We start from the raw sequence: 71,191 nt of genomic DNA, 5'->3' as shown, positions 1-71,191 counted from the left end.
AAGGATCTTGGGATGAGGCAATTATCCTGGATTCTCTAGGGGTATCCTAAATGCAATCACAAGTGTCTTTCTAAGAAAGAGGCAGAGGGAGACTTCACACAGAAGAGGAGGAAGCCGTGTGACCTTGGAGGCAGACATTGGAGCCATGCGGCTCCAATCCACAGAATTTTGACAGCCAGAAGAGGCAAGGAGTGGATTCTCTCCTGGAGCCTCTGGAGGGACTGTGGCCTTGCTGACTCCTTGATTTCAGACTCCTCATCTCCTACCGTGAGAAAGCGCATCGCTGTTGCTTTAAGTCACCGAGTGTACAGTAACGCGCTACAGCAGCAACAGGAAACGGATACAGTAAGTGAAGAATTTGAAAAGAAAATTGAGACTTGGGATTGAATTTTGATTTTGTTATTTGCTAGTAGTGTAATTTGGGGCATATTGCTTGATTTCTCTCTCAGGCTTTTTTTTTTTTTTTGAGATGGATTCTCCCTTTGTCACCCAAGCTGGAGTGCAGTGGTGTGATCTCAGCTCACCGCAACCTCTGCCTCCCGGGTTCAAGCAATTCTGCCTCAGCCTCCCAAGTAGCTGGGATAATAGTCGCCACCATCATACTTGGCTAATTTTTGTATTTTTAGTAGAGGCGGGGGTTTTCACCATGTTAGCCAGGCTGGTCTCGTACTCTTGACCAAGCCATCTGCCTGTCTCGGCCTCCCAAATTGCTGGGATTACAGGCTTCAGCCATGGTGCCTGGCCTTCTCTCAGATTTTTTTTTTTTTTTTTTTCAAAATGGGGATAATAGACATTATTTATTTATTTATTTACTTAAATTTTAGAGACAGGGTCTGGCTCTGTTATCCAGGCTGGAGCGCAGTGGTACAATCATAACTCACTGCAGCCTTAACCTCCTGGGCTCAAGTGATCCTCCCACCTCAACCTCCCAAGTACCTGGGACTACAGGTGTGCACCACCACACTCAGCTAATTTTTGTATATTTTTATTAATTTTGTAGAGATGAGGTTTTGCTATGTTGTCCCTGCTGGTGTCAAACTCCTGGCCTAAAGCCATCCTCCCACCTTGGGCTCCCAACTTGCTGGGATTACAGGTGTGGGCCAGTGTACCCAGCCGTCATCTTTTAGAGTTACTATAAGTTTTAAATGGCACAATATAAATGTGTGTGTAAAGCACCAGTAAAAGGCTTGGCACATAGTAGATACCCAATACATGAGATATCTTGGCCCTCATTAATTAATTCAATAAAGGTATATTAGTCCCTATTATGTGCAATACTACTACCTTTAAGGAGCCTACATTCTGGTGAGGGAGACCAAAAATAAACTAACAATAAGTATATAGTACACTAGATAGTAGTAAATGCTTTTAAATTCCTCTTTTTTTGTTTTTTTTTTGAGACAGGGTCTCACTGTGTCCCCAGGCTAGAGTGCATTGGTGTGATCATAGCTCACTGCAGCCTTGACCTCCTGGGCTCAAGTGATCCTCCCACCTCAGCCTCTTGAGGAGCTGGGACTACAGGCACATGCCAGCATGCCCAGCTAATTTTTTTGTAGAGATGGGGTCTCATCATGTTGCCCAGGGAGGTCTGGAACTCCTGGCCTCAAGGGATCCTCCCACTGCAGCCTCCCAAAATATTGGGATTACAGGCATGGGCCACCAAGCCCTGCTGCTTTTAAATTCTTGACTCTGCAAAAGTTGGAGATACGGCTGTAAACAGTACAGGATACAATTCACCCCCAGGAAATAGCAGAAAATAAACAGTGACAAACAACCCACTAGGTCATGGCCCACAACTCTATGATAATACTTCTCTATTATTTCTAGTTACTATAAAATAATTTCCATTTGCTTGCTTGAAGTGTTACTTTTTAATAAACCTAAAAGTATTCATTTTAAATGATACAGATATGGGTAGATATGATGAATGAAACAGGTAGTGCACATAAACACTTTCAAACTTGTACCATACACAAGACACCTAAAAAGTTACATTTAACCAAACCTTAAATTTTGATACCCTAGTCATAGGGTATTTAGAATTTCAAATCCAATCCAACTTTAAGATAACTATTTTCATTGGAACCATTATTATGTGTTTTGTTACAGGTTTTATGGAGAACATTCTCAGGCACTGAAAATTACTTAAAATTCCCATAAACAAACAAACCCCTCCATTTGAAGAGGCATTAGTTTCAGGAATAAATTACTTACATAAACCTACACAAAGTGTTAATGTCAGGCTTTTACTTCACTTAATTAAAAAAAATTATAGGCTTATGTGTATCATACCATGTTTAAGACAATGTTGCCAAGCCAACCGAAATAAACACAAAACTATGCTCCTTTAATGTAAACAAATTTGACCAAAATTTAAACAAAAATCAGCAATATCCATTGAAAACCACAAGAACTCAAGGTAGCTCTGGGATGTCACCAGTCAAAAAGTATCCTTTCCCACTGCTAGGGTGCAAAATATCTTTGTGAAAATGTGCATAGGGCTGGGGAAGGTGGCTCAGGCCTGTAATCCCAGCACTTTGGGAGGTGAGAGGATCGCTTGAGCCCAGGAGTTTGCGATCAGCCTGGGCAACATAGAAAGACTCTGTTTCTACCAAAAAAAATTTTTTTTTTCTTTTTTTGAGACGGAGTCTTGCTCTGTCGCCAGGCTGGAGTGCAGTGGCACAATATCGGCTTCACTGCAACCTCTGCCTCCCGGCTTCAAGTGATTCTCCTGCCTCAGCCTCCTGAGTAGCCCGGACTACAGGCATACGCCACCACACCCGGCTAATTTTTGTAATTTTAGTAGAGACTGGATTTCACCAGGTTGGCCAGGATGGTCTCAATCTCTTGACCTCGTGATCCACCCTCCTCGGCCTCCCAAAGTGCTGGGATTATAGGTGTCAACCACTGCACCTGGCACCCCCAATTTTTTCTTTAATTAGCCAGGCGTGGTGCTGCACGCCTATAGTCCCAGCGACTTGGGAGGCTGAGGCGGGAGGAATGCTTGAGCCCAGGAGGTGGAGGTTTCAGTGAGCAATGATTGTGCCACTGCACTCCAGCCTGGGCAACAGAGCGAGACTGTGTCTCAACAACAACAACAAAAACATGCACAGCAGAAGATTTGCAAAGTTGCAACCCAGAGTCTTGCTAGGATATTGATTCCAAATCTTTTTTTTTTTTTTTTTGAGAAAAGATCTCACTCTGTTACCCAAGCTGGAATGCAGTGGTGTGATCACGGCTCACTGCTGCAGCCCCGACCTTCTGGGCTCAAACGTTCCTCCTGCCTTAGCCTCCCAAGCAGTTGAGACCACAGGCATGCGCCACCATACCTGGCTATTTTTTTTTTAATTTTTTTGTAGGGATGGGGTCTGGCCTTGTTGCCCAGGCTGGTCTTGAACTCCTGGGCTCAAGAAATCCTCTCACCTTGGCCTCCCAAAGTGCTGAGATTACAGGTGTGGGCCACAACACTCTTTACTAAATTAATTTTGATATATCAATACCAAGGTTAATAATGTTTAATAATTCATTTCACTGGCCAAGCGCGGTCGCTCACGCCTATAATCCCAGCACTTTGGGGAGGCCGAGGCGGGAGGATCACGAGGTCAGGAGATCGAGACTAATCTGGCCAACATGGTGAAACCCTGTCTCTACTAAAAATAGAAAAAATTATTCAGGTGTGGTGGCTGGCGCCTGTAATCGCAGCTACTCAGGAGGTTGAGGCAGGAGAATCGCTTGAACCCAGGAGGCAGAGGTTGTAATGAGCTGAGATAGTGCCACTGCACTCCAGCCTGGGCGACAGAGCAAGATTCTAACTCAAAAAAAAAATAAAAATACTAAAAATAATAATTCATTTCACTGGTTACCATTAACAGGGCCTTAGTCATACATTTAAATGAAACCCTTAGTCATACATTCAAATGAAGCCACGGGGCTTCAGAGCAAAGAAAAAACTACTCAAGATCAGCTGGGCACGGTGGCTCATGCCTGTAATCCCAGCACTTTGGGAGGCCAAGATGGGAGGATCAGGAGTTGGAGACCAGCCTGGGCAACATAGCGAGACCCATTTCTACAAAAATAAAATAAAATAAATAGCTGGGCATGGTGGTGTGCGTCTGTAGTCCCAGCTACTCAGGAGGCTGAGGCAGGAGGATTGCTTGAGCACAAGAGGTCGAGGCTGCAGTGAGTTATGATTGCACCATTGCACTCCAGCCTGGCAACAGGGCAAGACCCTGTCTCTGAAAAAAAGACTTGTCAAGATGATCCTTGTGACTGAATTTGAAAACTAAGTCAGCCATACTAGAGGTGGTTGACCAAACCAGCCTGACCCTGAGGTAGAAATTGTTCTTGAGTCACCACAAAGGGATGTTGGTCTGAGGAGGCCAAAAGTTGACCTACTTAGAGCTCCATTGGATTCAGAATGACCTTCAGGTCCTGTTCCTTCATCATACCTGTCTGCCCTGTTGGTCTGGTGTTCCTTACCTCATCCTGATAATACACACTACTGCCTGAAGAAACTTAAGTCTCTGGTTCCTGCAATTTATAATTTCATAAGTAATAAACTTGCATCTTAAACTTGGTTTTGTCTTGCCCACTTCTTTCTTTTTTTTTAAGAGGGAGTCTCGCTCTGTCACCCAGGCTGGAGTGCAGTGGCACGATCTCGGCTCACTGAAGCCTCCATCTTCCGGGTTCAAGCGATTCTCCAGCCTCAGCCTCCTGAGTAGCTGGGACTACAGGTGCCCGCCACGATGCCCGGCTAATTTTTGAATTTTTAGTAGCGACCAGGTTTCACCATGTCAGCCAGACTGGTCTCGAACTCCTGACCTGAGATGATCCACCAGCCTCAGCCTCCCAAAAGTGCTGGGATTACAAGTGTAAGCCACCACGCCTGGCCCGCCCATCTCTTTTTCACTTGAGCCAAAGCTATTTCTAGGAAGGCCAGTGGCATTTCCTGAGCTGAAATAATTTTCTCATTCCTGAGTCACATTTCACATGGTCCCAGAGGTGAATTTAGTGGATTACATTTTAAAAAACAAACAAAAACCTCAGAGCCACAAATGGACCAGGTTTTGCCTTCTTCCTCTCCAACTCCCACTATTCCTTCCTTTGCACGTTTGCTCAGCCATACAGAAGGGCATGGCCAACAGAGAAGAAAAAGATTACTAATAAAGAAGCCCTGCTGTTGCCTTGAATGTCAGCACGTGCACACACACAGGTGCACACACACACAGGTGTGCAGACACACACAGGTGCGCACACACACACTTTTATACCTGTCCATTGGCAGTTTCTTTTGGTTTTTCAGGATTTCCCTTAGTGTTTGTTTTCATCTGATGTTGCCTAGACCAAAATCCTGGAGGAAAGAACCTGATGAACTAGGTCTTGAACTCCCCCATGCATGACCCCTGCCTGTGGGGTCTGCCCCAGATGGATAATAAATAGGTCATTATCAGTCTCATGTCAGTGTCCACAGTGGAGAGATTTTATTCTTCCCCTTGCTCTGGAATTGGCCCCTTTTCTCCTCCAAATCCCAGTCTTGGCCTAGAATTTTGAACTCTGCTTAGAATTCCAAATTGCCAAATATATATGTCAGGAGATCAGACAGAGTTAGCTGAGCAGGGAACAAGGGCGTGCTTTTCAGAAGCATGTGGGTATGTTTCACGAGAATATGCCATTAATCATATAGACAAGGCTCACCATAAATTTATGGGTGAAACAACTTATTCCAACTGCTCTCATGCCTGGCTTCATACAGTCATCTACTTGTCCTTCCCTGGGCCCAGCCGATGCTGCTCCTCCTTTAACAACTGCTTCTGAATGTCCATGTGGTGTGGGCCAGAAAGGAGACTCTCTTCTTCCCCAAATTCACCCGCAGTATGGCAGAAACTAGAATTCATGGTCCTCTCCCAACCCATGCCCACTTCCTTCTGCCACTTAAAGAAAACACCCATAAAGGGTGGGAAGAGAGAGTGTAACAGCAAGGTCTGTGCATTCCCAGAGATGTGATGCAAGGGGTGTGGGAGGCATGGCACTGCTTGACTCACGCTGGAGAGCGGGCACTTGGCCTGGCTTTCAGAGGAAATGCTCCTTGGAATGCGGTCGGCCCCGGCTGCACCCACGCCTGTGAGGGAGGGGCTTATGTGTCTGGCACATCATAGGTGGCTCCTGGGGTTTGCCATGAGTCTCAGGACAGCAGATCTGAGAGGAAAAAAATACAGACTCAACGTGTTTCTTCTATTCTCTCACCCAACAACAATCAACACAGAAGACTTCTGTGACTGCGTGTGTGGGTTTTTTTTTTTTCCCCCACATACCAAGAAGCAAACAATTCTTCCGTGGACTCTAGCCGAGACTCTTCCAATTCAATTCAATTCAGACACTAGCTACCTAGAGATAGTGTAAGAAGGCACAGGTTGAAGACTCAGTCCCCAAGACCACCCCTCACTCCTGATGCCAATTGCAAGCTCCAGGTTGTTTTATCTGGGCATCTGACCGACTAGCTATAAATGAGGGGTCCTACGGCCCCCTCCTGTGGCCCTTCCTTGGGTTTGATTAATATGCTAGAGCAGCTCACAGAATCAGGGAAACACCGATTTATTATAAAGGATATTACAAAGGATAAAGATTAATAGATGCATAGGGTAAAGTATGGGGGAAAGCAGAAGCAGTTTCCATGTCCTCCCCAAGCACCATACCCTCCAGGAACCTCCATGTGGTCAGCTACCCAGAAGGTCTCCAAACACGGTTCTTTTAGGTTTTGATGGAGGCTTTATTATGTAGGCATGATTGATTAAACTCTTGGTCATTGGTGATCAACTTTACTTCAGCCCCTCTTCCCTTCCCAGAGGTCGGGGGATGAGACTGAAAGCCCCAACCCCCTAATCGTGCCTTAGCCTTTCCCATGACCAGTCTCCGTTCTGCAGCTACCGATGGGCTGCCGGCCATCTGTCAACTCGTCAGCACACAGAAAAGACATCACTTTGGAGATTCCAAGGAATTTAGGAGTTGTACACAGGGAAACAAGGTGGAAGACGAAATATATATTTTTCAATATCGCGGTAGGGTACAGTAATTTTTTAAGTCAATCCTTTCAGTCCAGTGAAAGATAACTGGAACAAACAGCTCCATTACTCTTGCCAATATAGGCAAAATAGGCTTGTGCTGTCTTGGAGAGTAGCTGAGCAAAAGCCACTTCAGTGTTCAGCGTAGAGACCCAGGTCCTGAGGAGGAGGTGGGCCATGCACATGAGAACAGGACATTTTTTTGGGGAGCGGAGGTAGGGCTCAGTCATTCAACCCCTGTTTCCCACAAATCAGCTTCAGGATCCCTGGCAAAGTGGCCCAGAGCAGCCCCAATTAAGGCCAGGTGCTGGGAAGGGCAGTAGGACAACTCAAAGAAAGCCACTCTGACGGGAGAGAGAGGCGGGCTACAGGCTAGCCCCGGTGTCAAGGAGCCCGCGGGAAGAGGAGGTGGAAATGTGGGTGCCATGGGGTTGCTGACACTGGAGCAAGTTCTCACTATCCCTCTGGGGCTTGCCTGCCTAAAGGAAGTGGCCCATGGAATGAAGGAGGTTTGTTTGCGAGCTGTAAGGAAGGCATGGGACTCAGGCCTTCTGGGGCTCCACGCCCTCCTCTCTGAGGCAAACCCCACCAGCCCTGGAAGCAGCCTGCACCTCACCTTCCTGAACATCAAGGCTTTTGATTGGCTATTGATAAACTTTCTTCCTAGAAGGCTTTACCAATTCATACACCTACCACAAGTGCATCATTCTTTTTCATTTTTACCAACCTGAAGAAGGGAAAGGGCTCTATTGTTTAATTTACATTTGATTACTACTGAGCGTGAGTCTATTACCATATGCTTTTCTCTCTTTCTCTTGTCCCTCAAATTCCATTTCTGGGAATATAATCTAAAGAAATTCTCAAAAAGATAGATGTTCAAGAATGTTCACGTGGCATAGTTTATTTTTTATTTTTATTTTTTGCAGGAGACCGGAGTTTGATTATTACTCAAATTAGTCTCCCCAAGCATTCGGGGAGCAGAGTTTTTAAGGACAACTTGGTGGGTGGGGGGAAGCCAGTGAGCCAGGAGTGCTGACTCGTCAGAGATGAAATCATAGGGAGTCAGAGCTGTCATGTTGTGTTCAGTCAGTTCCTGGGTGGGGGCCACAAGATCAGAGGAGCCAGTTTATTATCTGGGTGGGGCCAGCTGATCCATCAAGTGCAGGGTCTGCAAAATACCTCAAGCACTGATCTTAGGAGCAGTTTAGGGAGGGTCAGAATCTTATAGTCCTATGGCATTGTTTATAATAGAAGCAAAAATAAAAATAAAACAAATGTCCATAAATAGGAAGCTGGCTATAGAAATTATGGTGTGTCCATACTGCAGAGGACCATGTGGTTGGTTATAGATTGAAGCTGACCAGCAGAGACAGACAAAGAAAGATCTTAGGAACATGTAGATAAATGAAAAAGATAATATGTATATAATATGTAACAATATACCAATATATCCCATTTATTTTTTTAAATGTTTGCGTATATATAATATGTACATAAAGTCATAGAAAAGAAACTAAAGGGAAGTGAAAGTATTAATGGTGAGTAACTTTGGTAAAAGAAGGTCCAGGCATGTGGCTCATGCCTGTAATCCCAGCACTTTGGGAGGCCGAGGCAGGATAATTGCTTGAGGTCAGGAGTTCGAGACTAGCCTGGGTAACACAGAAAAACCCTGCCCCTAAAAAAATTAAAATATTAGCCAGGTGTGATGGTGCACATAGTCCTGTCATCCTAGCTCCTTGGGAGGCTGAGGCAGGAGGATTTCTTGAGCCCAGGAGTTTGAGGCTACAGTGAGCTATGATTGTGTCACTGCACTCCAGCCTAGGCAACGGAGTGAGACTCCATTTCTAAAAGAAATGAATTAATTAATAAAAATGAAGAGAATGCTCAGCAGACTTCTGAATTCTTTGAGTGTTCACAAGAAAAATAAATTCATGTATCACATGTCCTAGAAAAGAAAAAGGGTTGGGGTTGCTTTTGCATATAAAGCAAGCTAGTTTCAACTTTTGTTTTTACCAAACTCTCTGTTCACTGGAGAAAAGTGCTTGCCACAGAAAACTGTTTTTCTGGTTCATTGAGGTATAATTGACAAATAACAAGTACATATATTCAAGGTGCACAATGTGATGTTTTGATATAAGTATACATTGTGAAAGGATTATTACGACCAATTTGTAGTAATTAACTTGATGAATTAACATGTTCATCAAGTATATAATAATTATTATTAACTATAGTCACCATGCTGTGCTTTCCATCTCAGAAAACTTTGAGTATTACCCTAAAGTTAACTATGACCATTTAGGAGTTTGCTTTAAAGCACTGCTTTTCAAATTTTACTGTGGAAACAAATCGCTTGGGGATCTTGTTAAGATTTGGATTCTGAATCAGTAGGTCTAGAGTGGGGCCTGAGATTCTGTCTTTCTGACAAGCTCCCAGGTGACACCAGTGCTGCTGGTCCCTGAAGCACACTTTTGGTGGCAATGTTTCCAGGGAGCTGAGGCTCTTGTATTTCTTTACAATCCAGACATCAGTTTCCCCTCCTTGTCATCACAATTCGGTGCATTTACCATTATATGGGGCTTTATATCCCTAGAGAATCAGAACACATGTTGTGGAAATTGGCTGAGTTGCATCAAAATGCATTGGTTTGGCCTCAGACGTGTTGCCTGTATCTGTAGCTGTATTTCAGTTCCAATAAATGCAGGCATGTGGGTCTCAGGTAAACATATTGGTTTAAATGAAAATTCACTGCTTGGGAAACAAAAATAGGATTGCAATGAAAACACATTGCATTAAGTATTTTACATAATTCCCACAAACAGATGCTAGGAAATAATGTTTTGGTTTCAGTGGCAGTTCATTGAATTCACTGGTATGCTATTTGTGTCTCTGAATATGTATGAGTTTTGATGAAAATGCACTGTGGAGAGAAATCAGTCAAGCTCTTCCTATACAGTCCAGCTATAATGTTCTTCTAAATTTTATGTGCTATACCATCTTTTCTCTTGCTTATGAATACATATTCTTTTTAGTGTTCCATATTGCTTAGTGTTGCAGTAAATACAACCATTTTGTTTGTGTCTTGAGTTTCTCATGTAGTGGATACATACATTGAACATTAAAGAATATAAATGTGACTAAAATCTGTTATATTAACTAGCAGATGCCTTTACTTTTTTTATCTCAAAATATTATTATTTCTGCACTGACTTTTATATGGAAAGATACATTCTAAAAAATATTGGACTAAATCTAGAATCAATTTTGAAATCATAATACCATACACTAAACAGATGGAAATATCGGCAATATTTGATCAAATACTTGGTGTAATTACAGTAAAGCAATTTACAGAACTGATGAGAACAGAGTTACCATTTGTATCAAATTAATGCCCTGAAACAAAACTACATTAATTGTTATATTAATCTCTGTTGCTACCCAAAGATTAAATGGTCGGGGGAGGAAAAGGGGCAAGAAATTTAATTTCATTTAAATTGTGACTGTTCCTATACAGTATTTTATTCACTCGAATGGGTCAAAAGAATACCGCATGCTCAGCCAATTATCTGGTATGCAAAATTATTCTTAATTCTATGTGAGAATTGTAGACAGTGGGTTGAGGAGGTGGAAATAAAAGCTGCATACATACAAATAGTTAAAGGTCGTTATCTACGTACCAAATCTAACTCGAGAAGAAAATCTTAAGATACTGTTTTATAGCTGAATGTGCTTCATCCACAGAGGAGCTCAGCGTTATCCCTGGGCCTTGGAAATAAGGGTGCAATGGACTGAATGCTTATGTCCCCTCCAAATTCATACACTGGTATTCTAATCCCCAAGGTGATGGTATTAGCAGATGGGGCCTTTGGGAGGTGACTAGGACATGAGGGTGGAACACTTGTGAGTGGGATTAGTGCCCTTACAAAGAGACTGCAGAGAGCTCCCTTGCCCCTTCCACCATGTGAGGACACAGGGAGAAGATGGCTGTCTATGAACTGGGAAACAGGCCCTCACCAGACACTGAGTCAGCTGAGGTAGTGATCTTGGACTTCCCAGCCTTCAGAACTGTGAGAAATAAATTTTTGTTTAAAAGACACCCAGTTTCACATATTTTTGCCATAGTAGCCCAAACAGACTAACAATGGACATCATTTTGTTGAGCCATTTATAAAATCCAAGTCCAAGTCAAAACTGCAGGCTGATATTAGCTGGGCATGCTGGTGCATGACTGTGGTTCCAGCTACTCCAAAGGTGGAGGTGGGAGGATGGCTTGGGCCTCAGAGGTCAAGGCTGCTGTGAGTGGTGATCACACCAGTGCACACCAGCCTGGGGGACAGAGCAAGACCCTGTCTCAAAAACACAAAAATACAAAAAACTTGCAGGCTCCAGAACTACCTGAACTTCAACCTACCTTCTTTCAATACGATGCCCAGAACATAGTCTCTCTCAGTGACCCAGTCAAGCTTAAAACAAAAAGAAAAAAAAAGCATCACCACTTCTCTCTTCAAAATCTAGCCTTGATATATATTTTGAGGGGATGCATTCTGAAGTATATCAGCATGATACATCATATCATCTGCAACTTACTTTCAAATAGCTTAGGAAAAAAATACAATATCTGCCATCTATTTATCTACCTACCTATCTATCAAGAGATAAGCAAACATGATGAAATAATAACAGTTGTTAAATCCATGTGAGGGGCATTTGGCTGTTTGTGTGCCATTTTTCAGCTTTTCTGATTGAGCTTACTTTTTTAAAAAGGCAGGAAAAAGTACGTGGCCTTGATTGTGAAGACAAACAAGAAACAGCTGAGCCCCTCTTGTTTCCCGATACATCAAAAATGCGGAACACATGGTCAGTGCTAATACCTACTCCTTAAACTTAAGAAGTTCCTACAAATTAACTTTGCTTGTGGAATGTCAAACCAGAAATCAGTTAAAACAAAGAAAAATTTGAGATTTTTCTGGGGGAAAAATTTTCATCTTGATTTTCTGAGTTACCCCAGCCCACTGTCCCTGGGTACGCCTCTTGTCCTGGTAAAGGGTGTCACCCTTGTCCCCCAGGATCTCTCTTTTTTTTTGAGACAGAGTTTCACTCTTGTTTACCCGGCTGGAGAGCAATGGTGCGATCTTGGCTCGCTGCAACCTCTGCCTCCCAGGTTCAAGCGATTCTCCTGTCTCAGCCTCCCAAGTAGCTGGGATTATAGGCATGCACCACCATGCCTGGCTAATTTTTTGTATTTTTAGTAGAGATGGGGTTTCACCATATTGAGCAGGCTGGTCTCAAACTCCTGACCTCGTGATCCGCCCACCTCGGCCTCCCAAAGTGCTGGGATTACAGGTGTGAGCCACTGCGCCCGGCCCAGGATCTCTTATACAGTAGAATTCTACTCTGTTATTAAAGAGGCAAGCATAAGCTATTCCAAAACCAAGAAAGAGCACAACCCTAAGTGCCCAGAACGGTGAACAATTAAAGAGCTTTAACTACTTGGCAGAGTCTTTATGTTACTTACATAGAAACCTATAAAAAAGTCTGGGCGTGGTGGCTCATGCCTGTAATCCCAGCACCTTGGGAGGCCAAAGTGGGTGGATCACGAGGTCAGGAGTTCGAGACCAGCCTGGTCAATACGGTGAAACCCCGTCTCTACTAAAAATACAAAAGTTAGCCAGGCATGGTGGCGCACACTTGTAGTCCCAGCTACTCGGGTGGCTGAGTCACAAGAATCGCTTGAACCTGGGAAGTGGAGGTTGCAGTGAGCCAAGTTCATGCTACTGCACACCAGCCTGGGCAATGGAGCGAGATTGTTAAAAAAAAGAACAGGCCAAGGAAAATCAATGGAGACAGGGTCTGCATGTACTACAGGTGAAAGAAATTTTCAAAAACTACAAAAAAGATTAGCTGGGCATGGTGGCGCACACCCGTAGTCCCAGCTACTTGGGACGCTGAGGCAGAAGAATCGCTTGAACCCAGGAGGCAGAGGTTGCAGTGAGCTGAGATGGCGCCATTGCACTCCAGCCTGGGCAACAGCGCGAGACTCCATCTCAGAAAAAACAAAACCAAAAACCTATAAAAGATAATAGCACTTCAAGTTTTTGAGAAGTAATGCATTTTGGGGAAGAGTCACGCTTGTTTCCTCCATCCTCTGAGAAAAACACAATTGTTCTTCTAGATACTTCTCCAGTGTTAATTCAAAGATGGCAGTAGTAATACAAAGGTGGCTGAGTCACGTGTCAAGTCAAAAAGCTAGTCTTAGATATGACTTTAAATTTCTCTTTTTCATCCCTTTGGTCCTTTAGAAACATTCACTGGACTGAGTATTAAAGTCTGATAATTTCAGACACTTGTTTATTCTTTGGCCTAAGTATATACCATCACGGGGTTTTCTGTAATATTCATGTCAGAATCATCATTCCTTTACAGTTTCTGCAGTCATTGGTTGAGGAATGTCTTGTTCATTTCATTCATTAAAAAGCTTTTATTGAAGCTCTATGATATGCCAGTGTTTGGGAAACAAACACAATAAAAGAGCCTTCCATTACTGACAGATTTTTCTCCTTGCAACTTCTCTCCCTTCCCAGTGCCCCAGCTTCATGGGAATACCTCCTACAGAAATATGTAAGTTATAGGAGAAGCTCTTTGTTAGAAATCCTAATTCTAATTCAAGATCAATTTTTTTCAACACTTTATCATAAAACCTTTTAAGTATATCTCAGAATTGAAGAAACTGTACAGTGAACACTCATATGCTCACCAGCTAGATTCAACAATAAACATTCTTGTGTACTTCATTTACTATTTATCCATTTATCCAGCTGTTTATCCACCCACCAATCCATCTTGTCTTTTTTTTTTTTTGAGATGGAGTCTCACTCTGTTGCCCAGGCTGGAGTGCAGTGGTATGATCTCAGCTCACTGCAACCTCTGCCTCCCAGGCTCAAGTGATTCTCCTGCATCAGCCTTTTGAGTAGCTGGGATTACAGGTGTGCACCACCATGCCTGGCTAATTTTTGTATTTTTAGTAGAGACGGGGGTCTCATCATGTTGGCCAGCCTGGTATTGAACTCATGACCTCAGGTGATCCACCCGCCTTGGCCTCCCAAAGCATCTTGTCTTTTAAATGCATTTCTAAGTATGTTGGAGTCAGCAATACACTTCTCCCCATATGTTCCAACATGCATATCTTTTATTAGAGTTCAATGTTGGTTGGTTTCTTCTTTTGAGGTAAAATTTAAATACAATAAATGCACAGTTTATAAGTGTGCCATTCAGCAAGTTGCAAGGAAGGCCATGTATGCAAGCAAGGCAAACCCCTGGTGAGATCCAGTACATTAAGACTGCCCTGAAAGCTCCCCTGCACAGCTGGTCCCCAACCCCATGGCCCAACTCCCAAAGGTAACCCTTTCTCTGCATTCCCCTGCCCCCACCTTAGATTAGTCCATAGATTAGTTTTGCTTGTTCTAGGATGATATATATATAAACAGTATGTGCTTTCTTGTGTAAGCCTTCTTCCATTCAGTACAGCATTTTTGGAATTCATCATGATGTTGTATGTATCAATGGTTCCTCCCACCACCCCCCCCCCTTTTTTTTTTTGAGACAGAGTCACCCAGGCTGGCATGCAGTGGCACAATCTCAGCTCACTGCAACCTCCGCCTCCTGGATTCAAGCCGATTCTCCTGCCTCAGCCTTTCGAGTAGCTGGGATTGAAGGTGCGTGCCACCACACCTGACTGATTTTTGTGATTTTAGTAGAGACGGGGGTTTCACCATGTTGGCCAGGCTGGTCTCGAACTCTTGACCCCAGGTGATCCACCCACCTCAGCCTCCCAATGTGCTGGGATTACAGGTGTGAGCCACCACGCCCAGCCGGTTCCTTCCTTTTTTATTGTGTAGTATTTCATTGTCTGAATTTACTACAGTTAGTTTATTCATTCTCCTATTGGTTGTTTTCAGCTTTCAGTTACTTATGAATAAAGCTATGGACATTTTTGAACAAGCCTCTTTGAGGACATATGCTTTCATTTCTCCTGGGTGAGTAACCTAGGTGTGGAATTGCCAGGTCATAATGTAGGTGCAGTCAGCCTTCCATATCCGTGGGTTCCACATTCTTGGACTCAGCAAATATTCATGAATTCAATAAAAAATCAAGCGGTGGGGGGAAAGGATGATCATGTCTGTATGGAATATGTATAGACTTTTTTCTTCTTCTTATTTCCTAAACTGTGTAGAGTATAATTATGCTTACCATCCGAGTGATGGGATCAATTGAACTCCAAACCTCAGCATCATGCAATACACTTATATAACAAACCTGCATATGTACCACCTGAATCTAAAATAAAAGTGGAAATTATTTTTTTAAATACAGTATAACAACTATTTACATAGTCTTTACCTTGTACTAGGTATTATAAGTAATCTAGAGATGATTTAAAGTGTACAGGAGGATGTGTGTGGGTTACATGCAAATACTACCCTGCTTTATATCAGATTCCTGAGCATCTGTGATTTTGGTATTTGCAGGGGGACCTGGAACAAGTCCCCCGCAGATGCTGATGGACGACTGTATGCATTTAGTTTTAAAAGAAATTGTGGGCCGGGCATGGTGGCTCACGTCTGTAATCCTAACACTTTGGGAAGCCGAGGTGGGCTGATCACTTGAGGTCAGGAGTTTGAAACTGGCCTGGCCAACATGGTGAAACCCTGTCTGTACTAAACATACAAAAAAATTAGCCGGGTGTAGTGGCAGGCGCCTGTAATCCCAGCTACTCAGGAGGCTGAGGCAGGAGAATTGCTGGAACCTGGGAGGCAGAGATTGCAGTGAGCCAAGATCGCGCTACTACACTCCAGCCTGGGGGACAAGAATGAGACTCTGTCTCAAAAAAAAAAAAAAGTAAATTGCAAAACCCTTTTCAAGATGTATTTTAAATTGATAAAACACTAACTTAGTATACATTTAGATTAAGAAAAACATTACTATATAGGTTGACCAATGTGATATGGTTTGGCTCTGTGTGGCCACACAAATCTCATGCAAATTGTAATTCCTAATGTTGGGGGAGGGACCTGGTGGGAGGTGATTGGTTCATGGGGGAGAATCTCCCCCTTGCTGTCCTCATGATAGTGAGTGAGTTCTCATGAGATCTGGTGGTTTAAAAGTGTGTAGCGCTTCCCCCTTTGCTCTCTCTCCTGTTGCCATGTGAAGATGTGCTTGCTTCCCCTTTGCCTTGTGCCATGACTGCAAGTGTCCTGAGGCCTCCCCAGCCATGCTTCCTGTACAGCCTACAGAACTGAGTCAATTAAACTTCTCTTCATAAATTACCCAGTCTCAGTTATTTTTTTTGTAGCACTATGAGAACAGACTAATACATAATGCTAAATGTCTCAACATTCTCTACTCTTTGGTTGAATATTTGCTTATGTAAGCTGTGGAGAGAAGAAAATTAACAAAGCTAGGGAAAGCTCTCTGGGCCACCATCCACTACTTGTGTTGCCTTAATTATTAATCCTACATCATTTTAGAATTTGTACTTCAATGGCAATGGGTATTCCTCCAGGAATGGAATGCAGTTTCATCAGAACTTTCTCCTGACACTCCTTGTGGCTCTGAGTCACAGACGTTTTTCTTAAAGGGAGTGTCTTTCATCTCAGGGCCTCAAACTGCCCGTCATTCCCCCATAGTCCAGAGATCCCCCTCCCCTGTGATCACATTCCAGCTTGCACCCTGTCTCCTCACTCCCTTTCCTTCTATTTCCTGCAGCCACTGCTGAACTACCACATGCCAGCTCTCTGGCTTTCTAGGTTTTGCCATTTCACAAGCCTTAGCCTCAGATTTTATAAGGTTTATCGGTAAATTGCAGAATGAGAGGTTTTATCTTGCATTACAGGAATTTCAGGCAGAAGCAAGCAGATGGTGTAACAGGCCAGTCCAAGCACAACACAATCCACAGGCCAGGGCTCAAAGCTCATGTGACTTGCCTCTACCAGGCACTGAGCTGACACCCTGGGCACACCTCTCAACCTCCCAGTCTTCCTCTTGCAGGAAAGAAAAGTTAAGCATTCCAGAAAAAGAAACTACCATCAGAGTGAACAGGCAACTTACAAAATGGGAGAAAATTTTCGCAACCTACTCATCTGACAAAGGGCTAATATCCAGAATCTACAATGAACTCAAACAAATTTACAAGAAAAAAACAAACAACCCCATCAAAAAGTGGGTGAAGGATATGAACAGACACTTCTCAAAAGAAGACATTTATGCAGCCAAAAAACACATGAAAAAATGCTCATCATCACTGGCCATCAGAGAAATGCAAATCAAAACCACAATGAGATACCATCTCACACCAGTTAGAATGGTGATCATTAAAAAGTCAGGAAACAACAGGTGCTGGAGAGGATGTGGAGAAATAGGAACACTTTTACATCGTTGGTGGGAGTGTAAACTAGTTCAACCATTGTGGAAGTCAGTGTGGCGATTCCTCAGGGATCTAGAACTAGAAATACCATTTGACCCAGCCATCCCATTACTGGGTATATACCCAAAGGATTATAAATCATGCTGTTATAAAGACACATGCACATGTATGTTTATTGCGGCACTACTCACAATAGCAAAGACTTGGAACCAACCCAAATGTCCAACAACGATAGACTGGATTAAGAAAATGTGGCACATATACACCATGGAATACTATGCAGCCATAAAAAATGATGAGTTCATGTCCTTTGTAGGGACATGGATGAAACTGGAAACTATCATTCTCAGCAAACTATCGCAAGGACAAAAAACCAAACACCACATGTTCTCACTCACAGGTGGGAATTGAACAATGAGAACACATGGACACAGGAAGGGGAACATCACACTCCGGGGACTGTTGTGGGGTGGGGGGATGGCGGAGGGATAGCATTAGGAGTTATACCTAATGCTAAATGACGAGTTAATGGGTGCAGCTCACCAACATGGCACATGTATACATATGTAACAAACCTGCACATTGTGCACATGTACCCTAAAACTTAAAGTATAATAATAATAAAATAAAAAACAAACAAAAAAAATCTAAAAAAAAGAAAAGTTAAGCATTCCAAAGTGTTCAGCTGATTTGAGCATTTTGTCCAGGACATCTGATTCCAATGTTTGAATGTGTGTGTGTGTGTGTGTGTGTCTGTGTATGTGTGTATATATATTTAGAGAGAGGGTCTCCCTGTGTTGTCCAGGCTGGCCTTGAACTCCTGAGTTCAAGCGTGGTAGCACATACCTGTAGTCCTAGCTACTCACTCTCCTGAGTATCTAGGACTACAGGTGTGTGCTACCATGCTGGAATTAAATGTGTATTTTGCATTTGTAAATTTATTGACATAAGTGACAGAGTCCAGGCATATAATAAAACTGGTGACTCTGAAGAACAAATATTTCATTTTCTTCCATTTTCTCTCGGTTCTTGCAAACTTTCCTGAAATCTTGTCTCAGCTGAGAAACATGTTCTCACCATATAGTCATGTGAAGGTCTCGTGACCACTCGTCTTCCCAGTGGTCATAATGAACACAGCTCATATTGTCCAGGTCTTTTCTTCCAGTAGAGGGATTTTACTGCCCTCCACTTTATTCTCCCAAGAAACTTTTAGTTGAAAAGCTTAAATGTGGCCAGGTGAGGTGGCTCATGCCTGTAATCCTAGTACTTTGGGAGGCTGACGAGGGTGGATTACCTGAGGTCAGGAGTTCGAGACCAGCCTGGCCAACATGGCGAAATCCTGTCTCTACTAAAAATACAAAAATTAGCCATGCGTGGTGGTGCATGCCTTTAATCCCAGCTACTCGGGAGGCTGAGGCAGAAGAATCACTTGAACCTGGGAGGTGGAGGTTGCAGTGAGCCGAGAGCACACCATTGCACTCCAGCCTGAGAGACAGAACAAGACTCCGTCTCAAAAAAAAAAAAAAGCTTAAATGTTCTCACCACATACACATACAAATGGTAACTGTGTGAGGTGATGGATGTGTGAATTTGAATTAGCTTGATTATGGTATCTCACCTCACAAGATAGACATATACCAAAACATCACATTGTACACCTTGAATATATACAACTTTTAGTTGTATATATATTAATTGTATATATATAGTTGTATATACATATATATATATCTTTTAGTTGTATATATTCAAGCTACAGGGGAGGCAAACTTTTAGCCACAAAGCAGATCCAGTTGGAAAATCTTAACATCAAATGCTAGTTTTTGCATGTAATTTTTTTTCTTTAAAAAATACATGGCCATAATATAAAATTCAAAAGGCAAAATGGTAAGTTGCAAAGCTTGTCTCTCTTCCTCCCCTTTCCCCTAGTCATCAGGTCTTCCCAAAGATACCTATACATAGTGTTACTAGGTACTTGTCTATTTCTAGACATCCCAAATTTTCTTAACATATACATATTATATATTCTCCTCATCACATAAATGTTAGCATACTATGAAACAGACAGCAAGTTGCCTATCTCAACATCCATTCTCCCACTTTCTTTCTTTTTTGATATGGGGTTTTGCTCTGCCACCGAGGCTGGAGTGCAGTGGCATGAACAACAGCTCAGCACAGCCTTGACCTCTTGCCTTAGCCTCCTGAGTAGCTGGGACTACAGGCACGAACCACCTGGCTAATTTTTAAATTTTTGTAGAGACAGAGTTTCACCATGTTGCCCAGACTGGTCTCAAACTCCTGGGCCTAAGGGATCCTTTCACCTTGGCCTCTCAAAGTGATGGGATTACAGGCGTGAGCCACTGTGTCTGATCTCCTCACTCTTTTTATAACAGCCATCCAAATGTATTTGAAGCTACTCATTGCTGTCCAGCAAAAAACTGCATTTCTCAGCCTTTCTGCTAGCTAATAATGCAGGCAATGTAACTAAGTTTTAGATACTGGAGTGGAAGATACTAGAATGTAACATTTGTCAGATCTTTTGCCTTTCTGCTGGCTGGGATGTGGACGTGATGACTGGAGCTTAAGCAGCCTTCTTGGACCGTGAAACAGCCCACTTGGGATGGCAGAGCAACAAGATGGAGGAAATTAGGTCCTGAGAATGATGGAGTTCCCTTATAAGCCATGGCCCTGTCCATATCTGTTTTGTTGTTGTTGTTTTGTTGTTTTTTTAGCAGTTGAAACAGCTTAAACACCATAACAAGCTCACTGTTACTTGCAGCAAAATACAATTCTTTTTTTAAACATATGTAATTTTTATCTGTCAGCTATACCTTAATGAAAAATGTAATAGTCAAAACAAATGATATATTTGGAAATTTTTAAATATACACTTATAAGTAAGCCATGGATCAAAAAATAAGTCACATTGAAAACTAGAAAACATTTTGAATTGACAATTGTGAAAATGCCACATGTCAAATATTGTGGCATTTCACAAAATCTATTTTGAGTGAAATGTATAGCACAAAAGCCTATAAATGCTGACATTTAAGAAGTGGGAAAAATTTTTTTAAATTAGCTAGTCATCCAAATTAGAATTAGAAAACAACAGCAAAATAAATTCAAAGATCAAAAATGAAAAATAAATTTAAGAGCAGAAGTAAATAAATACAACTAAAATTTATAATATAGAGCATTACTAAGACAAGCAGTTCTTTAAAAAGCCTAATACAGTTGAAAAACCTGTGAGCAAGAGTGGAAAAGTAAAAAAAGAAAGGACACAAATAAACTATATTAAGAATGTAAGGGAGGTTCGGCCCAGTGGCTCATGCCTGTAATCCCAGCATTTTGGGAAGCCAAGGCAGGAAGATCACTTGAGGTCAGGAGTTTGAGGCCAGCCTGGCCAACATGGTGAAAACCCGTCTCTACTAAAATTACAAAAAAAAATTAGCTGGGCGTGGTGGCATATGCCTGTAGTCCCAGCTACTCGAGAAGCTGAGGCAGGAGAATGGCTTGAACCTGGGAGGCAGAGGTTGCAGTGAGCCGCGATCAAGCCACTGCACTCCAGCCTGGGCCACAGAGGGAGACTCTGCCTCAAAATCAATGACAACAACAACAACAAAAAAAAACAAAGAAGAATGTAAGAGGGGCCAGGCGTGCTGGCTCACACCTGTAGTTCCAACGCTTTGGGAGGCTGAGGCAGAAGGATCACTTGAGCCCAGGAGTTTGAAACTGGTCTAGGCAACATAGTGAGACACAGTCTCTCCAAAAAAAAAAAAAAAAAGTAAGAGGGGACATAAATGTAGAAGCTGTAGACATGAAAGAGATAATAAAATTTTTCTATTTACAGGCAGTTTTATAAAAATGAATTACAAAATATAGATGAGATATGCTATGTTCTATTAAAGATATAAGGTATGGTATAATACGGTAAAATACAATTCTCAACAGATGTGTATACCATACATAGTGCACTACACCTTGCTTTCTTCCTTAACAATATGTCTTGGAAATTAATCTGTAGAATACATAGAGAACTGCCTCATTCCTTGTAATGACTGAATGTTATTCCTTTATACTACTGAACCATCATTTATTTAAACGTGTCTTATTGATAGCATTTAGATTGTTTCCAGTCTTTGCTATTATAAAAAAAGGCACAATATATAAACCCATCATTTCACACACTTGCAACTCCATCTGTAGGATAAATTCCAACAAGTGGAGTCGCTAGGTTCAAAGGCGTGCTCATATTTATTTGGATCGATTTCACATAGAAGCTATACCATATTACACTACTCCCATCAAAGTAAAAGAATGTCTATTGGGGCCGGGCGTGGTGGCTCATGCCTGTAATCCCAGCACTTTGGGAGGCCAAGGCGGGCGGATCACGAGGTCAGGAGATCGAGACCATCCTGGCTAACACGGTGAAATCCCGTCTCTACTAAAAATACAAAAAAATTAGCCAGGCGCGGTGGTGGGTGCCTGTAGTCCCAGCTACTCGGGAGGCTGAGGCAGGAGAATGGGGCGAACCCGGGAGGTGGAGCTTGCAGTGAGCCTAGATCGCGCCACTGCACTCCAGCCAGGGCGACAGAGCGAGATTCCGTCTCAAAAAAAAAAAAAAAAAAAAAAAAAAAGAATGCCTATGAAGTCTCCTAACAACAGCATCATCGAGGCTGCCACCACATTCCAATGTCTGCTGCACTTCTCTCATAAAGCTGAGCACCTTTTTCTTGCTGCACAGCCTTCTAACCAACTCTATTATAATAGAACTTGTTCCTCATCATCAGCAAGTGAGCATTTTCTAGCTTCAGATCTGAAACTTTCATTTTCCACTAGTAGGCTTCCGAAAGTAACCCTCTTGGTTCATGGATTAGGTGAGCCAGAACGCCAACTAACTTATAATTGAGAAATAAAAATAAAACTAATGCGAATGAGAATTTGTCTCCAAAAGTAGAAATTTTTCCATCAATGTCTCTCTTTCCACAACTTGCATTTGTGAAATTTAGAATGAATGTCGGAAGTAGGAAAAGACTCATTCTGTCATAGTAGAATCTTTGTGTATTTCTTAGAATACTTATTGTAGGATTACATTGAAAACAAAATCATCCAATTTTACACTTATTAGGGAAGAAAATAATCACAGCAACATATAAGATGTTGACAAAGGGCCAGGTGCAGTGGCTCATGCCTGTAATTCCAGCACTTTGGGAGGCCGAGGCGGGCGGATCACGAGGTCAGGAGTTCGAAACCAGCCTGACCACTACGGTGAAACTCCGTCTCTACTAAAAATACAAAAATTAGCCGGGTGTGGTGGTGCGTGCCTGTAATTCCAGCTACTCAGGAGGCCGAGGCAGGAGAATCACTTGAACCTAGGAGGCGGAGGTTGCAGTGACCCGAGATCGCACCACTGCACTCCAGCCTGGGTAACAGAGCAAGGCTCTGTCTCAGAAAAAAAGAAAGAAAGAAAAGATATTGACAAAGAATGAATAAAGTCCAACACATGAGCTTTGACCAAAATTCCAATAGATGGCAGTATTGGCCAACTTTTTCCTTAAAAACTTAAGCTTTTCAAGATGCTAATTAAAACTTGTTAGACACAGTAGATATATTTTCTGTAATTTCTCAAGGAGAATTTGTATGTGTAGTTTATTATATGTTGTGCTCCATATTGTAAAAAATAACAAAAACCCTGAAGTGGTAATATCGTAGGCAATAATAATGGAGTAACCGAGGTATGAATGAACAGTTTTGAGCACTAAAACACACTAAGGGCTTTGTTATGGACTGAAACGTGTCCTCTCCCCACAATCACAGGATTATGAAGCCATAATCCTCAATGTGACTATATTTGGAGCTGGGGCCTTTACAGACATAATTAAATTAAATGAGGTCATAAGAGTGGGGCCCTAGTCTAATAGGACTGGTGTCCTTACAAGAAGAGGGAGAGTCCCCAGAGAGTCCTGTCTCTCGTTATGGACACAAAAGAAAAGCCATGTGAGGACACAGAGAGAAGGTGGCTGTCTACGAGCTAGGAAGAAAGGCCTCACCAGAAACCAACCCTCACAGCAGCTCGATCTTGGACTTCCGACCTCCGGAACTGTGAGAAAATAAATGTTTGCGATTAAGGTCGGTTGTATTTTGTTAAGGCCATCCTAGCAAATGAATACAGGCTCTTTCCTAACATTGTCTCTTTAAGAGCTCACCAGCCTGAGGTAGGAATCATTCCATCTGTGTTACTAATGAGACCGCTGAGGATCAAAGGGGTGAGTAAATTGCTTAGCAGTGCCTAGGTTTTATGTAGTGAGTTTGGCTAAAATGGTAGAGCTCCCTGATTCTAACCTCCCTGCAGGTTTTCCACCACATCCACTGACCTCTACATGGCGAAAACCAAAGGTTCACTCTCTGTCTTCAGGGAGCTCCACCCAGCAGCAGCGTTTGACAGAGCTGTTCACTTCCTCTTCCTGGAGCTGTGGCTTCCAGAGTCCATGCTCAGCAGTTCCCCTCCTTCTTCGGCTGCTCCTCTCTTAGGTGAGCTTTGTTGGTGTCCTTCATTTCCCTGACTCTAAACATTGGAGACCTCCACGTCCAGTCTTGGGCCTCTTCCCTGTTCATCCACAAGCACTCCCTAGGTGACCTCAGCCGTGCTTATGGTTGTTGGCCACAGCGTCCAAACTGGCTTTGCTGCCTCCACACTTGTCCCCCTGCCCTGACCGAGCAGCCAAGGTGACTCTGTTAAGATATGAAGCAGATCGCACCATTGCTTGACTCAAGCCCCTCCAAAGTCTCTGCTCTCACTCAGAGGAAAAGCTAAGGTCTTTTTTTGTTTGTTTGTTTGAGATGGAGTTTCACTCTTGTTGCTCAGACTGCAGTGCAGTGGTGTGATCTTGGTTCACTGCAACCTCCACTTCTCGGGTTCAAGCGATTCTCCTGCCTCAGCCTCCCAAGTAGCTGGGATTACAGGTGCACGCCACCAGGCCTGGCTAATTTTTGTATTTTTAGTAGAGATGGGGTTTCCCCATGTTGGCCAGGCTGGTCTCAAACTCCTGACCTCAGGTGATCCACCTGCCTCGGCTTCCCAATGTGCTGGGATTACAGGCATGAGCCACAGTGCCTAGCCAAGCTAAGGTCTTTATAATGTCTCCCTTCAGTGCCAACAGCTCCATCCCCCAATTCCCTTCAATTCTCAATTTCTCTTTGGCCTCCTCTGTTGCTCCTCTGTCCTTAGCTCACTCATGCCTACCACAAAAGCCAGCCATGCTTCTGCCTCAGGGCCTTTGCACTCACTGGTTTCTCTGCCTGGAATGTTTCTCTGGTAATGCAGATGCCACCATATCCTTGGAGACATCCTTATCTCAACTGCAAACCACCCTCCCTCTCAGTACTACCTAACGTCTTTGTTTATGTTTTTCCTTCAGCCCATACCATTCATTATCTACTGTACTATATATTTTACTTACCTTGTTTATTTTCTCTCCTCTGGAATACAAAGTCCACAAGGGCAGAGATTTTTGCCTTTTGTTTTCATGGTTCTAGGCTCAAAAGCTGTAACAATGCATGGCACACAGAAGATGTGAGAATTTGCTGAATAACTGAATGGCACCATGTTGCCTCACCTAAGGATAATGACTAAGAATAGGAAAAATTTACTGTGCAAAGATCAGTTGTTAATAGCTGTCTATATCTCAGAACAAGAAAAATTAGATGTAAACCATTGCACAAAGGATTAGATGAATTTTTTTTAAAAAAATCAGACATTGGAGGTAAGTATTGCCATAAGCCATATAAGCAAAACAATCAAATCTCTGGAGACATTGGAAAATAAGATTGATTCTAAATTTGCTGCTGATGTTTACCATTGCTCTGCATAAAGGCAAAAGGAAGGGCTGGCCAACTTCTCATGGTTTTCCAAGTCCAGGTGTCTAAAATTTGGCAGAGCTGGGCGGACTGCTTGAGGCCAGTGGTTCAAAATAAGCCTGGGCAACATAGTGAGATTCTGCCTCTAAAACAAAACAAAATAAAAGACAAAACAACTAATTCTGTTTTTTTTTTAAAAAAAAACGCAACAGCAAACTTGACTATAAAGATTATTGCTGGGCATGGCGACTCAGGCCTGTAATCCCAGCACTTTGGGAGGCTGAGGTGGGTGGATCACCTGAGGTCAGGAGCTCAAGACCAGCCTGGCCAACATGGTGAAACCCTGTCTGTACTAATAATACAAAAAATTAGCCAGGCATGGTGGTGCATGCCTGCAATCCCAGCTACTCGGGAGGATGAGGCAGGAGAACCACTTGAACCTGGGAGGTAGAGGTTGCAGTGAGCTGAGATTGCGCCACTGCACTCCAGCCTGGGCGACAAGAGCAAAATTCTGTGTCCAAAAAAAGAAAAAAAAAAAAAAAGATTATTATATATAATCGTTCAAGGCCTGTATGACTCAGTTCCCTTAGAAAAATGTCATAATTTTTATGATATTACTGAATATTATTGGCATTATTTGTGTAGCCCACTTAAGTCAAGTCAATAACATGATTAAGTGGTATATTATCTTCATGTCAGGCAAACGTTATTTGGATTTTATAAGTTAGGGTGAGATACAAATAAGTGAAAATACTTTTTCTAATGAATAATGATGAATCTAAAATAGGACTGACTTGGCCAGGCATAGTGGCTCATGCTTGTAATCCCAACACTTTGGGAGGCTGAGGCAGAAGGATTACTTGAAACCAGGAGTTTGAGACCAGCCTGGGCAACAAAGGGAGAATTCTTCTCTAATAAAAATAAGAATAAAAAATTAGCCACGTGTGGCAATGTTCACCGGTGGTCCCAGCTACTTGGGAAGCTGAGGCAGGAGGATCGTTTGAGCACAGGAGTTCAAGACTGCAGTGAGCTGTGACTGCACTCCAGCCTGGGCAACAGAGCAAGACCCTGTCTCTAAAAAAATAATAATAATAAATAGGACTGATTCGCATATGTATGCAACTGTTTTGTTACCAGTGACAGAATACATGTGATGATGTTTTCTAGTCTTGTGACTGGTTTCTTAGTTGTATGTTTTATTTTTAGAATTGTTGTTTCCAGGCTGTGTTGTTTGGAAACTCAGCTGACCGATGTTTGAATCTGATTCCAGGGTCTCTGAGAGCTGGAAAGGGCCTCAGAGATGGTTGGGACTGATACTCTTGCACTACAGGTCAGGAAATGCAACCCAGAGACAAGATGAAACTTGCCCAAGGACATAACAGCCAGCCTGTGGCTAGGCTGATACTAGATTCCTGTTCTTCCCATTCCAGTCGCATGCTACTCAGGAAACTCATCAGCATTCCCGAATATTGAGTGTTTCCTCCCTGTTACATTAGCAGTTTTTGAGAAGGGTATATATTGTAGTTAAATTAACCAGCTTTGGGAAAATATGGGTGCAGCATGGGAATAGAGACTGTCATTTGAGAATCATTGCAGAAATGACAAAACCCTGAGAATGAAGAATGGGCCTGAAATAGTCCTGGCACTTTGCTCTTCCACCAAACTGAACTGTAGCTCTAAGGACAATGACTTCACGTCTGTCACTCTAAAGCTTGTTCTAAGATCACATCCCCTCTGGCTCTCCCTAGATACTTCTGATTATAGTTGGTAATCATGCCCATTAAACGTCTTTGGTTTCTTGGTACACAGAGAGAAGGTAAATAATGGGTTCATGATTTAGGTAAGAATACACAAATATTTTTCACACTATGAATCTGTTTTCTATTCAGTTAAATATTAGACCATCTGGTAATGGAGAAAATGTTTGAAAATCCACCTAGTTAACCTAAAAGGTTGCATTTCCTGCCTTTGGGGCTTTGAATTTTTAAGTTACATGTCTTCATAGATGGTGATCAGGATAAAACTAATATCTCTCTTAGATGAATCAAAATTCACCCCCTTGGGCAAGGGAGGGACCCAGCCTTTCTTTGAACATGTGGTTACCTGAGAGTTGAACAAAATTGGAATAGGGAGAGAATGGCTTTGCCATGCTGATCATGGTATTGTGGAGATTTAAGAACTAGTGGCCAGGCGAGGTGGCTCACGCCTGTAATCCCAGCATTGTGGGAGGCCAAGGCAGGTGGATCACTTGAGGCCAGGAGTTCGAGACCAGCCTGGCCAACATGATGACCCTGTTTTTACTAAAAACACAAAAATTAGCCGAGTGTGGTGGCGTGTGCCTGTAGTCCCAACTGAGGCAGGAGACTTGCTTCAACCCAGGAGGCGAGGGTTGCAGTGAGCCGAGATTGTGCCACTGCACTCCAGCCTGGGTGACAGAGTGAGACTCTGTCTCAAAAACAAACAAACAAACAAAAACTAGTCAGAGCTGTAGAGGTGTTGAGGCACCTGCTACTGATACATACTATAAACGTGGAAGATGATTTTCATCTTTGTAGTCACGAGCAGGATACTGTATAATATATAATTGTTGGACATTAAAGAAAACTAATTCCTTCTTGTCTCCTTAGGCTCAGAGCCACTCAGACATTGGGAAGCAAGTTTGTCAAGATGACAGAGAACCGAGGTAATGGATTCGAGTGATGAAACAGGAAGTTCATTCATGAGTTTTTGGCCACACCTCCAAAGTGACGACTTGGCCAGAAATGGGATAACTGGATTTCCCTACTTCTCTTTGATCATCCTCAATGAGAGTGACCAAATATTAGAGCTAGATGGAACCTTAGTGAAAATCTGGCTACTCGTCCCGTCCCACCAGCCTGCCACCCGTTTCAAGTTTGAAGAGACAAAGACACAAGGACCTTATGTAATTACTGGGGATTACCCCAGGAGTCTGTGGCAAAAGTCAGCTTCTTCCCTCCCTGCTTCCCCGCCCTGTCTCTGGTGCTTTCTACCAACACTAGGCTGTTTCTGTGATCATACTTAAGCGTACCTAACCTGTGAATGTTGTACAGAAGCTGCTAATGAACATGATTTAGCTTTAACACTCAGTTTTCTAAAGGGACACGTGGGGGCAGCAAATGTTTAGGGAAAAAAAATTCCAGTTCTAACCTCTACTGTCTACGTATGTGTATACATTTGGGAAACGTTTCGGAAAGAGATATTTGAGAGCTTCTTCTCCTTTTTTGTGGTTTGGTTATTTAATGATATTGAGATTGTTTCTGAGCCATGTGCTTCAACATCGGATTGGGGATTTCAGAAAACGTTTTAGTCACTGTGATTCAATTTAGCTTCCAAATGTGCCTCTGCTAAGAGACTTAAAAGCACTCATAAATAGCACGTGTGTCTTCTTTGCAGTGTTTGCTAATTTTGGGTCACATCTTCTTTTTAGAAAATCATGAGATTTGGTGTCACAGAGACGGGAATAAATATAGTCAAACTCATTGGTGAAGATTTCCTTTAGCTGTTTTCCTAATCCATTTCCATTGTTATGATTATTGATGAATAAAACATTTTCTTTAGGTAGATACTTCTTTTTTTCCCCCACCTTGATTTAATGTTTCCACTCTTATTGTCAAGTTTCTTATTACTCCCTAATAACTCTCAATAAAATAATGATTCCTGGAAGATTATTCCTGCTTTCCTACTATCACCTGTTGATTTGAAAAGGAAGAACAATACTGTAGAAGCTTCACTAATGTATTGAAAGATAAAATGATAATACTAAATACTAAAATACGAAAAGTGATACTAAAAGTGGAGTCCTGGAACTAGTATTTTTTCTGAGTCTTTAAATTTTATTTATTTATTTATTTTTGATTGTTTTTAAATTATGCTTTATGTTCTGGGATACATGTGCAGAACGTGCAGGTTTGTTACATAGGTATACAGGCCTGGCACTAGTATTTTGTTGCCACAAAATATCAAGCATGTATCCAAACTGCTCAAGACACATTAAAGACACAGGTAATCTGTAGGCATATTCAGGCTTGCAGTTTCCATTTTTTGGTTTTCTTGTGGATTTCAGTGCAAGTTGAGGGAATTCATGGGAAATAGTCACCAAAGAAATGCCAGTATTAGAAATCCAAGAGCCATTTCTCTAGCTTTTTCCAGAATCAAGACTTTAGAGGTAATTTCTATCAACACTGGACATTTCCTGTCTGCAATTAACAATGAACACATAGCATTATGTTTAATTGCGACCTGTTTAAAGCAGATTGGATGCTAAGGTTTAAGAACATTCTTCAGTCAGAAAGGTCTTTTAATCAGGTTTTTAATCCTGAGTACAATCTAGGACACAGCATCATAGACTAACTCATTCGAGAATAGGTGTTGTCATCTAATCCTAACCACCCTCACCACCAACAAGCTGAATAGCTCCGGGCTCGGTATATACATTTGTACTGGGCTCAGTACACACACCTAAGCTGGGTTCAGTATATGCCACTTTCTAGTGGGGGGCATTTCGTAATGAGAGCTCTAAGGCTCTAAAATTCTGTGTTTCTGCTAGTTTCTTCCTCAAGATAAAACTGTGGAACTCATAGTGAATTCCCTCTCTTTGGGCAGTTTGAGCCAGGCTGCTATTTAATCACAACATCACAAGTCAGATTTTTCCTACCTAGTGTTGGCAGTGGAACACATCAGAACTGCTAAGGCCAAGGAAATCTCATTTTTTGAAGAGGCTTTCCTATGTTAGCTTCTCTTTATAGTAGTAAAGGTAAAAGAAAAAAAGATGTTAAAGATGGAAATATCTTAGGGGGTTTTTTTTGGTATAAATATTTGAACACAAAAAGAGTATGTAATGTAAACTGGATATGTATTTTTTACATTTTACTTAACCTGAATTTTACACAATCTTTGCTTGAATGCTCCAACAATGAAAGGAGAAAATATGTATTTAAACAATTTTTAAGTATTTATTCTTTATTCAGTACACTTGAGTTTCATTCAAGCTACAGTTTTAAAATGAAAAAATGATGAGAAAAGCAGTCAAATGCTTTTGTCTGAGTCTTTGTTCAAGGAAGTATTTTAGACAACTTTGCCTTAAAAGTTTTGAGGCAAATGAAAACCAGTTTTTCAGAATTAGAAAGACCACAATTAACTTAGTATCCTATAACTTTGGTGTTTTGAAAAGTAATTCTCAAAGGGGTGAGTCAAGTCAGAAAGGGAACTGTGTGTGTAAATTGTCAGGTTTTGACGTTTGTTTCCAGACATTTCCAGAAAGAAAACTTCATTTTTATTCTTCTCAGCACCACATTTCAAAGGAAAATTGTACAATTCTTATATTCACAATATCACAGCTAAAATTATCTAACATAAAGACGGTACAATTTACATCGTAAGATTCAGAAAGGGCACATTTTGAGTTTGAAAACAAATGAAGTGATATGTGCTATGTCAATTTTTTAAAAAAAACCTCATATACTTGATCAGGCCTTATTAAAATGTCAACTTAAGTTTCTAATGCAACTTCCTGTGTTGACATAAATACAGAAAAAACAATACCATTTGAACAGTGCCTCCCCCGGGTTCCAGAACCTGGAACAATTTAATAAAACAATTAAGTACTGTGTTATTGGGGGTGGAGGTGGGGAGGAATGAGCTTTTAAAACCAAACCAAAACAAAACAAAACCTCTCCAGACTGAGAATCTTCGAGTTTTGAACATGTGATTGGAAATCCAGAGGTAGCCTGCCTGTCATTTTGAGATCCTTGATAAGTAACCTTGCACAGCCTCAAAAGACTCATGGGCACGGCACTTTTACTGGAGAGCTCTCTTTTCAGCAACACGTGCAAAAGTGGTAAGGTTCCACTATTAAGACATTACCAGCGATTAAAACACGGAAATCTGACAAGTTTTAACAGCAGTCGAAGTGTATTCTTTTCAGTCTGTGGTTTTGAGAAAAAGCAGTGGAGTCTGGAGTCTGCAGGTCCCGTCGAGCACATCAAGAGGATGTGCTTCCTTTAGGAAGGCAGGAAAGGCAAAGAGAGTGTCTCCACTTTAAAAAACACGGCCTTACCTCGTATTGCAAAATTAAAGTGACAAATCCTGGAGAAAATCTCAGAGCACGCGTTACAATCAGTCCCGCCATTAGTCAACTAAGACAAACTGAAAGTAAACGGAACCTTGTCCGAGTCTATCCGCGACCCTGGGCCCCTCCAGGCAGTGGGAAAACCGGGCGGACACTTCCGGGCCTGCACAAAGGGAACCAGGACCGAGCCCTGGCGACTAGCTGGGGCTTTGCGTGGCAGAAAGTTTCGAGGCTTCCGGCCCAGACTTTCAGGAGACTTGCATCCATTTAGGAGACTCTCTGTCTCCACCAGCCTCTATATTCTGAATGGGAATAAACTCAATCGGCTCTCCACCCCCCGGCCCGCCCGGGTTTGGCGCCAGAGCGCCCTCCCGGCAGAGGCCCGCGCCCAGAGGGAACCGCCAGCCCGGCTGGGGCGCCCTACACTCGGCACGGCAGTCCCCGCCTCCCGCCGCAGCCCAAGGGGGCAGGCCTCGGAGCCACCCAGCTGGGCCACCCGGGAACTGGCTGGGTCCGCAGAGCAAAGGGGCGGCGGCGGCGGCGCCGAAAGCTGGAGCGCGCTGCGAGCCAGCGGCCACCGCACGGCCGGGAAGCGACGCCCACCTGTTTGCTCAGATATTGCCATTTCCAGGCCATGACACCTGCACCCTGAATGGTGACCAGCCTCCTCACCCGAGGCAAGGCCGAGCCCCGGGGCACACATCCTCGGGTTGACTACGTGGCCAGAGGGTCAGCGGCCCAGGCCTCCAGCTGCGTGCGGAGCAGCGAGCCCAAGGCGCGCTCGCCTGGCAGTGGTGCCTGAGGCTGGGGCTGCTGCAGCTCCCCGAGGCCCGCTCCAGGAAGAGACATCCGAGCCTCTCCACCTAGCCACTCAAGGACCTTTACGTACAAATGTAGGACACTTGCCTCTCTGGTGGGGAAAATGTTGGAGAGGGCGCTGCCATTGGGTGCGCACCTGTTCAGCGAACTTAATCTAGCGAGTTTGGGATGGGGAAGTAGGATGGAGAGGAGAGCGAAATTTCACTCCCTCTAATTTAGCAGGAAGAAGTCCATGATCGAGGATTCCTGGCTTTTCGGACTTGAGATTCAAAGAACAAGTCCCAGGCGCATGGGCTTAGCGAACGAGACTGAAAAGTTAAAGTAGCGCGCTAGGAGGTGGGAAGGGAGGAAAGAAAAGACAGAAGAGGGGAAACTGGAGAAAAAGAATCCCAGAGGTGGAGTGGAGTTATGCCCAGTCCAGAGTAAGCTTTATTCTAACCTAGAAGCTGTCTTGATTTCTTAGATGTAGAGACACCCTATGCTGTGCTTCTAAACCAGTGTCCCGGGCAAACGGTCAACGCCGACAAGAGATGTCGGGAAACGCTGAGTTTTTAGGCTCTTGCTTAGCAGTGCTGTTGGACTTGTTCTTAAGTTGGCTAATTCGAATGCAGAGCAGTTTGAGACGTTTAGCTTTGCATACCTAGGGCTGAGACACGCTCTGTTTTTCAAAAGGGGGACTGATAAAGCCGGGGTCTCAAGGTTTTCACAAGGCCAAAGATGAGGAGTGGCTGCAGTTTAGAAAGTCAGTCCCAAAACTCTGCTACAGATCGAGGCAGACTTTCCCTAAATAGTTCCCAAATCTGGGTTTTACTCCCAGATATTCTGATTTCTTTGTTGTGTTGAGCCGCTCAGGCATCGCGACTTTACAACCCTCCAGCTGACTCTAATACACAGCAAAGTTTGAAGGCCACTGCCGCAAGTCACCCATTACCCCCAGGAAAGGTTTTCTGGAGAAGGAGCAAGGACCTTCTTCCATTTAGCTCTTGGCGATTGTGCCAGGTTTGGAACTAGCTCCCTAGTCATTGAAAAGCACAATCCCTCACCTTACAGGTTTTTTGTTTGTTCGTTTGTTTGTTTATTTTTTGCACAGTGACACAGCAAAACCTTGACTGTCCACTGGCATCAGCCATACAGGAATTATGAAGGATGAAACCATCTCCCCCAGGCCTTCAATAAGTGCAAGTGATAAGTTAGCATTGAGAATTCTGCCTGCCATGTACAAGGTAAACTGGTAGCTGTTTCAGCCACCCTGACTCAGGATATCCCATTAGGAACCAAAGTAATCTCTCAGGGCTAGTGATTGCAGACTTTTCAAGCTGGTGTTAAAGAAACTGATAGTCTCAAATTCAGGCTGGATCACACACATCTGCATCCAGACTCCCCCAAAATTGATCTGCTACATTAAGACTGGCTGCAGAAGAAGCCTCTCTGGTGTCTAGAATGTCCAGGAGTGGCCCTGGGGAACTGGGGGGATGGTATTGGATGTCCAGGATCGCTCATATACAAAACTAAAACGTGGTTATATTAAGTGGTGAATTACTGATACCAAGACTAGCAAAATAGCCCCTTTTCAGCAGACATGGAGGGGAGGATAGTTCTCTTGACCTTTCCTAAAGGTAACTCCAGAGGCAGAGGCACCATATAGGACCACCACCACCCCCACCCCCTCCAGGCACCCAGCTGTGCTTGGATTTGGCTGCCTAAAGCATTTATCACCTCACTCTACACAAGGCAGGACCTGGAAAGAGATAACCCCTGGTGGCTGGGTCGGGTCAGGATCACTTAAAACTTCCTAGGCTTTCATCCTCTCTCTCTTATTTCTGCACCATTTATTTGCAGTGAGAACTGCTTGACGCTTCTTTAACCTCCATCTCTCCAAGAACAAGTGCATAACATGGGAGCGGGAAGACAAGGGATTGGAGGGAGCAAAACCCTCCTCCGCTGGTCAGGAATTCCCTGCATACTCCAGTTGCTGAGATGCGGAAGGGGACCTTACAGTCTTCAAGAACTGGCTTTTTCACTCCCTCCACCCCCAACACTTTTTGCTGATCTATTTTGGGGGCCCTTGGGAGCATCTTCGAAGACGCTAGGAAAGTAAACATTGGAGTAGGGGACTGCAGATGTGCCCATTCCAAAGATCCAAGAGAGCCATTCTGCATTCTTCCAGGCCCAAGCCCAGCCCTGGACGGGCGTCCCTGTCACACCCCAGCTCCACAGCTCATGGTACCCTCGGTCTTTCCAGGCCGGTTGGGACACCACGCGTTCCAGCGATTTACTCTGCAGAAGAGTTGGGAGAGTCCCCCTTTCCTCCATCCCCCCTCCCCCAACACACACACACACACACACACACACACACACACACACACACACACACACACCGCAGTTCTCCACAAGGGTTTCCCTCCAGGGCAGATTACTTTATGACAGGGTGTGATAAGTGGTGATTTTGTTCCTCTTTTGATGGCAGGATTGCTTTGTAAACAGAAGCGCAAACTCGTTCCGATAGTGGTTCCGCACCAGTGCTCGGCAGCCGCCCTGGCACAGCGGGCAGTAGAGACAGCGGCTGCACCTGTCGCCTAAGGCCGAGAGGGCCGGGAGGCCGCTCCTGGAGGCGGCGCACTGACCGTTGATGCGCTCCTTCAGTCTCCAGGGCATCTTTAGCTTCTCGGCCTCTGGGCTTCCCAGCTTGCTGCACACCTCGGGCCTATACCCACTGCTGTCAGTTGAAAGCGTGCATTCTGGAGAGCCACAGTGGGACACCCCTAATGCACACCCTTCCTTCTTCACCTTCTCCCTGGACACCTTTGCTAAGAGATTTGGCTAATTTGTTCTCCTGTGGTTGCTGGTAATTCTACTGGTAATTCCTTTGCCCTAATCCAATCGGAGAGTCATGCCACTCAGTTTCCCTCACCTTTTCCTTTGAGTAGCCCAATTTTCCTTCTTCCTGGCCCTAACCCTGAGGGCCATTTTACCACGCCAAGGGGGACCAAGAAGGAAACAAAGTTTAAGTTAGGTTTGCTCTGCCAAGGGCAGGGAATAGCAGCCGCTGTGGGAGACAGGGGAAGAGGATAGACGTGAAACCAGAGGTCACTCCACCTGCCCAGGGATCTTCAACTCCCCAGCGGAAAAGCGAAGCCGAGGTCATCATCCGAATGAACTCATTGCTCAGACTTGGGTCCAGATATCCAAGTTCATTTAGAGAACGTTGGGTGGAATCGCTAGGGGTATGGTGCTTGATGGTAAGTGAAGGAGTGGAGTGAAAATGAGGCTCAAGCAGGGCTTAACCCTAACTCAGAGATTACTCCCTTAGAAACTTTGGGGCTGATGGCGCTGGGAGGAGGGTTGTTGGCGGAGAATGGGTTCCACCGGCGTTTCTGACACCACAGGCCTCAGAGAGCCTGAGCTCAGCATTACCTGAAGCTGAGAGCTCCGCTCAATCCAACACCAGGTCATCCCGCCCCTCACCGCAGCTCAGGCTTCCCTCACTGAGTGGCGCACAGAAAAGTTTGCGATACGGCTCAGTGTCCCAGGCCCTGTTAGCTACTGAACCTGCTTCGTGGTGGCAGCGCCAGGAGTGGCTGCGGAACTCCCGCGGCTCTCCCTCTCCTCTCCCAGGGGGAGGAGCGGGGTGCGGCAGGTCTCTGTTTCAAAAAAGCCCCGAGGTCGCACTTTCCGAGGCCTCTTGGGAGTGGAGGTGGGTCGCCAAGTCAGTTAGTGGCCTTGGGCCTGCCCGCACTGAGAGCAGCTGGCTCTCCGGAATGGTTGTCTGGAACCCGGAGAGCGGATGAAGCTGGGAGGCATCCCCCATCCCCCGCCAATCGTGGCACCCCCGGAGGTGGCACAGTCTCGCTGGTGCGGAGCTGCGGAGGAGGTCGGGGTGGGGAAAGGCTCTAAGCGGTGCAGCAGGTGTTTGAGGAGCCAGGGAAGGACGCAAATCTGGCAGGACTGGGGTTCTGAGGAGGAAATCGCGGGAGGTGCGGATGACCAGCTCCCGGCTGCGGTGTGTCTAAGAAGGGCAATGCAGTTTATATCATCTTAAATTGAACAAGTCTTGGGCGCTGTGAACTCATCTTGGACGTCGGGCCGTGTAGACCGTCCTGGACAAGGCTCAGCAGCCTTTCTTGAGAGCACATTGTTGGCCAGGCGCTGTGCTAAGCGTTTTGCGCACATTCTCCTATTGAATTCCCACCAATTAGCCACTTTACAAACCAGGAAACAGTTCAGACAAGGTCGGTAACTTCCCCAGGATCACACAGCCCCTACATGTATATATCAGAGCTGAATGCAGACCCCAAGTGACCTCACTGCAAAGCTAAATTCTAGCTCCCGCATTTCACCTCCCTCCGCCTCTCTCCCACATCATACGCCCGCTAGGATGTGCACAGATGCCGACGGTCCTCTCTCCTAAGGCCTGGCTGGGGTGCTTCGCTTCCAGCTCACCCTGTCCATTCCCACCCAACCCTATGCGGCGCCTTAGCTTCGCGCTTAACCCCGCTCTCAGCTCTGTCTCCCGCTTTCCGCATGCTCAGGTCCCCCACCCCAAAAGTACTGAGGGTGGAGAAGGCGCTCCCTACGCCCCACCCTGGCCCTGGGACGCGCCTGCCAGCCCTTCCTAGGCTCGGCCCGGCCCGTCCGGCTGGGCCCCAGGTCGCCTCCAGCCAGGGTTTCCTCCGCGCTGGCGAGGCAAAGCGGTGGCAGGCTGAAACCTCCGCTCACTTTTAAGAGAGCACAGCGACCCCCGCCTGAATCCCGGAGAGCTGCAGGTGCTCCCTTCGTGCGTGTCTTCCACTCTGAAAAGTTAGTCACCGCCCTATTTCCACCGACTGGAAAAAGCCAAGGAAGGTGTACTTATGAGTTTAAAACGTCATCTAATTTATTTAAATTCTCACCAAAACAAACCAAACCAAAAAAACTACCAACAGAAACCCCCAGACTTGAGCAAGATTCTAAGGCAGGTCCCAGAAAGTTTTAAATCAACTAAAGAATGGGCACTGGGATGAAAGTCCTGTAGCCCAGGGATGAATAAAACGCGGAACCGATAAGGGGACTCCAGGGAGAGGCACCTCCACCCCACCCCTGGGAAGGCCGAGAGGGTGCAAAGCCTCCTGGACAGGGCCCAGGGGTCGGAGGCTCTCGGGCACGGTAAGAAAGGGGAGGTTTTGGTGCCTGGGGGACAGGTCTTTGCTTCACAGCGTGGAGCTGACCTTTTACACATATTTGCCTGACATGTCAGAGAAGACGATTTAAAACTGGTTCTTTGTTCGTCTCCAAGTCCCGGCGACAGCAGCCCGGGAGGGTAACTGGGCCTGCCCCAGGCGCCCCAGGCCTAGACCCAGGACAATTGGATCTCATGGCCCCGGAATGGGACTGGCACCGTCTCTGGGAGAGTGTGGCCCGAGGCCAATCTCCTCACCCTCACCTCCCTCCTGGCCAGGTGCGGCTCCTGACGGAGGTGAGCTCCGGGAGCCCCAAATCCTGTGGCTTCTTTTAAAGCTCCCCTCTAATTAGAAGCAGCGGTGAAATCACTTCAGTGATTTTATCTGTCATGGGAAAGCAAACCCTAAACCAAACCTCAGTTGCCCATCCAGAGCCACCAACGCCCCCATTCTTCCTTTAAAAAGTTCTAAATGGAAAAGATAAAGCGCTGGAAAACATAGAGGAGTGGGAGGGGGAAGGGAACTGTGAAAATAGGAAGAAGGGGGTAGACCTTTGTACAGAAGTGCTAAGTGTGAATGTGTAAGAGAGTGTGTGAGTGTGTGTATGTATGTGTAGAGTTTCTCTCTTTCTCTCTACGATGGGAGGAGACTAAACCTAGAAGCCAGAAGTCACACAGAATCATGAACGTCTTCACCTATTGAGCAACAGTTTCATGTGGAATCTAACGCTGAAGTGGCCCCGGGGTTGGCAGAGTCAGATCCGCTAAGGCCAGCCGTGCCCTGCACCTCACCTCGTGGGCGGGTGGGGAGGCGGAGACGGCGACCCGTCCCCACTGTGTCCAGGTGCGCGGGGATCATGGGGTCTGGACGCTTCTACCGGTCTAGCCCTTCCCCAACCCCCGACCCCCACCCGGGAGAGGAGACTCCCCCAATTCGAAAGTTCCGAGGGGACGCTAACCATGGGTCGAGCTTGTCGATGCCGCACCACTGGAGTGCGAAAACACACTCACACTCGCATCGCACCCAGCACATTCAGCAGTCAGTCCGCCTCGGTTCCCGGGCCAGGGACTGACCGGGAAAGCGGGTTGGGGCTGTTGGGAAAAGCTGGAGCTGATGGCAAGATTGCCGCGGCTATAAATCCATCACTTCCCAGGTCAGCTCCGTGCGGCGCTGGGACTGCAGCTGGCGGAGTGAATTCCTGGGCCAGCGCGCATGCGTCGGCAGGTAGCAACCCAGCTCTTTATGACCAGGTGAGATGTTGGTGAGCAGGTAAAAAAGGAGGATTTGCCTAAGCGATTCCAGGGAGCGGGCCCGACCGAGCCCTCCAGCCCATGCCCGGCGGGGACCAGTCGCCAGGAGCGCCGAGCCGCGATGTCCATACTTGCCAAAATGGGGGACTGGCAGGTACGGGGGGTTTGCCTTGGCTGGGGTTGAGGTGGGCGGGGGTGGAGTAGGGGAGGGGGCCGGAGCGGGGAGGAGGAGAGGAAGCGCCGTGGCCCAGGGCAGGGGAGTCGTAGGTGAGGCGCGCCTGGCAGCGCCCAGGAGAGCTCCCAGGAGACAGCGAAGACAGGAAAACCGAGCGCAGGCAGCGACTGCGGTGCTGGGGGCAAAGCGCGCAGCCCGCGGGGCCCGGCGCCGGGGAAGTCCGGCGCACGCTCCACAGGTGGCCTGGTGGGTCACTTGTGGTTTGTGCTGTGGCCGTTTCCCCCACCCCCCTCCCACCTCAAGTAGAAACTTGGGAGGATGACTAATTCGTAAGGGGGGGGAGGGAGCAGGCCTGGGGTTGCGGTGCGCGGAGGTGAAGGTTTTCAGCCCGCTGCGCCTGCGGCCTCGCCCTAGACCCCAGGGTTGAGTGTTGGACAGGTTCTGGTGCACCTGTCTCTCTTGGTATCCCCAGATTTCGGGAGATCTAGGATGTGTGAAGAATGGAAAGGAGTCCGGATGGCTGGGTCGCGGCGGCAGCGTGTTTCTTTGGGAGATAAAAAGTTTGCCCGAAGTTTAGCTACCAACTCACTCCACTTCCTGAAATGGGTTTTTGCCGCCTGGGCTACGGATGAGGGAGTGTGTGAATGGTGGGTAAGGAGGCAGGGGGGTGGCCAATTTGCCAAAACCAACGCCTGCGGAACTTGGCCCTGCTAGGCCGCGGGCACCACAAGGCATCCAAGGCTTGGCTCCTGTCCTTCCTGAGCCCCGGATTCCGACCCTGGCCAAGGAAGCATTTGTCCAGCGCTCTCCTTCCAACTTCCAGACACTTTCCCTTCGGGAAACAGAGCGGCTCTGGCCAGGTTGGTGGCGGTAAAAGGCTCTGCCTGTCGCCGATTTCATCATCAGAACCGCGAGGCCCTGTTTTCGCCCCAACCAAGAGGCCTGGTTAGGGTGAGATTCTGTGTGCCCAAAAGCCCGGGGAACAATTCGAATCTAATGCCCTGAACTTCCCCCCCCCCAAAATCTGAGGCCTTGCTACTCCTGGTCGAGTTATTTCTCTTGTTTCAGATTTAGGCCATTAAAAGTAAAGTTCTGAGAAGTGCAGTCTTCAGTAAGCTACCTGGAGTTGGAGAAAGGCCTTTTGCCTTCTGTACTTTTTTCCCTTGTATTTATTACTTTTATCAAGAGTGAGCTCTTTTATATTCTTCTCCCTAGTTAAGCCTCACTAAATGGTATTTCATCCGCAAGTTTAGACGAACCTCGTGGTTTAAGGATGCAAATCCCATACCAGAGACAAATCTCGGGAATCCACACCTTTCCCTCCCTGCCCCTGTGGGCTAAAGGCCCTTCCTAACTCTCTTATTTGGAGGCTGAAGACTGGGGGAGTCCTTTCGGAGCAGTCTTTGGGTTTTCTCCTCAAATTCCAGTGAATTCCGCTGCAGAATTCCTAGGTCTGAGAAGGTGCCTGTTGAGTAGGTTTGGCCTGGGACTGGGCCTTCTGTGGGTTCGACTAAGGTTTGAGAGCAGCGAGACTGCCGCAGGAGGAGGAAGAAGGGAGCCGCGGGCCCGGCTCTTGAGGGCTCACAGTTAGGCAGGTGGCTGGAGGCCTGGATCTCGGGTGGGGCGAGCGGATTTGGGGCCCGGAGGGGCCGAATCTGCTGGGCTGGGCCTGTTGGGCTCCCGGCTCCCACTGGGCATTGACAATCGGAGAAAATAGAGTCATTCTGGCCCCTCACTGTCTCTTTCTCTTTGTGACTCTGTCTCTCACACAAATACTCCCTCTTCCCCGCGACGCCCTTTTTATGCCCCCTACGTCAAGCCTGGATCTCCGACCCCCAACTCCAGGCCTGGCGCTGCTGTCCCGGGGTTCTGGCCCCGCCGGAGCATTGACGTGCAACGAAGCGACTTAGCGTGGTAATGACGCTGGAACAAATGCAGCTCGGCTGGCTCCAGAGGCGACCCTGGCGCTCGCCCGGGCCTTTCATCAGCGCCTACACCGGGGGCGGCAGTCCAGAGCCGGCAGGTCCCAATCTGCACCTCAATGGCGCCCTCGGCAGGAATACAACAACAGTTTAGCAGCCCCGGCGGGTGCGGAGCCGGAGATCTGTTGGGCGCGGGGCAGCGGGGAGGTGGAAAGGGGGGTTGAAATGGGGTTGCAGAGGATGGAGGGCAGCCTTTCCAAGCCCGCAGAGGGCAAGAAAGCGAAACTTGGAGTTCACTTAAGCACACCGCGGCGACGTCTATGGAGTTTTTAAAAACCCATGCTCTCAGGCCTAGGATTTGGCCTGCTCAGGCTATGGCCGCTGCTGGGAGGGTGTCGGTGCTCCTGGCAGCCCAGATCCTGACTTCAAACCACTGCACTGGCGACAGGCTGGGACAGCCCTGCAGGGTCTAGACCTGGAAAGTCGACCATTTTCTGGACGGAGGGCGGCGCCAAGCCTCTAGCCCGGTTCAGCCGAGGAATTGTGATCAGTTCAGGTGGGGCAAGGGAGCGCCCAGAGCATGGGGAGGGCTTCCTGGGGCTGTAAGGCCCCTTGCCAGCTCTGGCTTCTCTCTAGCTTTTTGGAGCTTTCTGCCTGCTCTGCTAGGTTTGGGGAGTTTGCTGAGGTGTTTGGAGGGAGAATTCCCCTTCTGCAACTTTGGGTGGAATGGGGAGTTCTCCCAGCTCCTGCCTTCCTTCCACCTGTGAGGGAATGCTCCAATCTGCCACAGTTCCCATCCCCTTTTCGGGACGCCCGGTGGAAATCTGGGAGGCCTGGAGATTATCGAGAAATAAGCCCAGATGAAACAAAGGTCCTTACTAGAGCAACTCTGAGGCGCGACCTAGTGTAGTTAAGGAGTTTGTACATATAGCAGAGAGAAAAGACAGAGGTAACTTTCTTTTGGAGGACAAACGAGGAAGCTCAGCCAGGAAAATTAATTACTCTGTATTTCCTAGTGTCACATTAGGTCCTTTTCTTTCTTTTTTTCTTTTTTTTTTCTTACTTACTTAAAAAAAAAAATCCCAAAAACGAAAGAGATAAAAGCCCCAGAGGACCCAGCAGGCCCCGGTGAGGAGTCCAAAAGCCCGGACTGACCAATCTGGACGAGGAGGTGGCTCCCAGGCCTCCAGGTTCCGCGGCAGCCGGGCTCTGCCTCGAGAGCACGCCCGCGTTAGTAGTATCACCAAATCATGAAGGAACTCTCCCTGCTTTAATTAAAAAGGGGAATCTTGGGAAAACTAGAGCAGATTAACACAGCTAAGAGTCGGTTCCCGGTGATTTATTTTGATGCATGCACGAGACGGTATCTAGACTTGCAGGCACACACGTCTGTATTTAGGCTGAACTTCAGAAGCGGGTGTGCAGTTCCATAGGAGTCCTGTATTCGTGTCCACGTTGCACCTAGGAAACCTTAGCCTGAACACCAAGTTGAACTGTCAGTTGGCCCTAGCTTCACACAAACAGGAGGAAAATTGTTTAACCCCTGGAGCTGTCAAGTAACCTCTTCAGGGTACAACTTTTATTTTACACGCCGCAATTAAGGGATTGCAAACCCCAGCAGAGCCACCGGAGCCGCTTGGCAGAATCTCCAACCTGGGGGAAAGCTCAAAGCCAATAAAACTCCCAAGGCGCTGCGGCCCGAGGGGGTGGCTGCCTCGAGCGGAGGCGATCCCTTGTTGGGAAAAAATCCCGGAGTGACTTCGCCGGTCTTGGTTTGGTGGTTATGTTTAATTGCTAAAGGGATAATGATTTCTAATAAAATTGCACGGGGCCAAAAGGGCAGCTCGGATCGTGGTAGCAGGGTTAAGGGAGAAGTGCTAGAAGCCGGGCCCCAGGCGTGGCGCTTGGACCTTGAGCAGTGCCGGACTTTGCAGAAGGCATCTCTGGAGAAAAGGAAGCGGAGAAAGAAAGGAAGGGGAATGTGGCGGAATTGGGGTAAGAGAGGGGGTGTTGGGGCAGGGCCTCGCGGCGGAGCTCGAGGAAGGTTTTATCAGTTCGCAGGCTGGAGTGCGCTCTAGAAGCAAGTTCGCGGCGTAGAGAGGCCTTTATACCTGTGTCGGAGCGGCCGGCGGCAGATTGTGGTACTGGCGAGCAATTGGACTATTGTTGATATGCTAATGAGGCGATTAGGCTGTTAGTAAAGAGCTGGAAAAGGGAAAAGTTTCTACCATTAGAGGGAGATCTCCGAGCGCACACGGGAGCTCTTTCCCTTCTCTCCTCCTCCTCGCCCTCCTCCTCCTTGCCCTCCTCTTCCTCCTCGCCCTCCTCCTCCTCCTTGCCCTCCTCCTCGCCCTCCTCCTTCTCCTTCTCCTCCTCCACCTCCTCTCCCTCCTCCTCCTCCTGCGCTCACCGCCGGCAGCCAGTACTTTGCGCTTACCCAGAGAGTAGCTCCACTTGGGTGCGAGACCGAGAGGGGCATATCCGTTCACGCCGATCCATGAAAATGCTTTGGAAATTGACGGATAATATCAAGTACGAGGACTGCGAGGTAAGCGCGACGCCGGCTCGATCATCCGTGCAGCCACAGGCTCCGAGTTTGACCCTCCCTCTCCTCCTCCTCTCCTTGCAACCAGCTGCGAAACGCGGGTGGGACAAACTTTCCCCAGCGCAGCGCCCGTCCCTCGGATTCGCCCGAAGAACGCGGGGGAGAAGCTGGAGAGGGAGGACGTGGATGCTCCCTTCTTTGGTTTCCCTACTTTGAAGCCCGTGTCCCACTTTACTCCCGTTTCTGACCAATTTTGGCTGTGCCTAAGAATGGGGCGAAGAGAAGAACATGGGCTTTTGAAGCAATTGCTGGCAACTGGGCACTTGCCTGTGCACTCCTCGTGTTATCTTCATCGAGATTCTGAGGGCCCAAGTCACCAGGAACAGAAAGGAAAGAGATAACTCTTTTCTCTCTTCAACTTCCTCTCCGATCTTTAATATTCCTTCTTCTTTATATTCATTCATTCATTCATTCTTTCTTTCCTTTCTTCCCCCCACCCCCATTTCTAAAGCGGTTCCCTTCTCGGCTTTAGAGACGAGCCCCCACACTTCGCTGTGAGCTGGGCTGCATCTTCCTGTAAGCGGGTTCAACTTAAGACCACTGATCCCAGCTGCGGGGCTCGCTCCAGATCCTCTGTGCTTCACGAAGTTCTAAGTAGCTTCTCCCTCTGAGCTACAGGATCGACGAACCCTACGGGGGTGTGTGGGGGTGGGGTGGGGAGATGTGCTGCGCCGAGCCTGCTGGCTGCTGGGTGCGGGAGCACCAGCTTTTGCAACAGCCCAGAACGACCGTGGGAATCCTTGCGCGGCTGCGGACCACCTCTGGTGCCGCGAGCCCGCTGGGCCGACAGAGAGCGCCGCTTTGGAACCCATTTTAAAACCCAGAGTCCCCTGAGCTCGCCTTCTCGAGGCAGCAAGGGAGACCCTAGCGCGACCTGTCCACCCGCAGGAGGCGCTGGGAACGGTTACAACCATCACTGAAATGAGCAATGAGTCCGAGAGAGGGGTTGGGGTGTGTAGGGCTGGAGATTACCTAAATAAATAGGTGGCAGTCCCAACTTTTGCTGGGTTTTTTTTTTCTTATTTTTTGGCATTTGCAGCTGAGAATGTTAGGCATGAGGTGTGCGTGCAGGCGCAGGGGCGGAGATCTTGACTTCACTCGAAACCAGAAATTGGGTTTATGTGAACGATGTGTCACCCGCTCCCTCCTCCCTTTTCTTTCTTAAGATTATTTTAAATCGTTCTCCTTTCAGGCCCCCCACCCCGGTAGATGGGGACAGGGTGACATCCCACGGGTACTGGCTCTTCCCTGGGGGGGGTCCTGTCGCGCTGGGAGAGGGGCGCAGGGACCCCAAGTCAGACCAGTCGCTTTGTTTTCGAGGCTGGGGGCGAGCTTTGCGGGCAGGTAGGAATGAAACTGAGCCCCTCAGTCTCATAGGACAATTCATACTGTACTGGTCTGAGCTTTGGCCGGAGGCTTGGGCATTTCACTTTCGCAGAGGCCGAAACCCAGCTCCAGGTGTGGGCGCCCTCGGCGGGCGGGGTCCGAACCTCCGTGGGGCTCTAGGTGCCGACTGGATGGGGTGGGTGGCTAGGTGGGGGATGAACTTGCACCCGTAGAGGGATCCTGTGGGGGCAAGTGTGAATGCGTGTGTAAGCGAGGCAAAAAAGATAAGGAGAGAGAGAGGATAATAAAGTCAAAGCTGTTTCCACAACTTTGGCCGTGGCGGGCAAGCGCCGGAGCGGGGATTTCGGGTTTCGGAGCTGGCTTGGGGCAGTCTGATTGTGCCGGGGCTCTGTAGGGACACGCAGGAGGCGAGGTGCCGCTTGTTCTGACAACCTGGCGGGTAGACTGGCAAAGGCAGCACGCCGGGAGAGCTAGTCGTGTCATCTGGGGGGGCGTCAGGCGGGAGCGGCCCAGCCAGTCGGACGGGTTTTTGCCGGGAGCCGCGAGCCCGTGCCAGCGGCGCCCGGGCTGGGCCGCCTAGCGTCTGTGCGCGCCTCGGCCCGCATCCCGGCTCCGGATCCGGAATCCCCGGCTCCAGAGAGCCGAGGGCAGAGCGACGGTGGCCGGGGAGCGCACGGTGCCCCTGTCCGAGGAAAGCTCAAGAGGAGGCCGAGGAGAGGGCCAGGGCAGCGAGCGGGCCGGTCCCGGGCAGGGCGCCGGGTCATGGAGGAGCCGCGCAGCAGCAGGCAGCCGAGTCCCAAGTCCCAGACTCGGCTGCGAAGCGGCGGAGCCCGCGGCCAGACAGGGCCGGGAAGCGCCTGCCGCGCCGAGAGCCCCACGAGCGCCCGGACGCGGTCCCCAGCAGCTCCTGCCCGCTACGCACGACCCCCGCTGCATCCCGAGGTCTGCCCCAGCCTTTTAGGTCTGATTGTCCTCGCTCGCTTCCTCTCCCCTTCCCCCTCCCCCGCGGCCTCCCCCCTCCGTGCGCTCCGGCTGGGCCCCCTCCCCTTCCCTCCCTCCCTTCCTCCCTTCCTCCCTCCCTCTTTCCCTCCCTTCCTCCTCTCGGGCTCTCCCTCCTTCCCTCCCTCCCCTCTCCCCACCCCGGGCTCCTCTCCCTCGCCCACACTTTCTTTCTCACACACGCACGCAGACACATTCTGCCTCTCTGCGCTCTCTCCTTCGGTCTCCCTCTCTGCCTCTTTCTCTTTCACTTTTGCATGCCCTGCAACCTTTTAAAATGTTGCCCCTTCCCTGTGATTCGCCAGACGCCGCACCGCGGCCCCCCGCGCGCTCGCCCGCTCCCTCTCTCGCTCGCTTTTTGTCTCTCGCGCTCCCTCTCCCCACTCTGATTTGCTACACTGAGACTCCCGTCAATGGACTGCATTGAGAGCCGGCTCCGGCGCGAGTTGCCTCTCCGCTTCACGCTCGATTTCCAGGCATTCTTCCCTTATTAAGTATTCGTGTAATATTAATAGTCATGAATATCTGCTATTAGGAGGCTCCAGGAACGCTGCCCAGCGCGGTTATTAGAAGCTCAAGCGAAGCCGCCGCTAAGAAAAGAGGGGGAGACACGGATTAAGGAACACGCACGCACCCACACACTCACACATACTTTTTCCTTTTTCCTTTTTTGGGGTTTTTCATTTTTAAAGAACTTTGAATCATAACCAGTCGCGGCAGGATAGAGACCGTGGGTTCGACCAGCTGAAGGCGCCGCGCGAATCGGTGGTTCAAGTTCGGATGGATCCAAGCCGGGCTCCCGCGCTCCGGGGAGCGTCGGCGCCGTGACTGGAGTCCTGGGTGGCGCGGGGCTCTCGGCGCCTTTTGTGTGGGGCGCGCTTGGGCGGCGGGGCAGCCGGGCGCTCCAGGCTTGCTTGTTTTTTTCCACCCTGACTCGTTACCCCAGACTCTTCGCAGATGTTAGTTCACAGTTTTTCAGCCATGGTGAGTCCCACCCCCACCCCCGTTGCTGTTTCTTTAGGAATTGGATTCTGGAAACCTGGTGCCGTGGAGCTGTCCGAAACCTCGGGTTTCACGCCCAGCTTTCCTTCAGGACACCCCCTCCATTTGCATCCCCCACCCCACCTTGCGCCTTTCTCTCGCTCTTTTTCATCCCTAAATCGAGTGCATTACCCCCTACCCCAGCCCCCGCTCGACCTCTCCGAGCACTCAGACCTACCTCGCCGCGGCTTCCCAAGGCGTGTTTCTCCCCACGTTTATCTTGATTTCCTTGCGTCTTCACTTGTTCCCGAGATGTTCTCAACATTTGATGCTTAATCTGTCTGCAGGAAAAGTGCAGCCCGGTGTGCCCCCTACCCTCGGGGCCTGCGGCCGAACCGCCGAGGGTTCGCGGTCTCTGGAATCAACTCTGTTCGCTTGTTTTGCAAGTGAATTTCAATAGAGAAACCTAAAGTCAGGCGTTTCTTCTTCCCTTTGGGGCTGGGGTGGAAGGGGCGGGGGGGCCTCTGCCCCGGGGTGCACCTCTCTCTTTTAAACCCAATAAGGCTGGATCTTTCTATTTTAAACCTTGACTTGACGTCCCCCTTTCCCTATCCAAACCATAAATCGACTCTGTCGAGAAAAAGGCTCCTAACTGAGGAAGCGGAAAAGACAGACCCCGATCCTGCAGTTAAAACCTTCTTTAAGCTGGTAATTTAAACGTGTGTTTTCGTTACAGCCCCTCTGCGAAATATGTTTCTATTTAAGTAGTCATGAAACGGTAATAGTCTTTGAACGTTTATGATTTTTTTTCTCTCCAAATAAATGGAAGAGAATAAACAATAACGCAGTGGCAGACAGGTTCAAATCGGGGGAAAAGAAAAGGCCGCTTCTGTTTAGTATTTAGGAGGAATTTTAATTTTGCTTAAGAGAGGTTTCACGCTGCAGTTTAATGGGCTGTGTTCCAGGAGACCCTTTTCTATCTATCTTTTCCCCTCTTTGAAAGAAACCCCTAAATAGTCTCTTGTGCCCCCTCCATATACAGTTCCTCTGCGTTGTTGGGTCTGTTTCACTTGAGGGTATTTCCTGAAAAGAACTTAAGAGCTGATTTTTTCCCGGCGGCCAGCCAACAGGAACGGGCGATTTCCCACGCAGGCTTGTCAAGTGGATTTTGTGTGGATAGTTGTAGCTCGACGCCTGATTCCTTGTTCTTTACGTTTCCTCTCGCTCTCTTCTAGGACCGTCACGACGGCACCAGCAACGGGACGGCACGGTTGCCCCAGCTGGGCACTGTAGGTCAATCTCCCTACACGAGCGCCCCGCCGCTGTCCCACACCCCCAATGCCGACTTCCAGCCCCCATACTTCCCCCCACCCTACCAGCCTATCTACCCCCAGTCGCAAGATCCTTACTCCCACGTCAACGACCCCTACAGCCTGAACCCCCTGCACGCCCAGCCGCAGCCGCAGCACCCAGGCTGGCCCGGCCAGAGGCAGAGCCAGGAGTCTGGGCTTCTGCACACGCACCGGGGGCTGCCTCACCAGCTGTCGGGCCTGGATCCTCGCAGGGACTACAGGCGGCACGAGGACCTCCTGCACGGCCCACACGCGCTCAGCTCAGGACTCGGAGACCTCTCGATCCACTCCTTACCTCACGCCATCGAGGAGGTCCCGGTAAGAGGCCGCGCAACCCTCGCGGGAGGGAACACAGCCCCCTACTCATCTACCCGAGAAAGGATACCTGGAACATACAGTCGGTGGGCCCGGGTTCTCCCCAATATTTCCTTATAAAAACATTTTATTCGGGGGCGGGGAGGGGGGCACGTTTTGAGGAACCACACAAAGTAGTTGCGAGTTCTATCCCAGAACAATGGTTCCTGGAGCTCCCTCAAACAATGCCTGCATTACCATTTCCACCAACACAGATAAATCAGACGAATGTCACCATTAACAATATCTTTCTCTCGACGACAGTAAACTGTCTCAATTGCTAAAAGATCTACTTCCACCGCTGAGTCTGGCGTGGAGATTTCTCCCTGTCCTGGGAATGATGTTAAATGCAACCAAAAGGGCTCATTAAATGTCCTCAAAATGTAAAAGGAAGTGTAAAAGACACACTAAGATCATTTTAACCGGATTTTATAAGCACAAGTGAAACCTAAAAGTTATGTGTACACCCTATCCTGATTAAAGAAAAACTAAGTAGCAAATCCAAGCAGAGGGACATTAAAATGCAGCCTTCTTCTTCCTAGGGGTGCTAAGTGGTGACCTCATAAATCATTAGCTAGGTTCCCAACGCCTATCAGAACCTGCTACACCCCATATGAAATTAAATGTTTTGAGACTATTGGGTAATACATTATTTGAGTTCTAATTTAGTTATCAATAAATGCAGTTTAAAATGATTTCTAAATAAGCATGGCATTAGCACATTTACTATTTACAATGCAAACCAGGCTATTGATAATTTGAAAATACTTTCTGGAATTAAACTTAAACCAGTACCTCTGCTTCAATTCTATGTATTTATGGTTTCCTCACAACCTTCCTGAAATGGAATTAGAGCAAGCCAATAATTTTATTAAAGCTGTAAAGGCTTCTGTTAAAGCTGCTTTTCTTTGGAGAGGAAATGTATCTGGATGTGATTTTTACTAAAATGCTATTTCAAATTACTGCATCAAATATTGCAGCAGTATGTCCGTTGACAGTTTAATGATTACTACATTAGATTGTAAGGAAAATGGTCAGATGAACTTACCTGCTTGCTTGGTGAATTTAAAACATTATTTAAGTTCCATAGGAAAATAGAAAATTTATTACATCTCTCATGTGGCCCAGTTAGTCACTGAAATTTGTTGGTTATGTTTAGCAGCCCTTGCATGGAAGGCAGGAAAGTGGGCACTTGATCCAGTATAAGGTTTAGTGAGCACTGTATGTCTGTATGTGTGTGTTCATACTTACATGTTTTTAGAAACTGATACTTAACAGTGCATTTTTTTGGAAGTGAGAGGAGCACTAATTTATATAAGAGCAATTTAAACATGAACTGGGAGTTATGATTATTTTAGTTCCCTTTCCCAAAGCACTCTGAATCTTTTCCTTGCTTGTTCTTTGAAAATATTTGAATTGCAAAATAATGTTGCAAGCTTTTGGAACTACTGTGAATGAGAATTGCTCTACTTTGCAAAAATTTCAAGGTGAATTCTTAACACCTGTATACTCACTCTTTGTGGCAAAATTGGTCAGTAGGAGAAATTAACTGAAAGATTAAACAAAAACAAGGAAACCCAGTTGCTGTTCTTCCCTCTCCCTCCCCCATCTTTTAAGAAAAAAATTCTTTCAAAGGAATTTGGGTCAAGAAAAAGGTTGTTTTCAATTTTTTCCCATTGCTGCAACAGTTAACCTTTAATAAGTACAACTGCTAAATATGTAAGAAAATCAAATCGATGGTGAAAATTATTTAATCATTAATATCTCAGTGGGGTTTTAAACTTAACAGTCTTCCCTGTATGGACAAGGTCTAGAAATAACACAAATAAAAGTATTATGCCACACTACATTTACTTTATGGGTTTAGGGTGCATGCATAAAGGGATCATATTTCCCCATATAGTTAAAACACAAGAACTGCAGCAGTAGTCATTTCTGAACATTTCTCAATTTAATTATACTTAAATCCAGAAGCACTTTAGGCAAGTTACAAATGAGAGCATTGAGTATAATAAAACCTGTAATAAAGCAACTTAGTACCATCCACCCGGAATCATTGCGATCAGGCACAATTAACAGGAGCATAAATCCAAGACAGAATGGAAAATGTTCGAATCAGTATTATTGTTGGACAAAGACTAGAGAAGGAAGTAATAGTTTTTTAAATGGTAATGCCTGTGTTTGGTAATGATTGCAAAATCTTCTATCTCAGCAGCCCTGGTGCTAATTTGTAAACACAGCCAGACATTATATTGCCTGTCAGTTTCTGCATTAGAAAACATGATTTCATTTTACTTTCTAATCACGTTTTGACTCTAGCGCGCACACGTATACCCATCCATCTGTAAAAAAAAAAAAAAAAAAAAAAAAAAAAGAAAGAAAAAGAAAAACACCCCACACGGACGACAAACCTGCTGCTGGACAACAGGAAAGCAAGCTCAAAGGTTTTTTGTTTTTGGTCATTTTCATATTCCTATCATATCCAGGCTTAGGCAGTAGTCTTTCTAAAAATTTATGTGGAGTTTTCCATAAAGGTGTGTGTGTTTGCTCTTTATTATACTACCTAAACCTTTTCTTTTCCAACACTCTCCTGTTACTCCCGCCCCTGTCATTTCTATTGTGTTTCCCTGGCTTTCGCTGCCTGAACACTGGAATTGCTAAAATCAGAAGCCGCTGAGGCGCCCATCTAAAGCTAGGTACATTTCTAAATGTTGAACTGACTGAGAATGATTAGGTGCTCCAACACTTGGTTTAATTTCCAAAGGAAGTTTTATTCCCCATCTCCACCCCTTTTAAACATGGATTATTTGCTGGAGGAGGAGAAATTGGCCATGGGTGTGCAGTGAAACCTCTTGAGTTGCAAAGCCCCAAATTCCAATAAGCCAAGATGAGATGTTTATATATAAATGTCATTATACGGGAGGGGGAATTTTGATTCTACACCTTCCCCTCCTCCCATCTTGCAGGGAATATTCATTTCCTTTTGTTTTGATTATACACTTACCTCCATGTGTATCCTTTTGTTGCAGCATGTAGAAGACCCGGGTATTAACATCCCAGATCAAACTGTAATTAAGAAAGGTAAGCCATTTCCTTCTGCATTCCAAGCATGTCCTTACAGGCAGAGTGCTATTTAAAAGAACTTGCAGAGCTGTGTTTATTTTTTCCAAATAGGATTTCCTAAAGGCTCAGAATTAGCAAATAGATAGGCACAGAACAGCAATGCTTAAATAATCAGCCTTCAGTATGTTGGTAATGCCAACAGGCTAGCTTTGTTCTGACTCATGATTTGACCATTTAATTTAGTTTAATGATATTTGGACAAACACACAAAATGTACAGTAGTTGAACTGATTTGGAAGTGGCATTTCAATTTTGAAACAGTTTAATAGTTTAATCCATTGCCTGGATGAGGGTTAAGAAGTGTATAATGCTAAAATAGTACAAATAATTTAACATTAATGTAAGAACAGATGATAAAAAGCACTCTTTAGGAGAGGAAAAAAACATTCATGTTCTTCAATTTAGTTTCTTGTTAGCTGTTTAAAGGTCTTAGAACTTTGTGAATTAGGTTAACAAAATTTTAGCTTTTGGTTAAAATTAGTATCTTTAAGATGGGAGGATTATTAGCATACTTGTTCAGAGCAGAAACTGTTAGAAAAGTGTCAAGTTATTTGAATGGATTTGTAATCTGTATTGTGTTTAGTGAGTAGAAATAAAGTTCACTGAATTAAATGCTATTCACTCTTGGTAGCAGCTTTTTTTTTTGGTTATGGTGGCAATGTTACATTTCAGGATTCTAGGCACCACCAGAGGACGATGCTATATAAAACTGTTCTCATTTCTAACCCCAATCAGTATATTGTTAGCTAGTTTAAAGTTTCATTTTTGCATCTGTGAAGTCTTTGTCACGTCAAATTAGATGTGCAAGGGATAAATCTTAAGAGATGCTCTTTCCAAGTCGACATGATAATTGGCTCTTTTATTAGTAATCTCTCAAGAGTTCGTTTAACTCCTATTGTCTCTATTAGCCTCCCCAGAGCTATTAATGTCACAAGTGATCTATCCAAAACCTAGAGCCCCCCACCTCCCTATACGTCTAGCATATCCCCATTAAAGAACGCATAAGGAACACTGTGATGAGATTGTGTGCATATTATGTCTCCAAATGGAATTTTAAAATACAATGCATACTGTACTGAAATGGTTTTGAATGCATCTGAATTACATTGGTGCTGAGAAACGTAATGCATTAGTATACTTTCTGCAGGTCTTCTATTTTTTTTCTAACAATGGTGAGTCCAACAATAAAGAGCTTATGGTTTTAACTAGGAAGTATATATATCCACTTTCCCAATAAAGGCGCTTTAGCAGAGAAGGACTATTAAGTATTTACTTAACAAAAGGGCACATTGCTAGTATTCCACTGTAGGCCTGTTCTTCCCTCCCCACTCAGCAGTTCAAAACTGGCCTTGGAATGGATCTCCCAAACCGAGACGTTTTCAAAATTAAACATAGGAAAGGGCCTATTTATCAAAAAGACGGGACGTGTGGTGTGGACAGCAAAATCCACCACTTCCCAGCGTGGTGCCTCAATTAAAACGCTCGTTTACAGGGTGCTTTAGCCATCTAAACTGTCGCCTGATTTTAATAATGGGTCTTCGAAGCAGTTTTTCCCCGACACTAAACCCCCCACCCAGCAAAACCCCTAAAGTACAAGTAACTTGCTCTCGGTTTGCAAATGTAACTCCCTCCCCTGCAACCTGAACCCGTGGTCCTGGACCTCATCTGGGGCCCACTCCGCTCGGATGCTCAGAGCCTCAGGGGTCACCAATTTCACCACCCATCTCTAGAGAGCACCCTTGACGGCGAAGGGGAAAGGGTCAAGGCACAAACGCAGGCCAGGCTGGCTGGGGGAGGGCAGGGCCGCCTCCCGGCCGCCGGGTGAGGCAGGGAGGGGCTCGAGGCCGAGGAAGAGAAGCAGCAGAGCCACAGAATTTCAGAGCCGGACGGAAAAGCGGGGACTGTGGCCCAAAGCCTGGGATCCGGCCCTGGCCGGGATGAGGGCCGGGGTCGGGCAGGATTTGGGGGTGATCCACGACGCCCAACACGCGGCCTCCCCTCTGTCTCCGCAGGCCCCGTGTCCCTGTCCAAGTCCAACAGCAATGCCGTCTCCGCCATCCCTATTAACAAGGACAACCTCTTCGGCGGCGTGGTGAACCCCAACGAAGTCTTCTGTTCAGTTCCGGGTCGCCTCTCGCTCCTCAGCTCCACCTCGAAGTACAAGGTCACGGTGGCGGAAGTGCAGCGGCGGCTCTCACCACCCGAGTGTCTCAACGCGTCGCTGCTGGGCGGAGTGCTCCGAAGGTGAGGCCCGGCACGGCCCCGCCCGGCCCGCCCGCCCCGCCCCGCCCCGCCCCTCCCCGCCCCGCCCCGCGGCCTGGGGAACCACTGCGCTTGCGCCGGGGCGGTGGCGGCGACGCAAACCGGCCTCGCGCCGCGGCCCTCCCTACGCGGGAAAGGAAAGGGGGCGGGGAGAAGAGCGTAGAGCCAAGTGGGCGGGATCTGGGGGCGGGGGAGCGGGCGATGCGGCGCGCGCCTGCGCTCTCCGCTGCCTTCCTGCGAGCGCGTTCTGGTGCGCGCCTCGTTCGCTGCCGCGCGGTCGCGGACTCCTCCGCCCCGCCCTCCTCCTCGCGCAAGCGCAGCTCGCTCCGCCGCGGGCTCAATCCCGGCCACTGCAGCCGCGGGGCGCCGTGCAGCCACCTTTTCCCTCTTCGTGCACACCTTGCAAGCCCAGGAAAAGTTCCTCTCAGGCTCCTCGCTTTGCCTTACCTCTCTGAGCAGGGTCTCCGAGGGTAACCGGTTGTGCCTTGTATAAGGTTTTAATAGAATGGCTTTTAACTAAAGGAAGAGAATGGTGTCCTCTTGAGTCCGCACGCCATGCCCCCCGGTCGCTGTTACCTCCAGACCCCGGTACTATAGGCGTTTGCATATGATGATTCCCAATTTACTGGGGCCCTGATGTGTGCCAGGCTGCGTGCGAGCATGTTTACGTGCATTGTGTGCAGTCACTACCAAGGAATGCATCTGTTACATACATGGCCAGGGATTCTTACCTCACCCCTGCGAGGTCTGAGTGATTTATTTAGTAGATAAGATTTTATAAGGGTCAGCAAGGTAAAGCACCTTCCCTCAGGGCAGTTTTCTCCCTGCTGTGGGCTTCCTACCCCTAGGATTCCACTGCACGTTGTGAGTTGTGGGGCTTGTGTTGAACTTACCCGGGTAATATGTTTCTTCTCTTTTTAAATAATACTGAGAACTTCATTGTTTTGACTGTTATTCATTTATCTATCTGTTGATAGACCCGCAATTCCGTTCTAGTGGCTATATCCCACACAAAGCCTATAAAGATCATTTTTTGGAAGGTTTTAACATCAGCCATTCTAGTCTTTTCTTCCTCCTGCACAGTCATTTTGCTTTCCCTTTATAATCTTTCACTGACACAGATCTTTTCCTTGCCCTCTGCTTTTTCCTTCCCTTCCCCCATCCCCAATATTGGAGACTGTTTACCTAGGGGAGTATAATCTAATCCACACAATTAAAGAGCACTTGAGTAGGGAATAAAATCTGAAATTAATTAATTTGCTGTTTTATTTAAACAATTTATCTTAACCACTTTCTGATTATGGGATTCTATTTAGACATCTGTTTAGAACGGCCTCCATTGTCTCTGAAATCAGTGAAACTTTTAAGGGCTGATATCAGCCTTTGACATTTCCAGTTAGGCTGGTGACATGGCACGTAAACAGTTGGCGAAATGAATTTCCCTTTGGGGCTAGAGCCAGAGCAAGAAACGTGAGAGTGATAACTTTGGTTACTCGGAACAACCTAACAGCATATCTTGCAAAGACAGTTTTAAAGACCCCATTGGGATTGGTGTGATTGTAACAGCAGGGAAAATATACAGGAATCAGTTGAACTCAGGAATACCTCAAACCCTAGAGATGGGGCTGTGTCTGTTTGTGGTTCTTCTTTAGAGAGTTGGGAAATCAAAACCTTCCAACCTGCCACAAGAGTTGCAATAATAACTGAACATAGGGGGTGCTTTACATTTTAACAGGCGTTTATCTCCTATGAACTTCTGTAGTATTCCTAGGTTTCCCTCCTTTAAATGTCTTGGGGCCAAGCTTCTCAGTTTTTGAAAGCACATTTTAGGAAGCTTTCAAAATGATTTTAATGTGGTGCAGAGCAACCCAGTGTTTTCTAAATCCCTTTCTCGCATATATTTGTGAAACAGGGCGAAGTCTAAAAATGGAGGAAGATCTTTAAGAGAAAAACTGGACAAAATAGGATTAAATCTGCCTGCAGGGAGACGTAAAGCTGCCAACGTTACCCTGCTCACATCACTAGTAGAGGGTAAGCGAATCCACTTGCTAACTAGAAGGAACTTCCTTCTTGGAAAATGGATAATATTTAGTGGCCAGATGTTTGGTTGTATTTTATGTCAGTTGGGCAGTTTCATCTTTGCAGAGAATATAGCCAGATGTGACTGGAATTCTTTCATGGCAAAAAGAAACATTTGCATGTACTCCTATACCTCCATCCTTCTTCCTTCTTTTCCTCTACCATAAAGTTACACCTCCCCAGCCTAATTCTGAGCTAAACAATGCACAAGTTTAAGAACTGCACATTCTCCAAGTTTCTGTCTCCTTTAAAGGGCTCAGCAGTAAATAACTTGTTATTCTGACATCTGCATTTGAGAAATGCGTGACCATTACTTCCTGAATTAATTTAGGAATCTTTGACCTGCGTCCTGATTTAAGACCATCCTGAAAGCTCAGGGTTATGTGCCCTTTCAGGTTTTTGTTTTCCAAACATATGCTCCCTTATCTCTTTAATTGTGCTTTTCTCTTGGAGAAGAAGAAAAGTGAGCAATTTTTGATTCTGGATGGTGTGGATATGGAAAGATAAATATAAGCATTGCAAAAAGTTTCTCCTGGTAGCTTTGAACACACATACACCCTTCCAAATGCCTTAAAACAAAAAGCCAACCCTTATCCTCACTCCCTGCTCTAGATAACTGCCACCAGAAGCCACTCATATTCCTGCTGCCTCTAGATTAAGTTTTTCTGATACAAGATTGGCCTAGGTTTTGGTGTACTGGAATGAATCTCTAGCTCTCCTCTGTTTTTCTTTGTGTCCTATTGTAAATGTCTCATGCTAACAGGGAAAAAAAAGTTACTTTAATTACCAGACAGATTTTAAAACTAGCATGTATATTTAAAGAAGTCATTTTATTTTATTACATCTTGTATTTGAGGAGATATATTACAATTGAATTTAAGTTCTAGCTTTGTAAAGTATTTTTTAAAATGTTTAAAACCATATATTTGAGGAGGAATCCTATGAATTCTGTTTGTTGACAATGTCAGAGATTGGTAGTAATGTAACTGTTCAGAAAATCAGCAATTGTTCAGTGCCAGAAACTCAACTACGGTAGCATTACATTAAAAATCACAGCAGTCCATAGAGAACCCACTATTCATACTCCAAAAGAATTATAAGCCAAGAAAATGGTAGCGGTGTCTTAAGGTATAGCGTGGAGTTCGTCTGGGTTTGGGGGTTGAGTTCTGTAGCAGGGAGGCAGTTTCTGGAGAACTGTTATTGTTTGTGATCCGCTCCATTTTATGGAAACAAGCTCTGCGGAGAGGGCTTTGATGCTCTAATTGGCGCATGCGTTCTTCCGGAGCTGGAGCTAATGGCAGGAAGCCCTGCAGTAAAAACCAACTGGTTCAGGAAATTAAAACCAAAGATTCGAAAATCAACAACACAGACAGACTCAGTGGAGTGACCCTCAAATCCTCTTGGTTAATCGGTTTGGATGAACAGATAATTTATGTGATCAAGTTAAAATGTAAACCCTCAGTTGTTCCCTTGCAGAAAAGCTCAAAGAGTAATTATGAATATCATTTATGAATGTGTTGATAGGTGTGAAGTTGGAATACAAGAAGCATTTTAAAAGAGAATTTGGAAAAGTGTCATTTAGGGTGGGGGATGGGACTGGAGGTTGGTGGATGAGATTTACATTTTCAAGTCTTCTTGGCCCTCTAGGAGAAGTGGTCATTTTTCCTGATAAATGCATCCACCAGATCCTACAGAGAAGGCAATAAAATGCCTGAAATGAGAAAACAAGTAGTTTGTGTTTCCTGCAACATCTGGGGTGAAGGGAATTAGGGAGTTGGTAGTGGGGAGGAAGTTAGGATCCCCACTCTTCATTCTCTCGCACTGGCTCCCTCCTCTCCCCTCTTGCCAGGAGAAGCTGTCCACCTGGCCAGGGACTTTGGGTACGTGTGCGAAACCGAATTTCCTGCCAAAGCAGTAGCTGAATTTCTCAACCGACAACATTCCGATCCCAATGAGCAAGTGACAAGAAAAAACATGCTCCTGGCTACAAAGTAAGGCATTTACCTCTACGGGGTCTCTGTGTCTTGTTGTCAAGAGAAACAAAAATCGTTTTTGCTCTTCCTTCTCCCTTGTTTTCCTTTTGTGTTAATCAGCTTTGTTGCAGTTATAACACCATCTTATATATAGTCTATGTTAAGGAAGAAATGCAGGTGGGATTCTTAGGCGCTCCCATCTTTTTCCTCTCATTTGTCCCATTTTCTCATTTTTTTTGTTTAATGAGTGTGTATGGGAGTGGGTTGTAGGAGGGGTTTGATTGAAGTTGAGGGTGGATTTGTGACTATGTTGTTTCAGAAAGACCAGAATCAAATCCTCAAAGGGGTAACAAGCTTACCTATGTCAGTTTTTGTATCCTATCAATATGTTCTCCAAGGGCAAAGATTAAACAGTGGCCTGCAAAATGTGCAAGCCAGAAGCTGTCCTAGTTTCAACCCTAATCCGTTATTCCGTTTCTTACCTTCCTTTCACAACCCCTTCTCGAAAGTGACACACACAGAGAGAGAGAGAGAGAGAGAGAGAGAGAGAGACCCACACCCCACAGAAGTTTTAGCCCACAGGCGAGAAGTCAAATAGATTTCAAAATGGCCCAAGTTATATTCCCATCGGTGCCTGGACTGAATAGGCTTCTCCAGGTGATGTGTGAAAAGAAAATGACTGTTTTGATATGTTTTCTGGAAATTAAAAGGCTTGTTTGGAAGCCCTTAATTATCAAAGTTGATGTCACAGGAGAGCATGGAAGCAGAGGGCAGAAGCTGAGGCTTTGGGTGGGACCCTGTTTCTGGCCTGGGGACATCAGCTGGCCTTGGAGAAGGGAGCCAGCCCAGGCTCCTCATTCATCCCCCTCCCCAGCCCCCCAGGCCAGGCTGCTGCTGCCCCTGGAAGGCCCCAGCTAGCCCTTGCTTCCCAGATTCAGAGACAGAGCTTCCTGAGTGCAGGCCTCATCTACCTCTGCGAAATTTCAACTTTTTCTTTCCCCAGGCTTCCTAAGCACACCCATCTTCACAATTTCTCTGCAGTATTTTTATTTCGAGCTATGTGGGGAAAGAGGAGGAATGGGAAATTGAAATGTCTGTTTCTTCTTCCCAAACACTACTTTGAATTATCTCCAAGTAACAGGGCTTTTTTGTGTGGGCCCGTTTTGTTTGTTATTGTTGTTTTTTAAAGGCAAAATAATCCCAAGTAAAGTTTTGTCTTTCTGTCCACATTCACCTGAATTTGATTTGAAGGTGAACGAGTGGGGACTTCATTCTACAAACTGCTGCTGAGGTCTCTCTAGAGGAGCAGGGAAGAGGGTCTTTATGACATTTTGAATAGGAAGGCTGATGGCTGCAGCATAATGTTGGCAAGATACTGTTTCTGACTTCCGGTCTGCCTGAGTCCTTTCTTTCTCTTCCAGTGTGTGAAATGGTTTCCTATGTCTAGGATGTTTGGTGTGAGGGAGAAAGGTGGGAATAAAAGTTTAACATATCTGAGAGGAAAGAGAGAGAGAGTCATTTGTGAAGGTAGGAAGGGCTTGCATTTAAGTAAAGAGAGATGGTTTAGTGGTCACTGAAAGGTGGCTGGGTCTCCCAACATGTGGCCACACTGTCTGTCTCTGGGGTCTTGGGTCATGTCAGGTACCGGCTGGATCCCGGCAGAGGTAGCTGCAGGGAGGGAGGTTTTCTCTTTGCTGCTAGTGCTGCCCAAAGTGGAGCCTTATGTCTCTCTCTCTGCTCCACTTGTGCTGCAGACAGATATGCAAAGAGTTCACCGACCTGCTGGCTCAGGACCGATCTCCCCTGGGGAACTCACGGCCCAACCCCATCCTGGAGCCCGGCATCCAGAGCTGCTTGACCCACTTCAACCTCATCTCCCACGGCTTCGGCAGCCCCGCGGTGTGTGCCGCGGTCACGGCCCTGCAGAACTATCTCACCGAGGCCCTCAAGGCCATGGACAAAATGTACCTCAGCAACAACCCCAACAGCCACACGGACAACAACGCCAAAAGCAGTGACAAAGAGGAGAAGCACAGAAAGTGAGGCTCTCCTCCCGCCCTGCCCCTCCCACGCCTCACCAGCCCCCGCGCGCCCACCCTCCGGCGGGTGACAGCTCCGGGATCAGCAACCCTTCCTGCTGCTGCTACTGCTGCTGCTGCTGCCGCCGCCGCCGCCGCCGCTGCTGCCCTTGGGTCCCCCCGAGTCTCCGGGACTGCTCTCTCGACTGTCAGTGGGGCAGCCTCTCCGACTCTGCACCCGCCTCGACCTCCCCACCCGCTCCCACACCCCTGTGCCCTCATGTGGAGCCTCAGAGAACAGAACAGGCCGTGAAGCCAGCAGAGAAAAGTTCTGCCGAGTTTGTGAACCCTTTTTTTTTTTTTTAACAAAACAACAAATCAACAACAGCAACAACAACAACAAAAATTAAAAACTTTTTTCTAAAAAAAAAAGTAAAAATAAAAAAAATTATATGCGCTTCATGGGACTGAGTCACCACCTTCCCTTACATACTTCAGTTCAGATTGTAGCCATACTTAAAAAAAAAAAAAGCCAAAAGGATGATGACAACATTTTTATCAGTATTGTGAATAAACTTGAACACAAATACACGAAGTTCCATGTCATGTCTTCAGTTGTAGAAGTTTTTCCTCTTTAAGGTAAAGCGACCAACTTGAACTTTCTCTGGCAACACGATTCGCAGTTATATAAGGGAATCAGTGTTCACGTCTCTGTATATATTTATTTATGTGTAATTTAATGGGAATTGTAAATATGGTGAGTCTGTTTTAAGCCTTTTTTTTTTAATTTATCTGATCTTGTTTACCTCTTGTTTAGTGGGTTTTGAATCTTCCCTATTAGTTCTTCATGTGGTTCATGGTACTGATTTAGAAATCCAGTGTTTGGGGGATTTTTTTCTCTGGGATTCATGAATTTAGCCCTGTTGTAGCATGTTAAAGGTGACAATGAAACAGCTGGACAAATTTTAAAAAAGTAAAATAAAATTTTATCTATAATTAGTATTATTACATTTAGCTTTTCATTGAACTGAAAGAAAAAAAGTGATATTGGACCCTGGAAAGATTTTTAAACTTGAGTGGTTTGATAATCCTTCTAATGTATTGTAGGGAGAAAAAAGGTTTATTTTATTCCACTGTCCTCCCTTAAAAGCATCATTTGAGCAATAAGTGAATATTGTCTTTAAACCAAGGGTTAGGGAATTTTCCTCTCTCTCTCTCTCTCCTCTCTCTTTTTGTTCAAAGAACTTCAAACATTTGGGACCACCTGGTATTCTGTATTTTCACTGGCCATATTGGAAGCAGTTCTAGCTGCATTGTATTGAGTTGTGCTGGCAGTAGTTTCCATGCCTGTCAATGTATCATAGTCCTTTGTTGCCCAGATAAATAAATATTTGATACGCTTTATGTCGATTTTTTTTTATTCAGTGGCTGTCTTTACCCAGGCGTATTTTTGTTCTTGGCAGTATTTTTTATTCAGTATGGTTACAGTAATTGAGTTTAACTCTCCCTTGGCAATTGCTCCTTGCAATAAGCAGCTGAACCCATTGTTTCCCTCAAGTATAATAAAAACTTACTTTCAACTTGGAGTTCAGAGCAGGGTATCATTTAGATATTCCACTGAGTCTGTATTCAGACAAATGACACAATAAAGCCCAATGTATTCTTTTGGATAAAAGATTGTACTGCTAAAAGAATGACATACTGTCTTTTCCTTACTAGAAACATTAATTTTATTATTAAAAATAAAGTTTTATTTTATTTATGTTGATCCTTTAGGTTTTCATTTGTGTTTTGGAAACCAAAATATAAAATCTCCAAGACCAAAGGTTAAGGATGACAAGGAAGATGGAGAAGAGAAGAACAGAAGAACATTCCCACCAGCAGGCCCCCCTGCCTAACAGCGCCTCCCCCCCCCAATAACTGCTTTGGAATTTGTCTCAGAGGATAACTGAGATTTAAATTGTTAGTTCATTAGCACAAAGGAAATACTGACTTCAGCCTTCACTTGCTTGCTCAGGCTACTCAGTGGCTAAGACGGGCAAATGAGCTCAGACCAGCTCTAGTTTTCTGGTGGGAGAAAAGGAATAGTGGCAGAAATATACATGTAGCAGGGAAAGAGAGGGCAAATTGTCTCCCATTTATTTTCATATTTTATTTAGAGATGAATTTACTACTGTGCTGTTCTTCAGTAGCTCTCAAGGTAGAGAGGAGAGTGGGAAATGATGTTGATCCCTGGAATCTTTCCTGCTTGCCCCTAAATGCCAGCCCACCCCTTCCTATCACCACAGGGCTCCTCTTAGAACCTTTTAGAAATACAAAACGTTCTCTGAGGTGGGGTGGGGAGGATGGGGGAGGGCTGTGAAGCCTGCCTCTCCAGACCTCTCCTATCTGTCTTCTACAATAAGAGGACTGTGTGCTGAGCTCTGAGAGAAGGAAGGACTTCCTGTGCGTAAAGATGGCGAATCCAGAGCTTTTGTAAACTGATTTGGAAATTCTTTGCTTTGGAAGTGAAGAGGATTTTTAACAAGCAAAAGGAGGTGGTTAGCTGGAAGGTTTAGAGGAAAGGTCACAGAACAAGTGTCTAGGTAGACAGACTGGTAGGATTTCACATTTGTTTCTGTGCTCTGACATTCCGAAGGACCAAGGAAGCAAAGCGTTAGAGAGTGTCCATTTTGCAGCCTTTTGCTTTCTAATCTCCTTATGGAAGGCATTGTAAAATCAATCTCGACAAACGAACGAGAGTTGGTGGAGTCTAAATTCTATTTTCCGAAGCCAGAGAATTCATAACAATGGTGGGTTTAAAAAAGAATTCAAATGGAAAGTGTATTCTCAGAACGCAACGCGGCAATTGTTTTTTAAAGCGGTTATTTATTATTTCCTAGAGAGACTGGTTAACTGTAACGTAGATGTAACAAAATAATGAGGCGAATGAACCCTAACTGTACATACTCTTGACAGAAATGAAATGCACACAGCATTGTAGCAGGTGAAGTGAAGCATTGTCTATCAGGGCTGTTTTTCTTGGCTGCATCTCAGATTGTGTGGGGGATCCTAACCTCAGGCACAATAGCATTCATAAACAGCCATACATTGCTGCTCTGCCTCCAACGACACATAAATACTCATTTTAAAACGAAAACAATCTTATTAAATACCATTCATTCATATCTGGATTTACAGATGCTTGTTATGTTGGAAAACCTGAACCTAATATAATCCTTGCATCCTGAGAAAGACAGAAAGGAAATAGTGGGTTAGAACATTACAAGGTCATAATAAGCAATGGTTTCCAAATGCAGAGAATTAGTTATTTTTATTCGGTAGTTGGACATTTTGAAGATCATGATATTGTCACCCTCTCTTTTTCTTTTTTTAAACAAAAAATTTTTTTAAAGTTACGTATATTTTTAAGAAATGGGAGGATTAGAGAGATTATATTAAAAATAACTTTTATTGGGCTAACCAAAGGCTATGTGGATTTTGGCTTTCTCTGTGGTGACCAATGTATACTTTCTAAAACACATGGTGATTAGTTGACAGGACAGGTGTTTGTAAACTAACAACAGTGATTTTTTTTGACTAAACTAAATTAGGATACATAGTTGAATTATAAGGATGCTTGCCAGGCTATGCTAATTACCACACCCAATTTTTATGGAAACACAATGCTCCTTCGAGTTTGGTAGTCATCATTACCCCCTCTATTCTATAACACCCTTTAAAAATTACAATCCCATCCATTCCTCCCCAAAATCGAATATTAATATAATTTGCGTTCTTGATGGAACTACCATCAGGACTGCAATGCCCCGCAGCTGAAATAATATTTAAAATAGAAGGGATTTGACATTTGAGAAGTCAGTGGCTTGAAATACCCAGTTGTACTTAGCTAATTCAGTCCTTAACCTCTGGTTTCAAATAAATCAATTACAGTCGATTCCACTTCAGTTCAGAAGTGCACAGGGTTTTAGTTAATTGAATACATTTTATTCACTTGCTAGGAATATTCATTTATCAAAATTCCAAATTTAATGTACATTTCTTTACAACTGAGGTTATGTTAGACTGCACAATCAGATCAAATTTGCCCTGGTTTCCCCAAATCCTGCTTAACATATACATTTTACCACTCTCTGAAAGAGACAATGTCTCCCTATTCCTTTTGTCAGCCAAAAGTAAATTCACAATAATTCCATGTCAGGCAAGAGAGCTACTTTCTCCCACAAAGCAAAAAATTATCTGTGGTCATCGGCCTTGCGTTAAGTTTAAATAGGTTAAGAACAAAGCTGGATTAATTAAGTTTTTTAAAAGTATAGACTTGAAATAAGAAAAATTATGCATGGTTTCTATTAGAGCTTAACTTTGCTGCAGCTGACAGGTATGACAGCATTTTGTGGTCTTAAAGCCACAGGCTCCTTTTCTTAACCCTCTCTCTTCCTCTGCTTCCCCCTTTGGCTTTTGGAGAAGTACTTGAATAAATACCCAATTGTTAACTGAAAGCAGTACAGTTAAATGTGCCCAAATGAAGTTGTGCTTTAAACAGATATTGATGTATGCAGTGTTTTATATTTATTGTTTGTAGCATCCTGCTGGCAGCAGTTTACTGTTTGGAAAGGAAAGGGGTTAATTAGCGTCATTATCAATCACTAATGCTTGCCTAACGTGTCCAAAGAATAATCAAGTTAGAGGACGGCATGAAGCCAACAGCTGCTTCATCCCAGTTACAGATCTCCTAAGCCACTCAGTTATAGGGTTGAGGGGTGGGGGGAGGTAGAGTGGGGAAGAATCCTCATTGCTTGGGTAAAAGGGCTGTAAAAATCGGGTCAACTCACAAGAGATCTGAGAGGCAGAAAGTACAAAATAAATAACCAGCGTTTTCACTGTCTACATTACAGGTGCAGAGATGGCAGCGGTTCTGAGGCAAGAGTACTGACATTTGCTCTTTAATTTACTTGATTATCCAAGTTGTGCATTTGAAGAAACGCATCCATGTTTCCCTATTGCTTAGTGCTATGGGTGAAAGAAATCTTAAAGTCAAGCAAAGAAGAAAAAAATAAAACCCACGCATACCACAGAAAAGCCCATTTCAACTCCTAACATCACCCAACCACCCCATCCCAGAAGAATGAAACCATGAAGCACAACAGGTAATATCAATTCTCACACCTCTGCATCCCCTTTTAGGATGCTCCGGGATATTTTTCCTTGTGAATTTCAGTGAACGAGATTCTTTTCTATATTAAACGTGGTTTACTACCTGAGTTGCACAGGTATGCCATCTCAGCTTCCTATTATTATTGCTACTCCCCCACCCCGCCCCAACTGACGGAGCCTGGCTCTGTCGCCCAGGCTGGAGTGCAGTGCCGCGATCTCGGCTCACTGCAACCTCTGCCTCCCGGGTTCAAGCAATTCTCCTGCCTCAGCCTCCTGAGTAGCTGGGATTACAGGCACACACCACTATGCCTGGCTACTTTTTGTATTCTTACTAGAGACGGGTTTCACCATGTTGGCCAGGCTGGTCGGGAACTCCTGACCTGGTGATCTACCCACCTCGGCCTCCCAAAGTGCTGGGATTACAGGCGTGAGCCACCGCGCCTGGCCTATTACTACTCTTAATGATACGGTCCTCCCTGTGACCCACCTTAGGTGGGAAACTGAAAAAGTTTGACCCTGTTATGGGTTCCTTCTTTCAATGTCTTTAAAAACATTATTTGCCAGGTTAGCCATGAGTTCAAACTGATGATCCCATTAATGATCAGAATTTGGCCAACTGTTTTTCTGAAGGCAAGGATGGACTTCTCTGAGGTGAAGTATTTATTCACAGTGAGCCCTTGTTTGATTGAACAAGACATTGATTTCTTTCTGCAAAACCAGTAGCCCAAACTCATCTTTGCCTGTGTGGACACAGATGAGAAATATTCACAATCACATTATGCACCGAGTCTTACCCTCAAAGAAGTAACTGATGTTTCCCATGGAAAGCATGAGAGTGGAAAGAGAGAATGTTGGGATGGAAAACTAGATAATTCATGTATATGGAAAGTTGCTGTGTTTAAAAAATAAGGAAAGGAGGAAAGAAAAGTGATTTCAGCCTGAATTTGGGAGGCCTAAAACGAAACTTTAAGTGTTATTCATGTGTAAAATTTTATTTCTTTTTCATCTTTGATGCCCGAAAAGGATAGCGCAGAACCAGCTTAGTTTTCACAGAGATGTTTATTTCTTAACAAAAGAGCAATACTTAACATATTGCTGGAGAAGTCTGTAGAGAAGCAGTGGCCCAGGGAGATGACCTCTCCACATTGGACACTTGCAACAGGTCGCCCTTTTTCTCTCACCAAAAAAAAAAGGGTCTCTAGGACTTTGAGGAAACTTCCTAGCCTTACTTTGATTTTCCTTTAACGCCCATTTAAAGGGGTGGGAATATTTTCATCAGCAGGGCGGGAGCTTTAAAAAGTGACCCAACCCATGCTGTGCTTTTGCTGCACGTGATTTTTCTCTGGCAATAAAGACCACATCCTTTAAATTCCAGTAACAAACTTAAACACACGCCCTCAACTGAAGGTGGTCCACAGCCCCTGTATGAGCAATCGATCTTGGCGTGTCTATCATGACTCTCAAGTTTTACAAGTCAAAAAGCCCAGGCCCTCCGGGTTTTTGTTTTTTTTTTCTTTTTTGTTTTTGGACTGGGAACAAATCTCTCCAAACTCACTCTAGAGTTGGTCTCATCACTGTTTTAAAATCCAGCCTATCCTCAGGATATGGATATACACACACTTATGGGGTGTGTGTGTGTGTGTTTGATCAAACTAAATTTAGCTAATATACCTTAAGATAATTCTTCCCCCTGGGGCACCGAGTTAACGCTAGGATCAAATTTCCTTTTGCTTTGTCAGCTACCATATCCTATTTCAGGATTCCCCCCTGTCTTTTTGGAGTCCCCAAGTCTGGGTTGCGCCTTTGTCCACAGCATGGAGTCAGTCCCCAGCGCCAGAGCTCAGCTCCCGTCTCCTGGACCCCTGCCTGGGAGGAGGCGGCGCGGTGCGCACCCCCTCACTGGGTCCCACCTGCCCCACCCAGGACCCCACCCGCTGGCAGGGCGCTGCCCTAGATGAATTCCCCGAAAATATCCTGCCATGCGCCACTTTGTATTAGGAGCAATTCGCTACTTGATTTGGACTGTCTGGCGTTGGGCGTGCGCGTGAGGGGATGGTAGAGATTGCGTGGGACGGGAGGTTCGAGTCTTGCCTGGGCTTGGGCGGCGGGGAGAGGAAGGACTGGCAGGGGCTGGAAGGACAACCAGGGAAGGAAATGCGGACGGCCTGGGCGGCGGCCACAGGCACTCGCGTCCAGGATAGACCCAATTAAACTGCAGTAAAACCCAGAGAAAGAGATTTGGGACTTGCTTGTGCCTCCTGTCTCCCTTAGCGCGCTTGCGGGTGCAGTGAGCAAGAGCCGGGAGGCTCCAGGTCAGAGTTTTAAGGGCCTTTTTTTTTCCACGGGAAGGGCGCTTTAATTAATGACTGGAGGCAGGGTCTGGGAAACTTTTGGCTCCAAACTCCCAAAGCAGCGCGAAGTTTCAGCATCCCTCGCCCGGGTGTCTAGGCAGATAGAGCTGCGTGGGAATCCGACTGCCGCACCCGCACCGTTTCTCTCCCATGCGGCCTGTCCGAGCTTTCCAGCCCCGACCCATTTCATCAAATATCTCACTGTGGGACTCGTCTCCCGAGGCCTTCCCCGACCTGGACCCAAGGAATGGCTGGGAACCCGCGCTGCCCTCCAAGCGCCTGCTGCCCAACGCAGCCTTTTAGGCACTTGCATCTTTACAGTCATTAAAACCTTGTTTCATTGCAACAATTCGGTTGACCTTCCAATACGCGTTCGAGCGGACATCCCGGACTGAACTAACTTAGCAGTGGGAAATTCCATAGGGGAGCATTTATTTGACCCCCTCTGGGTTTCCACACCCAAGCATGGACGCCCCCTCGGGATCGCCAGAGAGGAGAGCCTGGAGGGCCGCTCCTGGGGGATCCCAGGGCCATTTGCACCTCTGGGCATCTACTCTCCTCCCTGCCCGCCCCTCCTCTAGCCCTCTCTTCTCCCCCTCTCCTCTTTGTAAAAATGCACTCGGACTTTTCCGGGGCGGGGGCGGGGAGGCTGGCGGGGTTGGGCTAGAAGGGGGGGCTTCGCAGATAGTTGATATTCCGGGTCCAGCCGCTCTCCGCGCTCCCATTCTCTAAGCTCAGCCGGGGGGAAGTGTCGCCCCGGGCCAAACATATGCTTCTTTCCAGCGCGCTAATCCACCTTCAGCGTGGAGGCATAATTGCTCGAGTGTCCATGGATTCTCGGCGCTTTGTCCCTCGCTGGCTCCCATCAGCCCTGGCACACGCCATTTCAATCAAATCTTTTCAGAAAACTGTCTCCTTTTATCAAGTCCCAGCCCCTGCGAACGACGGGAGCATTTAACAAAACACCCTCCGTGTTCCGCCCGCCTCCCTCGGCTCTGGCGGAGCAGAGAGCTGCGATTATTGCAACAACTTTTCACTTAGTTCAGTCTCCGAGAAAGGGGGTGAGGGGGATGCAGAGAGCGAGCGAGCGCGAGCGCAAACGAACAACAAAAAAGCAACATCAGCACCCGGTACCCGAAACGGGTCTTTTCTAAGCCCTTTGTGTCAGGTGTATTGGAAAGAAAGGTCAAAGGTCACCCTCAAAGAAAAAACATGTTTCATCTGTTATTTTTTTTTCTTTGAAACCACAGAAATCGACTGCTTCTGTGGAGTGTTTGGGCAGTCCAGTGGGATAAAAAGACAGGCAGAAACAAGCTCTGTGAAATGGGCCTAGCACCCAGAAGGGTCCTGTCTAGAGGATATTATTGGTGGTTTCTGACTCAAAATGCTATGACAAAAAATCCCCAGCGCTGATTTCCATGTACATATCCAATCTCTCTTTTCCTGCTGGTGACAGGCGTAAATAAAAGTTGGATCTGAAGATTTCTGCCTCGGTTAATGTGGAAGTCTCACGCACTCCTGATCTGATATTTTGGCTGAATTCCTAGCTTCAGGAGGAAAAGCTTTTAATTGATTAGGAGAAAAAGAAAGGAGGAATGACAGTGAAAAGATGAATTCTCAAAAAGATCTTAGAAGCAGATAGAGAGGAAGTATTTTTGACGCTGGAGAAAAAAAGTCAAATGCAAAAGACTGGGCGTGAGGTTTGATTTTGTGTAGCAATTATTATGCAAATAACACACAAACAGAAGAGATTGTAGTTCCATTATGAGAACACAGCCTTGCTGCTTGTTTATAAAATGAGAACGTCAGGGTAATATACAGTTTTCTTCAAATCCACAAACACTCCATATTGAGACTGATTTAAGTGACTTAGGTACTTTCTTCTGCAGCATTTTTTTTTTCCATGGTGATCAAGGGGAGGAAGGCAATGTAAATGGACATGGTTCCTTGTTCTACAGTCCTACAGCATAGTGGGCCTTTATGGCATAAAGCTCCAAGTAGCTTCTTAATGATTCCCCTCCCTCCTCATATATCCAGGCTAAAGTAGACTGTGAAGGGCTTGAAAGTGATCAGTTGTTTCCTGCTCAAATGGACCCTTCAATGCCAACCCTACCGGCCTTGGTCCACTTTCAGATTCAGATGAAATCATTGCAGTCTCCCGGATTAACTAAATGGATGAGCCAAATTCACTGTTGACATTGATGCCCAGGTGGTGTTCAAGTCAAACCTCCATGATCACAGTTTTAAGATGTGGTTGGCAACATGCTGCCTTAAGTCCTCTAAAGTGTTCAGGCTGTGGGATGAGAAGTGATAGGACTTTGGAGCAAAGGCTGTCCTGACTCATCCTGAAAACTGGAAAATTGGGTACATTTCATAGCTCAGTAGCTTCATGTCTTAAGAACGAGAAATCACTTTGTTATGGTTATAAAACAGTAAAGGATGGATAACATCCTTCAAAACCCCAACCACAATAATTGCCAAGAGAAAGAGTGATTCTTAAATTTTTATTCATTTGCTTATATTATGATCTTTTTGTAATTACAGAACAAAAGAAAGACTCAGTAACACCAAGACCTCCTCCAGCCCTCATTTCCACATCCCTATAGTTACATGGGGGTGAGGGTGGGAGTGGGCAATGGATTCAGAAGGAAACAGTAATCTTCAAAGGAAAAAAGAAGTTAAATACTAACCACCAGTATGGCAAGGGCTATGAGAACCCTCCACTGGGGGAGACTATACTCAATAAATATAGTTGTTGCGTATTCTGTTTCCTACCCCCATACTCCATAGCCAGTTGAATGGAAGCACCCAAGATAATGGTTCCAAAAAGGGTAACTATTTCCATGGAATATCAGGGAGCATGGGCGTGTTGAGTCTTAACCTTGAGGATGTTGCTTCACGTCAGAATGATCTTGGAGATTCCCATGAAGTTCAGAGACTGGGACACTGAGTAGGTTTCTCTTCTTGTGACATGAGACATGATCAGGTGGTTCCAGCTTCTTGGATCCATGAGAACAAGGTGGGCTTGGGGGAGACCCATTATTAAGAGATAATGAGTTATAGGGAACCTCTAACCAGTCATGGGACTGCACCTATTAAACCATAGGTTAAAGTTCTGATGAGAAACTTCTAAAATTAAACCAGCCTCATTATTAAATGAGACCATTCTTGGAGGGCTTTTTCTTTTCAAACACTCAAAGAGATGAAGGTCTCCAAACCTCACCTCTACCACTGCTTTCTATCTCTGCGCTCTATAAGGTTCTGCAGCATCTTGCTAGTTTAGCTCAGGAAAGCCAGGGGGAGGGCTGGGAGGGAAGGCTGGAGTGGCAGTCCCTTACACGCTCTGGGAAAGCCTGTGTTCCTCAGTGACATAGCTTATAAGTGGGGAGAATCCACCTGCCTGTTCCTGCAGGGACCTTTTGCAACTAACTTGATCAGGAGATTTGAAAGGAAGGCTGGTGCTAACTGAACAGGGAAGTGCTTCGGGGAATCCTCGGACTGGTAAATCCCTTGCTATACCCTCTAGTATAACTCCCAGCCCTTGGAAATTAGTGCCATATCAAGAGAATCAAGTCACTGGTCTGTGACTGGGATGCTGGGCTACTTAGGAAAACCATCTCAATTGGTGTTACTAAGTTTGAAGAAAGCTCTTCTAAGGAGAGGAATCTAGAAACAAGAGTTGAGAGAGCCCTCTTGAATTTCCCTCCTACCCATCATCTCCCCTTCTCCCCTTACTGAGCATTTTGGCTGAACTTACTGTTTCTTTGTTTTTCCCTCTTTGCTGAGAAAACTTTAAGAACCTTCTACTCGGCTTAGATTTAACCACAACCTTTACTGAATCTGGC

General features: G+C 45.9%; 1 protein-coding gene and 1 long non-coding RNA gene across 6 annotated transcripts; one reads left to right on the top strand and one right to left on the bottom strand.

Moving 5' to 3' along the window:
• Positions 1–38,114: 38,114 nt before the first annotated feature.
• Positions 38,115–61,243, top strand: TFAP2A (transcription factor AP-2 alpha). Of its 5 annotated transcripts, XM_054490061.2 has the most exons (9): positions 38,115–38,244; positions 38,555–38,805; positions 47,916–47,973; positions 48,113–48,350; positions 51,416–51,467; positions 53,522–53,753; positions 55,684–55,802; positions 57,700–57,841; positions 59,578–61,243. In XM_054490061.2, exons 2-9 carry the CDS (start codon positions 38,733–38,735, stop codon positions 59,864–59,866), a joined length of 1,203 nt encoding a protein of 400 aa, XP_054346036.1. In that variant the 5' UTR covers positions 38,115–38,244; positions 38,555–38,732; the 3' UTR covers positions 59,867–61,243. The 5 variants fall into 5 exon arrangements, with proteins under 5 accessions (XP_054346036.1, XP_054346034.1, XP_054346033.1 ...); XM_054490059.2 differs by having other exon boundaries at positions 47,916–48,350; XM_054490058.2 differs by lacking the exons at positions 38,115–38,244; positions 38,555–38,805 and adding an exon at positions 43,053–43,296 and having other exon boundaries at positions 47,916–48,350.
• LOC129037857 (uncharacterized) lies at positions 42,073–43,962 on the bottom strand. The gene is made up of 2 exons (XR_010126571.1): positions 43,186–43,962; positions 42,073–42,953 (listed from the first exon to the last, which is right to left on the bottom strand). It is a non-coding gene; the product is annotated as an uncharacterized LOC129037857 (long non-coding RNA).
• Positions 61,244–71,191: the final 9,948 nt, after the last annotated feature.

Source organism: Pongo pygmaeus, chromosome 5 (assembly GCF_028885625.2).
Source record: "Pongo pygmaeus isolate AG05252 chromosome 5, NHGRI_mPonPyg2-v2.0_pri, whole genome shotgun sequence".
NCBI lineage: Eukaryota > Metazoa > Chordata > Mammalia > Primates > Hominidae > Pongo > Pongo pygmaeus.
Note: the sequence above shows the minus strand (reverse complement) of the source record. Positions and strands in the feature narration are given on the sequence as shown.

What these genes read in the sequence shown, in the direction of transcription:
- TFAP2A (XM_063665794.1), top strand. Translation starts at nt 45,463, where the DNA reads ATGGAGGAGCCGCGCAGCAGCAGGCAGCCGAGTCCCAAGTCCCAGACT. An exon ending in ACGCCATCGAGGAGGTCCCG is followed by an intron (nt 48,351 to 51,415) that starts GTAAGAGGCCGC and finishes CTTTTGTTGCAG; the next exon opens with CATGTAGAAGACCCGGGTAT. An exon ending in GCTCACATCACTAGTAGAGG is followed by an intron (nt 55,803 to 57,699) that starts GTAAGCGAATCC and finishes CCCTCTTGCCAG; the next exon opens with GAGAAGCTGTCCACCTGGCC.